The sequence below is a fragment of the Bidens hawaiensis genome, unplaced genomic scaffold (assembly GCF_021521415.1).
Source record: "Bidens hawaiensis isolate Kalapana, Puna unplaced genomic scaffold, B.hawaiensis_p1.1 tig00033523_1, whole genome shotgun sequence".
In the NCBI taxonomy this organism is placed as follows: Eukaryota; Viridiplantae; Streptophyta; class Magnoliopsida; order Asterales; family Asteraceae; genus Bidens; species Bidens hawaiensis.
This window is the reverse complement of record NW_027495749.1, coordinates 23,093-95,181: the sequence shown is the minus strand read 5'-3', so window position 1 is coordinate 95,181 and position 72,089 is coordinate 23,093. Positions and strand designations below refer to the sequence as shown.

Sequence of the window (72,089 nt, the reverse complement as noted above, 5' to 3'; positions counted from 1 at the left end):
TTATTGTAAGTCAGGGCAGTCATAGCAGACTGCATCGTCGCACCCATTCCATCAGTGCCCGCCTTCCGTCCTGACATACATACTATCATGACGTGCATTAGGAAGCGCCACTGATCTAATAAAAATCCTTTCCTTCGCTGTGTATCCCCTAAGAGACCTGAATACCCCATCCTTAGGAACGTGCCATCACGAAAAGGAGCAACAAACTCCGTTGGGTCATCTCTTGTTTCTTCTCCAAATTGCAACGCCACCCATATGTGTTCAGAGGAAAACTGAACAACTTGACCATTAACGGTGGCTCGCATCACCGGGGGCTCAACCCGGCAATCATACTCTACCGTCTGCCAAAAGTCTTCAATATTCGGTAGTGAAATAGGCAGGGTAGTTGTGATAGCGTGAAATATTCTTGAGCGCAGGAGAAAAGTAATAATCTCCCTGTAGTCCTCCACGCCTTTTGCATCTGGATCTAGAGTGATGAACTGGTTATGAGCTGGAAAGAATTGCCTCTGATCGTCACCGTCATCACCACCAGCTCCGCCAACAGCAGCCATATCTGCACTAAACGAACCAAGTTAGATAACCGTTAAGCAACTCACAAGTTCGCTTTATACCATGGGCGAAGTTGTGATCAAACATGTATAGGCGAAGTTAAAGATGAGGCGAAGTTGGGAACAACTTCGCTTCATCTGTAAGTTCGTCTAATTAATTTTAAGTAAAATGATCTAGGCGAAGTTGATGTTAACTTCGCCTTATCACAACATCGCCTCAGGCGAAGATAAGTGTTAGGCGAAATTAAGCTTCAGGCGAAGTTGAGGATAACTTCGCCTCAAGCGAAATTAAGCCCCAGGCGAAGTTGCGGATAACTTCGCCTAAACCCTAACTTCGCCTGCATCTGAATCGGCGACTGTTAGGATTCCAACCACCGGAAATCCGGTGATTTCGGCTAAGTTCGACGATCAAGGACATCAAAACACATGATATTAAGGATGTTTAGATGAGAAGGATGTCCATGCACACGTTAACACAAGTTTTGAAAGTTTCGATTTTGAAGGTCCGACGACCCGAGGTCTCGAACCGGGTAAAAACGACCATGAAAGAACATGTTTTTGAGGTATATCGACAACACGTACCCTCAACTGATAATAGAAACTGGAAACGAAGATCGAAATCAGAAAAAGATGATAAGTTCGCCGGAAAAGCTGAGCTTAAGTTCGCTGGATTATGTGAAAATAATGAATTTCACTGTTTAAAAATCCTTATATAGGGTCAGTGTAGTTCAGGCGAAGTTACGGATAACTTCGCCTAGGCGAAGTTAAGCACAAGTTCGCCTGATTCAACAACTTCGCCTATAATTTCAAAATCAAACCTTTAAGTTTGAACATTTTGCAATTAACATTTGAAACTTCCAAAAAGAGTTAAACAAAAATGATCATGTCTAAGTAACCAGTTATAAAATAATACAACTACAAAAATAGGAAAAACTTATGAAAATTTTAACGAATAAGGGATCAAATTTCAGTCTAGTCAGGGACACCACGTTTCAGAAAAGATCCTAACAGGAATCATACTAACTACGTGACTGTTACATAGATCCGTGTTTAGCTGTATTATGACATATAGAGACAGGTTGTAAGCAGGTAATATACTTAAGATGGTTTTCATCGTTTCTGTGATACGAGTTAGGTTCAATTAATCCTTAAAATTTAAGTGGGCAACAACTCAGAAATATTGATGCCTCCTATCTATCCTCAAAGCGTATTTGGCTTTCCCCAAGTCACCCCGAATTGACTTCGACCCATAGTGTCTAATTAACTTGTATGTACTCTCTTTCTGGTTCCCGTTCTTCTTCTTACTCTAAGATAGAGAAGTCTTGATTTTATGATCACTAATATGTTACAATAACTCCAAATATATATATTTTTTTTTTTTAACAACATAGACTTCAAAGTAGAAATTAACTGCAAGTCCCGAATCTGGATCACTGCAGTGTCTTGAAACGCTTTCTTCACGGGAATCAGAACACACATGGGCTCGTGTATGACAGGGTAATCGCTTTTCTGCCTATCATTCGAAAAGATATATATGAAGACACGCAAAACTCTTAAGGAGTTTCCACGTAAAATCAAGTAAAATTAGTTTGTATCACATCTACTTTTACGCACCATAAAAAGTTACCATGACATACAATGATTGTCCTAAAGCCTTTTAAGCCTAATAACTTCACTAGTTAAGCACACACAATCAGTATATATATCATTTTCCAAGGTTAGATCAATTTTCCGTTTAACATAGCTAACGAACTTCTTACGAAGTAACAGACTTGAAAAGTAATTTCATTTCCCTAAAAAAAATTTTGACTTCAATCGCCCGATCACGTCAAAGCCTTCAGGTAAACGGCAATCCTGAAGATCCAATGGATCAACTGGACCGACCACATACAAGTATGTGTCCTTCTAACTAAGTATGACCGACTAATTTTCAGCGACAGAAAGAAAACACATCATAACCGCCCCGGTTACTTTCAGTCGTCTGGTTAATGGCGACCCTCATTCTCTACAAGTAGAAACGAGGACCAAAACATATCCGAGGATATGTCCATCAAACTGAGGTAACCGACTAATTTTAAGCAATAGTGACGTTTTTTTTTTTTTTTTTTTTTTTTAACGCAATAAAAACATGGTTACTCGGGATTGATCATCCCGTTCAGCTCAATTAGGTTTTGAAATCTGGATTTATCAAACGCTTTTGTAAATAAATCAGCGAAATTTTCTAGCGTATCGACCTTTTCGACCTTAATCAGTTTCTTCTCAGCACAATCCCGTATGAAATGTTGACGAATGTCAATATGTTTAGTTTTACTATGTTTCACGGGATTGTTAATTACTGAGATGGCAGCAGTGTTATCAATTAAAATAGGAGTGAGTAAGAAATTCAGACCATAGTCGCGCAATTGTTGCTGAATCCACAAAACCTGAGAGCAGCAGTTGGATGCTGCCATATATTCAGCTTCGCACGTTGAGATTGCGACTGATGTCTGTTTCTTGCACTGCCAGGAAACTAATCTTCCACCGAGAAACTGACATCCTCCTGTAGTCGACTTCCGACTCTGATTGCACCCTCCATAATCAGAATCCGTATAAGCAACCAGTTCCACGTCTCCTCCCTTCGGGTACCACAACCCTAGCTTCGGCTTGCCTTTGAGATACCTCAAAATCCTCTTCACACCCTTCATGTGAGATTCCTTTGGGTTTGCCTGAAAACGAGCACAAAGACAAACAGAAAACATTATATCAGGCCTAGAAGCAGTCAAATACATCAAAGAACCTATTATAGCCCGATACAGAGTTGGGTCCACATCTGCGTCACCGTCTACTTCAGCTCCCAACTTGTGGTTGACGCAAATTGGAGTGTCAAATGGAGAAGAGTCCTCCATCTTGAAGCGCTTGAGTACATCATGAACATATTTTGTTTGATGAATGAACATCCCATCATTCTTTTGATCAACCTGCAAACCTAAAAAGAACGTTAGTTCACCCATGGCACTCATCTCGAATCTTTTCTTCATAACGGCCTCAAAATCCTGACACATGGAGACTCTTGATGCAGCAAATATGATGTCATCCACGTAGACTTGAACTAGCAGGAAGTCACTTCCATCTCTCTTCACAAACAGTGTGCTGTCAATCAAACCCCTTTCAAAACCATTCTCTAGCAAGTAGTCCGATAACGTTGAATACCAGGCACGAGGTGCCTGATGTAATCCATACAGCGCCTTGCTCAACTTGTGTACGTGATCAGGAAAGTCTGGGTCAGGAAAACCCGGAGGTTGCTCAACATACACAACCTCATCAACTTTCCCATTGAGGAACGCACTCTTCACGTCCAACTGAAACACTTTCATCTTCTTAGAAGCAGCAAACGCCAAAAACAATCTAATCGCTTCCAACCTGGCCACCGGAGCGAACACTTCATTATAATCTATCCCCTCTTGCTGATTGAAACCTTTAACGACCAGTCTCGCCTTGTTTCTTATTATAATCCCCTTTTCATCTCTCTTGCACTTAAACACCCACTTTGTGCCTATCGCATGCACATTCCTTGGTTTTTCAACCAAAGTCCAAACTTCCATCTTCTTAAATTGAGCCAACTCTTCTTGCATGGCCTCGACCCACGAGCTGTCTTTAAGAGCCATTTGATAATTTTTCGGTTCAATCTGGCTAATAAAGCATGAGTACAAACATTCGTTCATTATACCCGTTTCCTTAATGCTTGTATAAACACAGGTGTGCTCATTCAAGCTACTTCTGGTTTGTACACTGGAGGACACATCACCTATAACATTCTCCAAAGGGTGGTCTTTGTGAATTCTCGTGGTCGGCACAGCACCGACATGCAAATTATCTTCTAAATTAGTAGAGAGCTCATCAATGGTTGTTTCTGGCTGAGAGTGAAAAGGATTGATAAAATCTTCTTCAGGAGAGACAGCAGGGGAACCGATAGAATTTGATGAGGAAGGTTGACATTCATCAAATAGTTGTCTATGTGCCAAATTTTCCTCCTCATCTAGAAACATCTTCGTAGCAACACGTTCTTCTTCTTCTGTACGAACCAAATCAGGTATGTTAAAAGACTTGAAGAGCCTATCATAGTCGAAAATCCCAGGAGGTCCGATGCTCGGTCTTGGCGATCTGTAACTCGTAATGTCGGTGTTACATACCACTTCAACCTTGCCGTTCGTTGTATTAAAGACACGCCTGTTGGGAGTCCCAACTTCATAGCCGACTAAGATTCCTTCATCGGCTGCTTCACCAAACTTTGAATGTGCCTTTAAAATTGAACACGGGGACCCGAAAGCTTCAAGTCCACACAAATTGGGCTTTCTTCCATGCATCAGCTCGTAGCATGTTTTATTAAGTCTTTTTACCGTTAACACTCTATTCAGGACATAACAAGCTGTAGAAACAGCTTCAGCCCAGAACACCACCGGAAGCTTCGAATCAGCCAGCATCGTCCTGGCTCCTTCAATTAAAGTTCTATTCTTCCTTTCAGCCACTCCATTCTGTTGCGGAGTATACGGAGCGCTGAATTGGTGTTCAATCCCTCTTGACAGACAGAAGATCTCCATTTCAAAATTTTTAAACTCGGAACCATTGTCACTTCTGATGAACTTCACTCGTTTATCCATAATGTTCTCAACTTTGGTAATCAGATTCTTCACCAGTTGAGCCGTTTCGTCCTTCGATTTCAGGAAGTATACCCACGAGTATCGTGAGTAGTCATCAGTAATCACCAAGCAATAAGTTGTACCACCTAGACTTCTTACATTCACAGGACCGAAGAGATCCATGTGAAGCAGCTCTAGTGTACTAGCAATTGAGTTTACTTTCTTGGTGAGATGGGACTTCTTGTGCTGCTTTCCCTTTTTGCATGCAAGACATTTGTCGTCAAAATTGAAACTTTTTAAGGGAACACCCAACACAAGCCCATGTCTGACAATATGGTTCATCTTCCGAAGATGAATGTGCCCCATTCTCCTGTGCCACAGTTCAGATTCCGATTCGCTTGCTTTCGTCAAAAGGCACGATTCTTCCGTTGACATTTCAGTTGAACTTAGATCCATCATATACGTATTTCGATCACGTGGAGCCTTCATTACTAACCACTCTTCTGGTATTTGAAAACCAGGCTTCAACACAATCGCATCAGTCTTCGTGAAGTGTACGGTATAATCTTTATCACAAATCTGCGACACACTCAGCAGATTGTGCTTCAGCTCTTCAACAAAGTTCACATTTTCTAACGTCATCTTCCCGTTAGTTACCGTACCCCTTCCAGTTATTCTGCCACCACTCTCACCGGCAAAACTGACTCTTGCTCCCTGAACAGGTTTTAAATCTTGTAACAAATTCTTGTTACCAGTCATGTGCCGGGAACAGCCGCTGTCCACAACCCAAAGATTCTTGGACGCCCTGTTCAACTGTTCCTGCACAAACAAAAAGATTATTAAAATTTGGGGACCCAAGACCTCTTGGTCTTGGGTCGACTAACCTTCTTATCAGAACTCACACACCTTGACTGACCATAGTTAGCATTAGGAAAATTTTCACGAGTCCTAACAGGATACCTCCTTGGAGACTGATAGTGAGGCCAACCAAACCGACGATCATTAATAGAATCAAAAGAATTATAGCATTTGGTTTGGTTATTAGTGGTATAAAAACGAGATGTGTTTCTTTGAAAACCTGTATTATATTTCAAATTTGAATGGTTTTCATTTTTAACATTTAAACGATTTCCAGAAACCTTAGTCTCAGTTTTCGACGGCCTCACCTCTCTGAAACGCTGCTTCAGAGGGCAATCAGCAACAAGGTGCCCTGTTTGATTACATCTAAAACAACATCTATATTCAGCTTTCTTTTCAGCAGATGTTTTAGATGTGGACGCAGTATTACCACCCGTACGTCTCACATAGGGTGGGACATATGGGTTGAGTGGAGTACTCTTTTGAGTTGATTTAACCTTTTCTCCACTAGTGGGTAATACTTCCTTCTCTTTTGTCTTACCCGACTCGGATGACTTATCCGAATCAGATGAGACTGGACTTGAAATTTTAATTTTTGAGACAGGCGAACTTGTTTCGCTTTTACTAACTTCCGGTACTTTACCAGTTTCCTTAGCAGTACCTGTCTGATCAGCTACAAAATTAACAGATTCATGAACACTAGGATTGAAAGTATAATTATGGTTATAAGGTGGTGGAACCTCATGGTAACCAATTCCTCCCCTCTTAGGTGAGGAACCTTGATCACTGACGAGGTGATCAAGAATAGCAGAGGAATTCCGGAATTGCTCCAGTTTCCTATTTAGTTCCACCACTTTTACCTGGTGGTCAGCAATCTGTTTTTCTTTTTCAGCGATTAATTTGGTTTTCTCTTCTAAAACCTCGTAGCTTAGATCGATCACATCAATTTTCTCAGCTAATTTTGTTTTTAAACTTTTAACGTCCTTTTCACACGCTTTAATTTTTATTCTATAATTATTTTCTCTTGTCTTTGTAAAATGATGATCTTCTTTCAAGGTTTTAAATTCGGCATCCAATTTAACATACTGATCAGTAATTGTTGCAAGCTGTTCAGACAAGTTTTCACACTTAGTACAGATAGGTTTAGTACATACCTCGGTGTTCTGATCATCAGCCATGAAGGCTTTTTCATTTTCTGCAGCTTTCACACATTCTTCAGCTGCAACCTTCGCCATGTGAGCTTGCTCAAAGAGTTCTCCAGAGAACATATTCCAGTTGTATTCACCAGCATCAGACATCATGGCTCTATTCCCATTGTTATTTCCACTTTGCTGTGTAGTCCTCCCCTGACTACGTTCTACCCGTGCATTAGTGCAATCTTTTGCAAAGTGTCCATTCTGTTGGCAATTGTAACACCTCACCCTTGACTTGTCAAATCCTGGCTTTCCACCTACGAACTTTCTGCCAGTCTTCTTCATGAAACGCTTCACCCTTCTGACTATCATCGCCATCTGCCACTGCAGATCCATCTCCTCCAGATCATCAGGATCGATCTGGTCATAGTCTTCTTCCAAAACAGCAGGGTCCACAATCTTCCCTTGTATGTAGTTCTCGTAAGAAGCAATAAAAGATGCATAGACTGGAAATTGCTCTTCAGCAGATTTGACACTCATTGGCATCTTGGAATAATTATTGCTTGAAGCGATGGGAGAGAAACTACTTGTGGATGCTTGAGGTTTCGAAGCACTTGATCCTCCACCAACAAAGCAAACATCACCGTTCATGTTTACTGACACATTTCCTTCATGAGAAGGGTTAGAACCAGACTCTCCTTTGGAGTAGTAAGCAGCAGATTCAGACTTCGAAATTGAGCCTGAGTTAACTTTGGCACCATACATACCAGGATCTTGAATCTGATCTGTTGGTGTCTCTTTACGAACCATATTAAGCTCAAAGGTTCTGAGCTTATTTACTGCTGTCTCCAAATCATAATTAGGAAAGTCTCTGTCTTCCCTCATTAGAACAGTGTACATTTCCCACTTCGGTGGGAGAGCATCGAGAAGCTTCTCAACTATTTCCTCCTCTCTGTAAGCAATTGAATAGTTGTTCAGCTCTGTCATGAGATGATAGTATCGGGTGATAATATCATCGAGCGATTCGTTCTTCAAATACTTGAAAACAGAGAACTGGGTCTTTAACAGCTTAATCTTCGAGGCACGAATACCCACGTTCCCTTCGAATCTATTCTCAAGAGCATCCAAAAGCTCTCGTGCAGAAGTGTACTTCCGGAATGTATGGAGAATCTCTTGAGGAAGAGCCATAGTAATTGCAGCATGGGCCTTGCTCTCGGCCTCGTACATCTTCTTCTCTTCTTCCTCCATCTTGCTGTACTTCTTTATCACATCCCGACCTTCGTATTCCATCGTCGGTGGAATATATCCATCCTGGATGCACACCCACATCTTTGCATCCTGGTATTTAATATACTGAATGAATCTATCTTTCCACGCTACAAAGTCGGTTCCTTTGATCAACCTTGGGGCCTTAGTAGCCGACCCCGCTTCAACTTCCATTTTGACTAACTCTGAGATGTTAATTGACGACATCTTCACGAAAACAAGAAAAACCCGAAAATTCAAAAATTCTTCCAAACAGTACTATAGGCGAAGTTAAGGCTAACTTCGCTTAAGTGTTAACTTCGCTGGAAAATTCTTAAATTCGCGTGACTTGGCGAAGTTGAGAATAACTTCGCTTAAGATAAGCGAACTTAGGAGGTAAGCGAAGTTGAGGATAACTTCGCTTAGGCGAACTTATGAGGTAGGCGAAGTTGTGGATAACTTCGCTTAGCCTTATATCTTCGCCGAAACCCTACTTCCAGTGACGGCAACTTCGCCTGAAGAACAGTAACTTCGCCCGAAGAACACTGAAGATATTCAGATCTGTTTTCGACGATTTAGCAGTTTCCGGTCGGTGTAATGGCTTGAATAAGACTGTATAAGGTGAGTATAACACAATCCCAATGAAAACGTGTCCCGCGAATAGGTCAAACGAGACGTTTTCTACACCCGCGTGAAATCCCGAACCTCACAATCGAGCCTAAAGCTCTGATACCAATTGTAGGTTCCTGGACGGATCGTACACGGGATATCGCTATCTACGCAGGTGCGGAATCCCTGCGTGGGTAGATACGAGCGTAGAATACGTAAAACACGAACACACGATACAAACGAAACCACGTTATATTATAACTCGAACCACGTCTATTACAGACACTTGACACGTGAAATGATCACAGCTATATCGAACTCTGAAACAAACTCTCTAAAAACCGAACCTTAAACAGTAACCCGTAGGTTACTTAAATACACGACAACTTCGCCTCAGGCGAAGTTGTCAATAACTTCGCTCGTTGAACAAGTTCGCCTAGGCGAACTTGTCAACAACTTCGCTTGGTTAACAAGTTCGCCTAAGCGAACTTGTCAACAACTTCGCTGTTACACAAACAATTACATAAACAATATTACAGACTCGATTACAGACTTTATACATATGAACTACTGACATCTATGCACCAACAGAGCTCTCATGGCCGAGAACCCCTTTGGCCGAGAACCCCTTTGGCCGAAAACCACATGTTGGCCGAAAACCACAACCCAACTCCTCATTCTACTTTTACGATTTCTACTTTGTTCAGTTATTGATCTAAGGTACTAATCATGAACTTTTAATCCTTTATTATCATCACCCATAATCGTTTTACACTCGATAATAGTCCTTCATCAAGATCTAGTCTATTTTAGGTATAAAGTTTGGACCTTTAATCCTAAAACGTTCTTTAAGATAGATCTAGGGTTCCTTTGTGAACCGTTTATACCTATGAGTCCATTTCATCCATTTTAAGCATCAAGTTTGCTACTTTATGACTTAACTATACCCGATTCATTCTATTTTTAAGTTTCATGATCATTCATTCATAAAAACATAAGCTTTAAGATCAAGCACATACCTTTAATCGTTTTTCTAGGTCATGGCTAGCTTGGTTATGAGCTTGGATCGTTTATCTAGCTTGAATAAGGATGATAAATCAATGATCTTGGCTCATTTGATCTTGGATCTCACTCTCTATCTTGCGGCCAAAAGGAAGAGGATGTGTGTGTGTTTAAGGTGTAAAATGGATAAGATGGATGGAAATGGAAAGGATTAGGGTTTAAGGGGTATTTATACTCCCTTAAGCCCATGAACGAAAGGCCCATCTTTCCTTTTTAGTCCATGATTAATTTATCCAATTAGTTTACTTATCTTACCCTCTTTATTATTATTTACCGACTCAAGTAACTTTTCGTTATAAGAAATAATACAAATATTATTCGAAATTTGGGATGTTACAGTTTTATTTCCTCTTTGCTCCTCTTTGTTTTAAAATCCATATTTATAAAAATCTTGAAATTTGGGATGTTACATAATTGTTGTTTAACATCGAGTTACAGACCAATCAATAAACGAGAACGAATCTGTCAACCAACTGATCTCAACAAAACTCAAACCCTAACATTTTTTGACATCTCTAGGGTTCTAATTAATCATGTTGAAAACCCCCGTTAGATTTGATCACAGGATGGTTGATGAAGTTTGGAGCAAGAATCAAAGTGATGAAGAAGAGTAATGAGCTCCAATCGATGTTTATGGATTAGGTTTGTAATTAGGAGGAGGTGAAGGTGATGATACTTAGGAAAAATAAAGCGTTTTAGCCATATAAAACTAAACTACTCTTTGGTCACACAACCTCGTATAAGTGGCCATATATTTTAAGAGTTTTAGCCACATTACTAATAAATACAATGATTGTTCGTCAAATTTCGTCACATTATTAAAAATGTGGCTAACAAATATGACATTAGGCCACACAACGTAATATAAGTGGCTATATATTTTACCTTTTAGAAACACCTCTTATCAATACAGTAGTCGTTCGTTACATTTGGCCACACTATTAAAACATGTGGCTAGTTAAATGTCACAGTTTGTGGCTAATTCATGTGTTTTTGGTCACATGTATCAAAGATCAAACAAACTATGACTGTAGGTCACATTTCGCCACACGTTTTTATAATGTGGCTAGCTTTTGCCACAGTTTTTTTCAAAGTGTGGCGAAAAGTACCTGAGTAGGTATAGAATGGTCACATGAAAGAATAACATGTGTGGCCAAAACATTCTGGAAGGTTTTCAAACATGGTCAAATACCTTTTAGCCACACATTTAAGCCGAAGTGTGGCAAATCGCCCTGACCACATGTGTGGCTAAAAGTCGATTTTCACGTAGTGAACTCAAATTCTTATTCTCTCTCTTTCTCTCTCTCTGTGTATATATATATATATACATATATTTCACTAGTAATATGTTTTTTTAATTAATGTAGTTTATTTCGGGTGCATCTTTTTCCACCCAACATGATGCTGATGCTTCAAAAGAACTAGATATGATGGTAATCAACAACTCATATATGCTATATGTTATATATATTTTTTACTATCATAGTTATGAAAATCTTTTGTTAATAATGTAGTGTATGTTTTTTAATAATGTAGTTCTACACTGAAGTTCTTGTTAAACAACCTCCCGCTCCAAAGTTTTCAAAGCTCCAACAAGACATACAAACTGCCATACGTAAGATCTTGACAAAGCGACCTGATAAAATTAAAGCATTGGATTCACGATTAACACACCACTTTGCTGACGAGTTGAGCGTTGAGGTTAATGTGCCTAAGGGGATGTACCCCGGGACCGAGTTTGGTACACTAAATGATCACGTTGAATATGAGGCCATGTTGCAGTTTTTAGCTAACGGGAGGCGTGATGCTAGCATGCTACATTGGTGCCAAATGTAAGTTTTGTTTATTATATTTATCTACAATTATATATATTTTGTAAATACAGTTGAATTTTTAACATTTTACTATTTATTTTTCTTGATATTAGGTATTTGTATACTTTGCAAAATCAAGATACTCGAGATACTCAAGTCGCCTTTTTCAATGCCCAAAAAATAACTGGCGAAGAGTGCAACAAAAATTTTGCAATTGTTAAAGAGCACTTAGTTCAGGTCTACAAATTTCATAACAAAAAATATTTTATTGCACCATTTTTCCATAGGTAATATATGTTTTATTGTCTTTTAGTGTAATCTATTTAATTTTCTTTATTTTATGATCTAATCTTTAAAACTGACTTTCATGTGGAACATAAAGGTTGGATTTTTGTAATGACTTTTATTTTTCTTTTGTACAGCATGCACTGGGTGTTGTTTATCATTTCTCCTATGGAACATAAATGTTTGATTTTAGATTCAGTTTCAGTTAGGGGGAAAAAGAACAAAACTGATTATCCTCTTTCAAAAGCAATAGAAGCTTCTTTTGGAGGTGCATTTACTTGGAATATGATTAAGGTATGTTAAGCATATTATATGGATTAATTATCTTGTATTTTACATAATTGATTGATTATTTATTAATTAATTTTCTCTTTTAATTCTATGTAGTGTAAGCAACAGGAAGGATCTTGGGAGTGCGGATACTTGGTAATAAGAAATATGTTCGAGTTCGTTATCAGCTCGCAATTTAGTCTTCCCAACAAGGTAAGTACTCCATTTTATATTTATTTACTTTGATTTAAGCGTTGTTTTGGTTAATCGGGTTTATGGTTGTATTATTCGAGTTTCGCGTTTTTTATCATTTGGCTTTTTTTTATGATTTGAACATATTTTAAAGTTTCGAATCACTTGGGTTTGGATGATATTAGGTTTTGGGTTTAATTAATATATTGACTTTGTTACAATACTCGTATTTCTTTTTTGTATTTTTTTAGATTTGGAATTATACAACAAATGTGACACCTGAGGAAATCGACAAGTTGATCGAGAATATCATGACGCGGTTCTTTATTTCCGTTTTTGATGATAATATGAGGGCGATAAAGCTTAGTTTAGAATCGTGTTTGAACAAGTAGGTTTTGTAATCGTGTTTGAACAAGTACGTTTTCTGAACTATGCATGTTTTATTGATATAAAGCTTTTGTTGAATTTGTGTGGTTTTGTTTTTCTTCTTGTTGAATATGTACACAATTATAAAATTTATATAAATTATATATTATATTGTTCCCGGTAGATGTAACCAACATTTGGATGAATGTCGACCATTAGATCAAGCTGAAAATAAATCTGGACCGTAAAAAGTCCCTGATTTGCTTCTAGAAGCACAAGTTGGGAGCAGTTTTAGCTGGTGGTTTTAACAGCTGCGAATTTCGCTTTTTCCTCCCCACGTCGCCAGTAACCTCTATACCTACGCTGCTTAAATATCTGAATTGAATGAAAGAGGAATATGACCGTGAATCTCAATCCAGTTTCGATTTATTTTGCATAAGGAAGGAAGATAACTGTATCGTATTAGGGTTGGGAGTCCATCAACCCTAAATCAATATCAACACTTATCAGTAGATTTTAAAAGTCTGCGTTTTCAAAATCCGGCATGGTTGAAAATCTGTTTGCTTTCTTAGAAGAGGTGATAAAAAATAATGGTATTTATATGAGATTTTTGTTTGGATTATCTTTAACTGGTAACCCTAATTTAGATTTGGATTATGTTGTAAGGATAATAAGAAGGTTGATGATAGGTCGAAGTCTGCTATATTGGTTGTTTTAATGAGGAAGAAAGATGGGATAGATACACCTGTTGATGATGATGATGATACTGCCCAGTTTACTTGATAATGTCTCCATTCCCTATAAATATGCTGATATTTCTGTGCCTTGTATCACTGCAGTGCCTAGAACAGTGACTAGCCCCCCATGAGGTGCAGATGTGTTTATATTGACATTTTCTATGATTAGCAGCCCATCTATGAAAAGATATCCAAGCAGGTATTAGTCAAATGAAGTTTTTACTTTTGATTTGTTGTTGGTTTCAGTGGACCTCAGAGCTAAGGCGCCATGCCCCGACTGTGCCCACTGTGCTGGTGGGAACCAAATCAGGTAACATCATCTCCGTTGCTAATTTCAAATATTTTGACAAAAACTATAATTATCAATAAAGTCATGAAAGTGAAATACTAATTTTGATTTGTCCCATGGAATCCTCAGGAAACAACGTTCGTTCGAGTGCGTCTCATATAAATCCTTATTTTGGTTTATAGGAAGGGAGAGATATTCAAATGCTTGCCACAACGTCATTACGATTCGTTGCCCTTTCTTTCTTTTTTTTCAAACTGCAATTTATTGTTACTTTTCGTATGGGTACAACTTAACCTTGGTTGACCATGTTGACTACAGAGGGCTTTCTCAATCTATATTTTTAAGTAATAATGTATATGTTTTAGAATTTGTTTTTCATTTGGTTCTAACATATTGATATTAATGTGTTGACAATGGAGGTGTATGCATCTATGAATAACTAAGTTTACATTACTCACTTTTGTATTGTGGTTAGCATGTTATTCTTGCAGTTTTATATCAATATCTTTTGTATTGTTTTTGTTAATTAGGATGAAAAAAAAAGATCTTATGTCATTACGACACTGAACAACCCGTCCACCGGACGGGTATAAAACTAGTTTAATGCTGGTTTTGGAATGAATTGAAATAAAAATATTATTATTTAATTTGTCATTTTAATTTCGGCTGTTCACACTCAATTTGGGCGGTTCACACCTGGGTTGATTAATCTGACATTTTGGGCGGTAATACACACATTTTGGGCAGTAATATACATTTGGGCAATCATTTCGTGGCCTCTTTTTTAAGCGGTCATGTTCTGTTTCGAGCGGTTCCCAAACCGCTTAGAATAGCTCTTCGTTTTTTTGGGCGATGGCTATTTGGGCGGTCTATAAACCGCCTAAAACAAGCGTTTTACCGCCTAAAACATTACCATTTTTGTACTAGTGTATATAATTATTGTTCAAAACTATGAAAATTGTTCACCAACATTCGTGTTGACAAAGTTTATTTTATGTAATGTTACAGGTTTGATAATTGCTTGAACGAAGAATTGAGGAACGCAGCTTGTTTTGAGACCACTAAGAAATTAATCGAATAAGCAATATATATTTGTTACTTGTATTCAATTTGTTTTGTACGAACAAGATGTGTTGTTTATTGATTTATGAAATTAATGAATTGATTAAATATTGTCACTTTAATAGTGTCTTGTGTTCTTGGGCAATCCGTTGCATCCCGGCATATTTTGTCGCCTTTGGTCGGGGTGTGACATGGATGATATACAACAAACAAATTCCGTCGCAATTACGAATAAAAAATGTATTTCACTAATCACGAAGGTTTATATGTCGCAAAATAGTGAACCATTTCAACGATAGCAAACTAACACTTAAACTAATTTATGACACGATCATATACTTGATGTTTCTTAAAAAAGTAAATACTTGAAGTGTTAAAGTAGTGAATATAACCGAGATATGAACTCTCAACAACCACCTTAAAACAAAGTATTTGTTATTTACATTTGGAGACAAAAGTCCAAGTTTCATTTTCATATTCTAATACTTAGCTTTCTTTGTTTTCCGCACGTTTTAACAAAAACATTTGGAGTCCATACATTAAATCATGAGTTTACGGTACAGACAAATATTGCATGTCAAGACGTATGGGTAGGGGCTTTCATTGTTTATATCGTCATAATTGAGTGTGGAGTAGCAAGTGCACAAAAGTTTTGGTTCATAACGAGTTGAGTTCATAATATTTTATTCAAACTTAATGTTTCTAGATTAAGTGGATCTGTTGAGGCGGCATAAAGTAATTTAGTTTCATGTAATGATACACATTGGAGAAAGATCTCGACATAACATAAACTATACTATTATGACAATAAAAAAGAAGTTGTTTTTACATCTCAAGAATATTTACAACAATGAAATTCTACAACAGTCATATAAATTTTATATCATATTCCAAACTTTCTTAAATTATCACCTATATCTTTTACAATAAATTTTTACAAATCGTCATATATGAGAAGTTTCCAGCAGGTCCGAATTTAAGGACCTAACACACAAACCTACTCCACAAACCACATCCACAATTGCATGTCCTTGATCACCTTCGTCCACTTGTGTCCAACTAGATCCAGACTTTGCCACATTAGCATCGTTGTTGGTGCTCTAAGACTAACTCTAGACTCTATGTTGATGTCGTAGGCTTATGTGGCAAAATCCTAGAGGCTTATGTGGCAAAATCCTAAACTTGGCTTGCATTGAGGTTGCATGTTCTTGAAAAAATGGGTTAGTTTTACTTAAAACTATTATTGTTACTATTTTAAGCATAATACATTGTGATGTTACATAATTTTGGGTATTCACAATGTTACACACTTAGGTTCTCAAAAACATGTCTTCACTCACTATTTTCTTTCTATCTAAAACTAACCAACTTTCTCCTTCCTCAAACACTCATACTCACTGGCGGATATTAGTTTGGGCCAATGTGTCCCACGACTCACCTAACTTTTCCGTTAAGTAGTGTAATTTAAAAAAAATAGTAAAAATTTATATGTATTTAGTCCGGCCCATTCAAATTATTGTTCGGAATCTTCCTGCACACCCATATTATATGTTCAAAATCTGCCGGTGGTCGTACTCACAAAACGTCTTCACACCCTAAAGATGATCTAAGTTGTTTTTACGCATTCTTAACACCTGAATGATTATTTGCTTCTAACCAAAATCCAAAAGCATAATAAAAAAATTAGTATGTGTTTTGGTAACGATGTTTTGGTTCCAGTTTGTATATTTTCGTTTAAAAAATATATTTTAGGATGGGTTTTGGCTAGTGTTTGGTTATTCACGTTTAAATTTGGTCTTCACATATAAACGCAAACTACGGTTATAATTGTAAATTAGGTGTATAATTTTGTGTTTTCATCGAACACTTACCAAATAGATCCTTAAATGAAGTAATGGCTAAGTATTGCAACAATGCAATTTCATCCCCCCTCTTGTAAAACACAACTCACTTTTTTTTTCTTGATTTTCATAGATGAAATAACGTCACTGAGATGAGATTGGTACAGTACTCGTATCCGTACTTGTACCCGATTGTACCCTTACCGAAAATCAATTAAAACATGTACCAATAGCCGTACCAATTTCTTAATTTACTATTTATGTTCAATAAAATTAATCATCACTTTTAGCCAAATTTAGTATATAGTCCTTACCAGGGAAGTGATCATGAAATATTACACAGTTAACATCTAAAACACTGGCGGAAACCCAAAAACAGTTTATATGTGTTAAGTCTGGTCCATCAAAATTGTTCAAAATCCTTCAGCCCACCCATATTATGTGTTCAAGATCCGTCAACAGTCCAAAATCATCTCATTCGATATTTATTTTGTATTTATTTTTTCTTTTATTGTTTCTTTTTTCCTTTTTGAATATCGGTCAAAGTCTCTCGTCTATAAAAGCAGCCTTAGTATTGCACATCTTCCTTCATCACATAACACATTAACTGTTTACAGTTTTTTCCCAAGTTTTCATACATGGAGTTTGTCCACATCCTCACCTTTCTTTCTGTGAGTAAATATATACTTCAATTCACTCTTCTTGTATATATAACTATATAAGCATATAATTACATCTTCATCTATGTTTATATTATTTTCAGTTGGCAATGGTTGCGAGCTACGCAGCAGTGACTCCAGAAACGTATTGGAAATCCGCGTTACCAAACACTCCCATGCCCAAAGCAGTCACCGATCTTCTCGGTTAGTAATTTTTATAAAATTTGCAACGTTTTTTCTATTAGACGTACAAGATTAATCTATGTTATAAAACATGTTGTAAGAATTATTATTGGATATGTCATATATGTATAGAACTATTATATATTTTGATTCCCATCTATGTTAAATATAATTGTAATTATCATGTGTTGTTGTTGGACACACGAATTATTGAAGGTTAAGGTGTTGAATCGTGTTACACACATGAAGACAACGACCACACATGTATTCACGGGATGGCACGAACATGACCAGTTTAATTATTTTCTTTTACATATTAATACTTTAATACTTAAACTTACATATGTTTTTTATTAAGCATTTGTGTTTAAACTATGCCAAAAAAATTTGTAGAAATTTTAAATTTAGGTATAAATATGCCCGAATAGTACGTTTAAGTTATTACATAAAACACATTTAAAAAAAGAGTTTGAATGGGTCAATGTACCTGCAAATATGTCGGCTTGACCCGAAGAATACCAATTTAGGTAAATGCACTCATGTGTTTGGCCTGAAACTTACCTGAACCCGTTTAGATTAAACTGAACCTATACATTAGTTGTTCAAAATTTAAAGTTATACTGATCAGTTATCCATAAACCAACTTAACTGATGGTCATATTCTTTTTTGTTATTATCTTTACTGGATGAATGGAAGATAAGAGCACAAATGTTCAAGTAGGCATTGGCAAAGGCGGAGTATCTGTTCATGCTCCCGGTGTAAATGTTGGCGTGGGAAGCGGTGGAGTATCTGTCCATGCTCCTGGGACCAACGTTGGTGTCGGTAAAGGGGGCGGTGTATCTGTCCATGCTCCAGGCACCAACGTTGGTGATGTAAAAGCAACACCAAAAGGGAATTGCGAGAAAGTAGATGTTGGCAAAGGAGGTGTTATCGTACGTTGTCATAATAACAAGAAAAAGCCAGTAGACGTAGAGGTGTCTCCATTTTCATACAAGTATGCTGCCACTGATGATCAACTCAAAGATGATCCAAATGTTGCACTCTTCTTCCTTGAAAAGGACATGCATAAAGGCAATGCTATGAACTTACATTTCACCAAAACTACAAGCCCATCATCAACTTTCTTACCGCGTAAAGTTGCTGACACGATACCCTTTTCATCAAAGAAGCTCCCTGAATTGTATACGCGTTTCTCCATCAAACCTAACACGGTAGAATCTGAATCAATGAAGAAAACGATCGACGAATGTGAGGATAAGGGTATGGAAGGTGAGAAGAAGTATTGTGCTACTTCATTAGAGGCCATGGTGGATTTCAGTACATCCGAGTTAGGTAAAAAGGTTAAAGCGGTATCTACAGAGGTAAACGCTAGAATAAGTACCCCGTTACAAAAGTACACCATTGCAGAAGCCAAGAAATTAGCTTCTGATGTGGCGGTGGTTTGTCACAAACAAAACTATCCATATGCGGTGTTTTATTGTCACAAAACCATCACCACCAAAGCGTATGTGGTATCATTGTTGGGCATAGACGGGACGAAAGCTAAAGCGGTTGCAGTGTGTCATACAGACACTGTGAAGTGGAACCCTAAACATTTGGCATTTATGGTTCTGAAAGTAAAACCGGGGGCTACTCCGGTTTGTCATTTCTTACCTGAAGATCATGTTGTTTGGGTACCATACTAATGACATATATTTATTATAAATTATAATTGAGAATAATTAATGCCCACTTGGTGTGATATATATGTATCTTAGGGCTTGTAATTTACATTAGAGATGCTATTTATGTAAACTATTATAAGATATGATTGTTATAATCATATCTTTGTGTTTGATTTTTATATGTTTATATTACTTTGTAAACAAGATTGTATTGTGGATTTAGTTATTCATATACCTTGAACTCTCTATATTATTAAAAAAGGGTTAGATTTCAACCAATTTGGATTTTGATTAGTTCTATCAGACTCTTTTCTATAGCTTGCAAGATTTGAATCATAGACCTATCATCTAAATGAGAGACTTTGTTTGACTCTACTAGAGCACGTAGAGTAACGGGCGCCAACAGCTCAAGGGAAAGTAACTTAATTAAACCTCAAGAGCCGTAGTATAACCCCATTAAAGTTGAGGACTTCAGTTCAGGGATAGAAGAAACGTAACTCGTATTAAGAAACTTTTATATAAAAATTCAAGGGTAGAAATGTAATTTGGTTAAAGAAAATGTTGACCATTTTCCCACCTCATCTAGTTGCACTAAAAAGAGTTACTAATGGCGTTTTGAAACAATTTGCAGCATTTATAGAAATCTGTTATAATGTTCATTAAACTAAAGCCAATGATCCAAGCAAAAATAAATTACTAGAAGAAATTTGAAAGGAGATTATGATTTACCTCACAGAAAAAGAACGTAATATGCGAGTGACACGACCATTAATTTATGCATCCCCTTGTGTTTGTGCAGATGAGTTTGCACACCCACCCCTAATGCTTCTATAAATTCCTATTTCAACAATTAATCCCATAAGTGTAGACAGTTTTGACCGAGCTTAATACCCTCTTCAGCCATTAACTCATACGTAAACTTCAAACATAAATAGGAGGACACCACAAATGAAAGGGAGTACTTGTTGGGTTCCAGTGGTAATCAGTCAACGGTTTAACAATTAAACCCGGTTTTAATTGGTTTCACAATTATTAATCAAATTGATAATAAACAAGAAAACACAGTGGAATATTAATTCGAGTAATCACCAAAGAAACGAAACCGTACAGGATCCGGTTACCAACAATACGAGTACAATACGAAACAACCAAAGAACACATAAATATTAACTGACAATATTTAAGTTTACCTCGGTTAATGAATAACCGGTTGAGACACCGAGAGTTAACGAGCGACGCTAGGTGACGAAACTAGACAACCCGGCAGCAACATTGGTGTTCGAAAAACAGCAACGGCTGGACAAAAAACGGCGGCAGCAACCGGTGGTGTACAAAGACAGCGGTTGGCGATGGCGTCGGTTTATAGTGGCCGAAAAACAAAAGGGAGATCGGCTGCCTTATTGTTTTTCTTCACGTGTGAACAGAAAGAAACGAGAGTTAGGGCCGGCACTTTCTTGGAGTTCAAAAAAAAACTTTTGATTTTTGTTATAATATATTATTATAACAAACGTGATCTGCAAGACTTTTATTAGTTATTATTATTGATAATTATGGAATTATCATAATCCTAATAATTAATAAACAATAACCGGGCGTCAAGCCCAACTCGATCTATCACTCGTTTAAAAGCCCACATTAGTTTAGTTATCCAATAAATAAACTCAATAATATTATTCGTAATTACCGGTTAAGAGAGTTAAGCGTGTTTAATGCTCGTTACCCAAGGTGTAACTCTTACGGGTCATAACTCGGTCAGGCGCGTTGACTTAAGCGGACCGGTCCATATTTCCAACAGTCTCCCACTTGGACGGATTCGGTTAAGTTTCTCAACGCTGACAACCAGCGGTGCTCTAGCTACACATGGCTGCCCCCAACAGGTTATGACATTTTAAATTCATTAACCAAAGGATCTTGGAATACACTATTGCAATATAATGAAAACATAGTAATCGTTGTCATCTATCATTTCCATATAAGACACCAATTGAACAATGAGACATGGATAAGATCACTCTCATATGGCGTTCAATCATTATCGTTTTCGTTCTCGAGTCAAAGTGGTCCAATCAAACACACAGTAAGTTTGGGTGAGGCCTCACACTTTACCAGTTTGAATAAACGAAGGCGCCAAGATGTCTAACTGTTGCATATCATGTAAGTGTACAGAATCTCATCTTGATTACATACAACTCCCACTGAACTTCAAAATATTCCCAACCAATGCCTTTATGACTGGCAGCTACGCGACAGCGTTTGACATTGATCAAAGAATACCTTTAGTAAATGAAAGTTCCAATATGTATCTCAGGTCTAAGGATACTAAATGAGCATACCAATATCAAATGCATCTTATGACTAAGATCCATGAAGATGATTTGATGCGAGTTACATCCAACGTCATTCATAATGAGGTCTGTGAGTTTGGAAGTCAACCATTTGAGTCCAAAGTCAGAATAGTCTTAATTCAGAGTCGCTCCCACGAGTCTGACCGACTACGGATAATTTAGAATACAATATTCATGGATTAAACGTATTAAAACGAACACAGTTATAGTATTCAACATTTGCATTTAACCATTAAATCAAAAGTGAACTTAAAAGTATAACTGTTTAAATGTTCATACATCCAAATACTAAATCAAAACAAATTACTAGCTAATCTAAGGCCGATAGCATCCCTGTGTTGGTCATGCTTGTCCTGAGTCATCGGCTTAGTGAACGGGTCTGCTAGCTTTTGATCTGTGTCTACCTTGCTTATTATGATGTCATCTTGTTCCAGTATTTCTCGTATATAGTGGAAATAAAATGTGCTTGGCCATGTGATGAAAATTGGGCTCTTTGGCTTGAGTAATAGCACCTATTTAATCACATATCACGTCGATCAATTTCCTATATTTGGAACCAGATCGAGGTTGACTATGAATTTCTTCATCCAAGCAAATTATGAGCGAGAAACATCTCGGTCATTCTGGAAGTCAGCGTTAGTGTAACACCTTACAGTGAGCTCCTCTTCCACTCCTCCAAACACGCTTACGATACGTCAGGTCTAGTGCATAACATAGTGTACATGATAGAGCCAATCGCTGAAGCATATGGAATTGCTTGCATGTGCTTTGTCTCAATGTCCGTTTTCGGAGATTGCGATTTGCTAAAACGGTTCCTATAGCAATGGAACAGCTCCTATCTTGGAGTTGCCCGTTGAGAAGCGTGTCATGACCTTGATTATGTATGTACTTTGACTTAGCCCTAGAAGCCGCTTAGATCTATCTCTATAGATCTTTATTCCCAGAATATATGCGACTTCTCCAAGATTTTTCATTGCAAAACAAGATTCCAACCAGTACTTAACTTCCTTAAACATAGGAATGTTGTTTCCAATTATCAGTATATCATCCACATACAAGATGATGAATGATATAGTGCTCCCACTAGCCTTTCTGTAAACACAAGGCTCATCTTCATTTTTGACAAAACCAAACTCTTTGATTTTCTCATCAAAGTGAAGATTCCAGCTTCGAGATGCCTGCTTAAGTCCATAAATGGACTTGTTCAGTTTGCAAACCCTATTAGGATATTTAGGATCGACAAAACCTTCAGGCTGAACCATATAGACATCTTCAGAAAGATGTCCATTAAGAAAAGCGGTTTTGACATCCATTTGCCATATCTCGTAGTCATAGTACGCGGCTATGGCAAGTAATATCCTTATTGACTTAGTCATAGCAACGGGGCGAAAAAGTTTCATCATAATCAACCCCTTGAGTTTGAGTAAAACCTTTCGCAACTAGCAATGCTTTATATGTTTGCACATTTCTATGCATGTCGGTTTTTTTTTCTTTTGAAAATCCATTTGCTCCCTACTGCCCGACCATCGGGGGGTAGCTCAACTAAGTTCCAAACTTGGTTATCATGCATAGATTGCATCTCGGCGTTCATGGCATCTCGCCATTTCTCAGATTCCGGATCCAAGATTGCAGATTTGTAGTTAGCATGTTCGTCATTAGACTCAGCTACTAATAAGACTTCGGGACCATCTAAATGCCATAGGTATTTAAAATTTGGCACGGGAGTCCTACTACTTCTGCGAACGCTCGTGTTCATGTCTGATGTATTAGCAACAACAACTTGTTGATCAGACGCTCCAAATTTCTCAGCGGTTGCTTGTGGTTCTTGAATTTCTTCAAGATCGACAATGTTATCTCCAGCTCCTTGATTGAGAAATTCTTTCTCGAGGAAGTGGTCTTTCCTCTTGATAGAAATCATATTTGTATCAGGATGAAAAGGAGTAATAACCGCTTTGGTTGTAGTATTTGACGAATGCGGGAGGCGGTCATAAAGGCGAAACTCCAAAATGAGTGAGGCAAGTTAGTTCTACACATTATCATTCGAACCATGTTTAGCAAAGTTCGATTCCTCCTCTCGCTCATGCCATTATGTTAGGGTGTGCCAGGTGGAGTGAGCTGTGAAACAATTCCACACTCTTTTAGATGACTGATGAACTCTGAGCTGAGATACTCTCGACCTCGATCTTATTGAAGCTTCTTAATGGTTTTACCAAGTTGGTTTTCCATTTCATTCTGAAACTCTTTGAACTTTTCAAAAGTTTCATGCGTGTGTCTCATAAGATACACATAAGCATATCGACTATAATCGTCGATAAAAGAAATGAAGTATCTTTCATGGCTTCTAGACATAGTTCTGAAAGGTCCACACACATCAGTATGTATGAGTCCTAAAAGATCTTTTGCTCGTTCATTCTTATGAGTGAAGGAGTCCTTGGCGAGTTTGCCAGCTAAGCAAGACTCACAATCGTCAAAAGAGTCCGGTCCTGTGGATTCAAGAATCCCTTCGGATTGGAGTCTTTTAACTCGTGCCTTGCTTATGTGACCAAGTCGGCAATGCCATAGAAATGTATCATTGATGCTAGATATGATACGTTTTGAAAGATTATATACGTTATTATTAGTTTGAACATTAATTTCATAAATACCATTTCGAGGTTTAACCTCAAAATAAAAGATATCATTTAAGTAAGCAGAAATAGCCATGCCATTAAAAACGTACTTAAAACCTTGTTCAAACAATAACAAAACTGAAATGATGTTTTTGGTCAAACCAGGAGCATACAAACAATTGTTCAAAGGAAAAACTAGGCTAGATGGACAAGTAAAATGAAAAAATCCAGTTGCCAGAATTGGTACTCTCTTCCCATCTCCGACGATGAGTTTCATGCTGCCTTTATTCAGTTTCCTCCACTTCTCAGGCTCCTGCAAGACATTAACAATGTGGAAACCACATCCGGTATCAAATACCCATGTGTTGCTAGAGAGAGTGAAAAGTTCAATAACGTATATGGAAATACCTCGAGAAGAGCCTTCACCATTGGCCTTCTTCTTCTTGATCTCAGCAAGGTATTCGGGACAGTTACGCATCCAGTGCCCCATTTGGTTGCATCTGTAGCATTGGCGCTCCTCAAAGGGCGGCGGTGGTGGCTTTGCAACTTTCTTGTTAGTGTTGGTGGCAAACTTGGCAGCAAAAGTAACCTTCTTCTTACCTTTTCCCTTATAACCCTGATTCTTGGGTTTAGGCTTCTTTACACCAGCAGATCGGATCATTAGAACTTAATTGGTTCTTGAAGGAATGTTAATCTCAGCCGTTTTGAGCATGTTGTGCAGCTCCGGCACTGTCTTCACCCAGGCATTCATGTTGAAATTCATTACGAACTGGTCGTAAGAGCTGGGGAGAGAGTTGAGGATGAAATCCGCTACCATCTCATCAGGCAGGGGATAATCAAGTTTCTTAAGCTGATCGATGTGCCCCTTCATTTTTAGGACATGCGCACTGACGGGAGACCCCTCTGCCATCTTGCAGCTAATGAGCTGCTTCATGGTGTCGAACCGTTCCTAGCGGGATTGTTTCTGGAACATGCCCTTGAGTTGCTCAAGCATCTCATAGGCACCAAAGTCTTCTAAGCCTTTAGCAAGCTCAGAAATCATGGTGGCTAGCATAAAACAGGAGACATCAATTGCACAACTCTCGGTTATGAGGCCTATTAAGACAACAATTGCCTAAGTAGATACGTTTAGCCTCATCTATGCCCACTTTAAGTCTCCAGATAGCTGTAGCACGTAACAGGAGAGTAAAGTAGTAGTCGTCCTAGTACGGTCACGTGTGAAAGGGCCGGATGTGTCAACGAAACGCTTTCACCTTGATGGGATATGCTAGAAAACAAGTACGGTGTTGTAGCTCCAAACAATTGAATTTTCGCAGTATGCCTCAATTGTGACTTGTAGTAGGATTGGCATAAACTATTGGTTTTAAATTAGGATAAATTTTAGAATTTACCGAATAGAGTAAAAGTCCAGTTTTACTGTATTAATCGGGACAATATGATGAACCCTTTCATCTCTCAGGACACTTAGTTTTAAATAAACTATTAAAACTAAGTTTTTCGCAATACGACTAACCAATTTTAAGTTAATAGTTAAACTATTAAGTTATAAGGTTTTGGAAAATCAAATTTAGTTTAATTTTGCAAAAACTCAATTGGTTAATAAAAATTTATTTTAATATATTTGGTATTAGGTTGGTGGTATTATAACCTATTATAATAAAGCAAGCAACCACAATAGCAAACAAGAATATGTAAATCTTAAATGGCCAAAAGGTTATTGGTCTTTCTAGAGCCTATTAGCAATACCAATCGGGTCAAGGGGTCACAACACAAACAACCACAAGGATGGACTCCTGGTGCATCCGGTCATCTTTGCTAACTCCCACTGACTTCAAGAACTCCACGAGCTCGTCCTCGGTTTTCTTTCGGTTCTTCTTCATTACAATATTAAAAATACATATAATGAAAAACCAAACCCAATCTATTACAATCTTGAACCATCAAAGTGGGCCAAAATCCCTAAAATAAAACCGAAAAATAAAATACAACTTTGAACCATCCATATAGCCAAAATCAAACAACCAATCACACAAGGTCCGGCCAGATTTACATATTCAACAAAATTAAAATTGAGCAATATTATGGTCAAATAAAATAAATAAAAATTGACCAAACCAAGATTGCTCAAAACCATATCTAGATCAAAAACTTCAATTAGCTTGAAGTTTATGATGTAGATTCGGTGAAAAGACCAGATTCGACTCGTATGTTGTAACCAAGGCTCTGATACCACTGTTGGGTTTCAGTGATGATCAGTCAACCGTTTAACAATTAAACCCGGTTTTAATTGGTTTCATAATTATTAATCAAATTAATAATAAACAAGAAAACACAGCGGAATATTAATTCGAGTAATCACCAAAGAAACGGAACCGTATAGGATCCGGTTACGAACAATACGAGTACGATACGAAACAACCAAAGAACACATAAATATGAACTGACAATATTTAAGTTTACCTCGGTTAATGAATAACCGGTTGAGACACCTAGAGTTAACGAGCGACGCTAGGTGACGAAACGAGACACCCCGGCAGCAACACTGGTGTTCTAAAAATAGCAACGGCTGGACAAAAAACGGCAGCAGCAACCGGTGGTGTACAAAGACAGCGGTTGGCGATGGCGTCGGTTTATAGTGGCCGAACAACAAAAGGGAGATCGGCTGTCTTATTGTTTTTCTTCACGTGTGAACAGAAAGAAACAAGAGTTAGGGCCGACACATTCTTGGAGTTCAAAAAAAACTTTTGATTTTTGTTATAATATATTATTATAACAAACGTGATCTGCAAGACTTTTATTAGTTATTATTATTGATACTTATGGAATTATCATAAATCATAATAATTAATAAACAATAACCGGGCCTCAATCCCGACTCGATCTATCGCTCGTTTAAAATCCCACATTAGTTTATTTATCCAATAAATAAACTCAATAATATTATTCATCATTGCCGGTTAAGAGAGTTAAGCGGGTTTAATGCTCGTTACCCAAGGTGTAACTCTTACGGGTTATAACTCGGCGGCCGCGTTAGCTTAAGCGGATCGGTCTATATTTCCAACCGTCATTCACTAGTACGTACTAGAGGTAATGATGACAAATACATACACAATATTAATATAATTATTACCCTTTGGCAATTTACCAACTTAAAAAAGTTTCACAGCAGTTTTAATGCTATCCTAATTAACTTCACAAATTTAGAAATTTAGAATATATATACTGAAGTTGCCACAAATAAATTCGATCACCAAACAAAAGCTTTACAGTACGTTTACATACATATAATGCAAAAGGTAAACTTTGAAATTGACACCAACTTGTAACACATACATTTTAATCCACTGCAGTTTAATTATGATTTAATATTCAAAAATTGTCACCTCAAAACACACTCAACCCATACAAAGATGACTAATTTTCAATATTCATGTCCCACTGCCATCCACATCCAGATGACTTTTTCAACTCCTTCGTTTTTCTGGAGTCATAGTGGGTGCTAAACTATAATAAAAACCTTGACCAGAACATTCATGAATGATTAAAACCATTGTAACCAACTAACTCTTCACAACATCAACCACACCATTCAATCTCAACATAATCAATGGCTGAAATCGTGCTTTCTGCCTTCATGGCTGTGAACTTTGAGAAGCTGGCTCTGCAAGTTTGGTAAAACTTTCTAGCTTCAAGGAATTAGATATTGAGATCAACAAATGGCAGAAATCATTAAAACAAATCCAAAGTGTGCTTACTGATGCTTCTCGGAAGGAGATAACTAGCGATTCTGTGAAACGATGGCTAAATGATCTTCACCGTCTAGCTTATGATATCGATGACATACTCGATGATTTGGCAACTGAAGCTATGCATCAAGAGTCCATCCACGAATCAGAAGCCATCAGCAGGAGGGTAAGAAAATTAATTCCGAGTTGACAAGTTTCTCAGGGAATACTAAGATGCATGGAAAGTTACGTAGTATTACCGCCAAATTAAAAGATCTAGTTGAGGAGAAAGCTACACTTTGTTTGATATTAGAAGGGGAGACTAGGTCAAGAAATAAAAATAGAAGATTACAAACCTCTATGGTCGATGCATCTAGTATTATTGGACGACAAGCTGAGAAATATGCATTGGTCAACCAGTTATTAGGGGATGACCCTTGTGATAAAAACTTTAGCATTATTCCCATTGTTGGTATGGGTGGGGTGGGCAAAACTACTCTAACTAAACTTTTATTCAACAAAAAGAAAGTCAAGGATTTCTTTGAACTCAAGGCACGGGTTTGTGTTTCAGATGAGTTTGATATTTTTGGTATAAGCAAAGTCATCTTTCAATCAGTGGCAGGGGCAAACAAGGAATTTGCAGATTTAAATCTGCTTCAAGTGGATCTTGTAAATCATCTAAGTGGGAAAAGATTTCTATTGGTCTTAGATGATGTATGGAGTGAGAGTTATGAGGATTGGAAAAACCTCGTCGGTCCGCTTCATGCATGTGCTCCTGGAAGTAAAATCATCATAACAACACGGAAGGATAAATTGCTCAAAAAGTTAGGTTGCAATCATCTAAACCATCTATGGAGTTTATCACATGACGATGCTTTGTCTTTGTTTGCTCAACATGCCTTAGGTGTAGATAAATTTGATTCACATTTGTCACTCAAACCACATGGTGAAGGAATTGTGACAAAATGTTATGGATTGCCTTTGGCTTTGATCACACTTGGGACTTCATTGAGGACAAAAGAAGATGAAGATTCATGGAAGAAAGTATCAGAAAGTGATATATTGAGGTCAAAAGATGATGTAATTCTCCCGGCCCTTAGACTAAGCTACAATGAACTTTCTTCTTGTTTAAGGCAGTTGTTTACGTATTGCTCATTATTTCCCAAGGATAACTTGTTTAACAAGGAGGAACTAGTTTTAGTATGGATGGCAGAAGGGTTTTTGCACAAGTCAGCTCTAAGTGGTTCAACTGAAGAACAATTAGGTTATGAATATTTTGACGAGTTGTTGTTAAGGTCAGTTTTCCAACATTCACCTAATGATGAATCCTTGTTTGTGATGCATGACCTGATGAATGACTTGGCAACATCTGTTGCTACTGAATTTTCTATAAGGTTAGACAGTGAGGCGGAGAAGAATATTAAAAAGGAGATGTTGGAAAAGTACCGTCATGTGTCATTTGTTCGTGAGGAGTATGTAGCATACAAGAAGTTCAAGGCATTTTTAAATGCTAAAAGTTTGAGAACGTTACTGGCAACATCTGTTGGGGAGATAAAAAGTTGGCAGCGTTTCTATTTATCTAATAAAATTCTTATTGACTTGCTTCTTAAGTTACCAATGTTAAGGGTTCTACGTTTGAGTTATTCTCAAATAAGTGAGGTACCGGAGTCCATTGGTACTTTGAGGCACTTGAGGTATCTTAATCTATCTCAAAGTAGAATCAAAAGTTTACCGGAAACTTTGTGCAATCTCTGTAATTTACAAATTTTAATTGTTTTTGGTTGTGATAATCTAGTTAAGTTGCCCAATAACTTCTTAAAGCTTAAAAACCTTCGACATCTTGACATTAGGGACACTTCGCTTTTGTTTCAGTTGCCATCAGGGATTAGTGAATTGACAGGTCTGCAAACTCTTTCGAAAATCTTTATCGGAGGTGAAAGTGGATTTGAAGTAGCCAAACTTAAAGACTTCAAGAATCTATGTGGAAAACTTTCGATTGTAGGTTTAAATAAAGTGCAAAATGCAATTCATGTATGTGAGGCGAACTTTTCAGAAAAAAGGTTAAGTGAATTAGAGCTTGTATTGACTAATGAGCAACATGGTTCACAAAACAAAATACTTGAGAATGAGGTCCTAAATGAGTTGAAGCCTTGTAACAATAAGTTAACACAACTTACGTTTAGGTCATACGGGGGGTTGGAGTTTCCAAATTGGGTTGGGAATCCCTTGTTTCTTCATTTGAAGCATGTGTCAATAAGTGACTGCAAAAGATGTAGAACTTTGCCGCCACTTGGGCAGCTACCATCACTTAAGGAGTTGTTTGTAAAAGGCTTGAATAAGGTGGGAGTTGTGGGTTTGGAGTTACTTGGGACTAGTTGTGCATTTCCTTCACTTGAAATTTTAAGTTTTACACATATGTATGAGTTCAATAAATGGTCAATGAATAGAGGTGGTGTGTTTCCATGCCTGAAACTGCTTCAAATAGGACATTGTCCCAATTTGGGTGAAGTCACACTTGAAGCCCTACCTTCATTAAGCATATTAGACATATTCTATTGTCATAATTTAGTTGAACTCTTACTTGAAGCAGTCCCTTCATTGAATGTTCTAAAAATAGTTACATGTAATAGTGGTGTGTTAAGAACACTGGTTCAAATAGCTTCAACAATCACCGAGTTAAAAATGAAATGTATTTTAGGGCTTAATGATGTTGAATGGAGAGGTATTATCAAGCATCTGAGGTCAGTTGAAGATTTAAACATAGGGTATTGTAATGAAATAAGATACTTGTGGGAATCAGAAGCAATTGCAAGTATGGTTCTTGTGAAGTTGAGGAAATTGGAAGTAGAGCATTGTTATAATTTGGGGAGACTAGGAGAGAAAGATGAAAAGGAAGATACATGTAGGAGAAACGTGCTACCATCTCTTAGGATGTTGAAAATATATTTTTGTAACAACATGGAACGTTGCACTCGTCCAGATAATGTTGACACATTGAGAATTGGGTTTTGTAATTCAATTACAACAATCTCCTTACCAACGCGAGGGCAAAAGCTTAAGTCACTTTCCATTAAGGGTTGTAATACACTATTGAATAAGGAGTGGGGAGGACCAAAGATCAATGACAACAAAAATAACCTGTCATTGCTTGAGGATGCAAATATAAGAGATTGGCCAAATCTAAAAACAGTCATTAGACTGAATTACTTGTTTCACCTCACTCAATTGAGAATAACAAATTGTGAAAGTTTGGAGTCATTTCCTGACAATGAGTTCTCTAATTTGACCTCGTTAAAGCGTCTTGGAATTATGAATTGTACCAAGATGGATGTTTGTTTTCCACGTGGTGTTTGGCCTCCCAATTTGCATTTCTTAGAAATAGGGAAGTTGAAGAAGCCCATCTCAGAGTGGGGGCCATAGAATTTTCCGACCTCACTTGTCCAACTATACTTATACGGTGACGATGGAGTGAACAAATGCTGTCAATTTTCTCATCTTATTCCGCCATCTCTTACTTCTCTTCACATCATTAAATTTGAGAAACTAAAATCATTTTCAATAGGACTACAACACCTCACTTCCCTCCAACATCTTCATTTCATCGACTGCCCAAATATGAACATATTATCCCATTTCCAGCACCTCACTTCCCTCCAACATCTCTCTTTCTTGAATTGTCGAAATGTGAGGGATCTACCAGCAATGTTGTTGCCTTCACTTTTGAGTTTAAGAATCAGGGATTGCCCAAATCTGAAAGATAGATGTACTAAAAGAGGATGTTACCGGCACCTCACTTCACATATCCCTTGTATGGAGATAGACCCTTACTCATGGATTTAATATGAAATAACATAAAGAAAGATGCAATAAAAGAGACTGTAACGTCTACCATATATTCATATCTACTGTGTATTGACATATACCCAGGTATCACTCTCCCTCCTTAATAATTTAAATTAACTAACTGATTTTGCATTTTTTTTTTCTAAAAAAGATTGTAAATATGATCTCAATATGTGGACATGCTTACTTGTTTTTGCTTTGTAAATATGGTGAGAATACACAGTGAACTGAGATTAGTTGAAGTATTTAATTTATAAATTAATTAGAAATCATAATAAGAATATATTATATGGGAAAAAGAATATGGATATGTAGAAATCAAAGAACTTAAATTATGTTTATACCCATATGATATGATATTTGCAGTATTGGACTGTTGGAATATTATGTTTGTTGGAGGAACATTTCTTTAATGTTAAACACAATAGCATCTGTTTAAAGTGTTATTGGTTAAGTGGATGTAATTTCCATCAGATTTGTGGATTTTGGCACTTCGAAAGATGATTTTTAATATATTAGTGAAATTGTAGGGAATCGAAGTTCAACTTTAGAATAAAAAATTACTTGTAAGAACTTGTTTTATTCTCAGTTGTGAGTTCATAATATTATTTGTGTTTGAAAATGGTCTAACTTTGTAATGTTACACATAAAGAAGAAGTGGAAGCATTTTGAAGGAACCCCGCAACCCAATCATATTGAAGCATAAGATTCAGAAGAGTGTCTGATATACATAAGGATCGATGGTAGGAGTGGTAGAAAGATGGAGTCTAGGGATGATGTGCCACGTAGACAAACTGGAAGAGAGAGGTTCGGGGTGACCGGCATAGCCATCATGATCAAGATGAAATTGGGAAGAAAAGGGGATCGGGAAGGTAGGAACACCACTCCCTTCCTAGTGGTACCGAGATAAAATTCCATCCTAAAGATGGCACCCCACACCCATTCCGTGAAGGAGAAAAGGGCAATTCCGTTAAGATATCATTTTGTTCACATATGAACAAATATGGTTACTGTTTCTTATAATGCTATGGGTTGCAAATAATTTATATCTATATTGATTCATTCATTTCTTTTGTTTTTCTATGCAAATGATTGTTGAAATGGAACAGTCAACATGGGGCCTTAACGAAGAATAATTCTTATATATTTCTATGATAATATGGTGTAATTTAGTTATGTGAAAGTGTGAACATATATATGGTGTGATTTAAACACATGTCTGAAACTTGATACACAGGTTGGATGCAGAATCTGAATTTAATGTATTTGAGTCAACCTGAGAAGTTGTACAATAAGAGGAAATGAAAGATTAGCCAAGAAAATTGAAGTTGCATGCCTCTTTCTCCTTATTAAAATTTGATCTAATCTTAATAATAAACTAAGTTTTCTATCATTTTTAACCTTAAATATCTATAATATACTTGAACTTTTTATGAAACAAATTACCTAAAAAAACTAAGATTTTTATTGCTTAATTTGATAACGGTTTTTGAAGAGGTATGTACCCGCCTCAACACCGAGCAAGGCGGGTCAACCCACAAGATAAACACATTATGAAGGCAAAAGCCAAAACCTATGCGCATGGCGCATACAAAACATGCTCAGGCATCATATGCCCAGGCACACATATGCTCGCGCATCACATATGCGCGCGGCGCATATCACATGCTCGCGCATATCACATCTGCCCAGGCACACATATGCTCGCGCATCACATATGCGCGCGGCGCACCAGCGCGCGGCGCATATCACATGCTCGTGCATATCACATCTGCGCATGAAATATCTGCGCGTGAGAATAAAGAGAAGACCTCGCGCATCCTCAGGATGGGCGCATACCACACATGCACATAATCGACCTCGTCCTTATCCAAATCAGGATTAGGGCAACCTTGATTGTGCACGTCAGACAACCTTCCAGAAGGCATCTTTTTAAGGAATAAGGATATGCTGATGTTGACAGCTGCTAAATGAAAGTTGGACAGCTCAGCATGACTCATGGGTTACCACGTGATCATAACCAATGAAAGAGCACCAGGTGTCTCCAGGGACACGTGGCGCAAATCGATTGGAGGAGGCCAACAAAACCCTAATTTGGTCTCAGCTCAATCAGTGGAAACCCTAGCACTATAAATACATCATAACGTACACAGTTACAAGACACATTTGATTCACATTGAAGCATATTCAATTACATTCACTGACAGGCAGCCCTAGTCAGTTACTTTCTCATATACAGAGAGAATCAGGATAATCATACAGAGTAACATACAGTATTCAGCTATTAAGCAATACTCTCCCAATTCCCTTACTCACACATTATTATCTTCTCCTACACATACTTATTCTCACGCCGGAGGGTTACCCCAAAGAGGACCCCTCTGTCCCTTTCTGAGGGGTAAGTAACGGCGCTGTTCATTTTGTAGGTGGAAGAACACTGATCCAGAAGAACCATCGGTGAAATAGTATAATCACACCCGAGGAAAGTAGATCTGCTACCAGTGAGTAGATCCACGTTTCTTCATTGGCGCCATCCACTGTTACAAACGGCAATCAGATCTAATCAGATCTACAAAAAAATCAATCACCATGGTTTCTGGCGTTCGTAACGTTGATCAAGCTCTGGAGGATATTGAACGTGAGGGTGTTAACGACGGACAGCAGGTTCTGAGGGTTCCGCGTGATTCTACGCGTACCACCAGCAACCGTCCCTTCGTCACAACCCCTCACGGCCAGACTGAAACTCCTCCAGACGATCTCACGTTACAAAATATGGCCGGCGCGAAACTGAAAGGACCAATGGGTCCAGAAGAAGAAACAAATGATCCGAATGAATGGCTCATAAACGAGCAGCGGCGTCTGATGGAAAAGTACAACGAAATGGTCAAACAGAAGAAGCTAGCCGACCAAACACAAAGGCAAGCATTTGATAAACAGACTACAAAGAGGCCGCGCGCGCCGGAAGAAGGACATTCTGTTCACACTGCACACACTGAGTTCAGTGATGAAGAAGTGCATAGCATGAGGAAGACGCGGGATACTCATGCAGGAGGCTCACAGCTCCGCGCGCCTGTGAACATGGCGCCTGGAGCCAGAGCAGATCTGGATCTGCACATGCCATACAGCCCACCGGTCAGAGGGCAAGTGGACGTAACCACACCCTACAGACCAGCCATCTTGGTAAAACACTCAAAGTTTACTGCGCGCATCGCGCAGGCTCCCATCCAGCACAAGACCAAGATGCCAAGTGGTCTGGGCAAATATGATGGCACAACAGATCCAGATGACTTTTTGCAAGGTTTCTATAACACGGGAAACCTAGAGAGCTGGACGATGCCAACATGGTGTCATATGTTTGCCCGCTGCCTCACGGGCGCAGCGCGGGTATGGTTCGAGAGTTTGCCGACTGGGCAAATTGATGGGTTCGAGGAACTATTAGAAAAGTTCCAAGCCCACTTCGTACAGCAGCGCAGGCACACGCGCGATCCTGATGACATCATGCACTGCGTACGCAGGAATGATGAAACGATTGAAGATTACATCACTCGTTTCAATCAGGAGTCCCTGGCAATCGGGGGTATAACTGAGCAGCTCCTGCGCGTGGCCTTTATACAAGGCGCGCGCAGTGATCAACTCCGCCGAGCTCTCGTAAGCAAAGATGGTATGCCCACCACTTGGGCAAAACTAATGGAAGCCTCGCGAGTCTTCGCGAGAAATGAAAAACAGATTGCCCAAGATAGGGCAAGAGAAAGAGCGCATCAGGCTGAATCACCGCGCAGCAAAGAGAAGAGGGCCAAACAGAACTCTGTATGGTCCAGGTTGCAGCCAACAAGTTTTTCTTCCGCAGAAAAGCAAGTGCAACCAAGCTCACCCCAGCCCCAAAAAGATGTTCGTTGTCGCGGGGAGGGTGACAAGAGGGAGGGCGGCAGAGATCCTAGCAGACCTCTGCCAAGAATATGGACTTCCCTCACTAAAACACCTTCACAGGTGTTAAGTACTGAGAATGTCCAATTCAAGCCCCCAAAGCAACTACACTACAAGGGACCGCAAAACAGTGGCAAATATTGTGAATTTCACAAGTCCCCGGGCCACAACACCGACGCATGCCATCATTTAAAGGATGCGATCGAGAAGGATGTAAAGTCAGGCAGGCTGGCTCACTTGGTGAAAAACCAAAGAGTAGAAGATGAGCAACCGGAAGGAGCCTCTGCCAACAAGAAATACAAAAGAATCTGTGTGGCTGAGGGGGGACGACAAGGGCAAACATCAAAAGAGAGAAGCGCGCAAATCAACGGAGATTGGCGCGAGCAGCAAGTTATCTTCCCAAGAATCAGGGGAGGCCCTTCAATAAGCAGTCCTCTCATCATCACCACACACATTGCTCATTACGAAGTGTAAAAAGTCCTGGTGGACACTGGAAGTGAATCTGACATTATGTATGAGCAGTGTTTCAGAAAGTTAGACCCGGCAGACCAAGCGCGGCTCGAAATTGTGAACGCACCAATCTGTGGTGTTTCAAATGAAATCATCCATCCCCTTGGTCAGATTCAGTTTGAACTAACTATGGGGGATGATGAGCACAAGCGAGCCGAAGTTGTCAACTTCTTGGTCTTGCCCACCACGTCATGCCACAATATGATCCTGGGAAGGGGAACGATTGCCCAATTTAATGCTGTACCGTCGCCACCGCACGGCGCATTGGGGTTCCCTACACCTACAGGCGTAACATTTGTTTACCGCGATCATTTGTGCGCAGTGACAAGTGCGCCGCGGGAAGGGAGAATGAAACTTCCAATGGCGGACAATGCGCCAGAGAAGTGGATTTTAAACCCAAAATTCCCAGAGCAAACGGTCACAATTGGCGCTACCATTTCATATGAAACGAGATTGAGAATGAAAAGGTTGCAGTGGGTGAAAAAATGGAAATATAGGGATATATAACCGGCAGGCGGGTCCGCCGCCGATTGCCCGGCCTCAGGCAACATGCAGCCAAACAGGGTGGGAAAGCCCTGAGAGGCGATAAGGCTGTCAAGATCAGCCTGCCTCAATTTGCAGGGGATTTCATTCCACCTCCTCACCACCTTCGTCCTCCTTACCTCCTCCGATGAGCCCTCAGCAACCTTCTTCCCCTTGCCTTTCTTCTTCAACGTCGACATCACTACGGATTTAACGCGGCGTTTTCGGGAGACGATTGAAGTGATCGACAGGTTCGACGAGTCCGAGCTATCAGACATACAACTGTCAAATCTAACAACGGAAAACTTCTGAAGAACAGATATTTCAGAAGACAAAGAAAGAAAAAATCAGAAGAGAAAACAAGAAGATGAAGGATAAAGAACTCCAAGGGCTGCCTTTTATAGGCCGAGGAGAGAGAAATTTGGGTGCTGAACGGACTTCACGCGCCCCCACTCGCAGGTAATAGCCAACGCGAGCGCGACACGTGTCCCTGACAACTGTATGAGAGGACACGAAAAGAAAAATACGGCGGGTGCCAGAGTTCACGCGCCCCCACTCGCAGGTCTTGGACAACACGAGCGCGACACGTGTCCCTGACAGCTTGTGAGGGGACACGAAAGGCAACTGTAGCACCTCGAGCACACGAAATGTCTGACACGTCTCCATCACTGACCCACGTCAGCAACCGTCACGTACATGGACGATTCGTTTCAACCAAATGGATAGAACTTCGCGCAACCATGAAAACAACCAAGAAAACGACAAAACCCCTTTAAAAGACCAAATCAGTAAGTCTAATATCTATCTTAGCGCGCTCGCGCGAGATAAGACACACATTAGACTGGGGGGGCTTGAAGAGGTATGTACCCCGCCTCAACACCGAGCAAGGCGGGTCAACCCACAAGATAAACACATTATGAAGGCAAAAGCCAAAACCTATGCGCATGGCGCATACAAAACATGCTCAGGCATCATATGCCCAGGCACACATATGCTCGCGCATCACATATGCGCGCGGCGCATATCACATGCTCGTGCATATCACATCTGCCCAGGCACACATATGCTCGCGCATCACATATGCGCGCGGCGCACCAGCGCGCGGCGCATATCACATGCTCGTGCATATCACATCTGCGCATGAAATATCTGCGCGTGAGAATAAAGAGAAGACCTCGCGCATCCTCAGGATGGGCGCATACCACACATGCACATAATCGACCTCGTCCTTATCCAAATCAGGATTAGGGCAACCTTGATTGTGCACGTCAGACAACCTTCCAGAAGACATCTTTTTAAGGAATAAGGATATGCTGATGTTGACAGCTGCTAAATGAAAGTTGGACAGCTCAGCATGACTCATGGGTTACCACGTGATCATAACCAATGAAAGAGCACCAGGTGTCTCCAGGGACACGTGGCGCAAATCGATTGGAGGAGGCCAACAAAACCCTAATTTGGTCTCAGCTCAATCAGTGGAAACCCTAGCACTATAAATACATCATAACGTACACAGTTACAAGACACATTTGATTCACATTGAAGCATATTCAATTACATTCACTGACAGGCAGCCCTAGTCAGTTACTTTCTCATATACAGAGAGAATCAGGATAATCATACAGAGTAACATACAGTATTCAGCTATTAAGCAATACTCTCCCAATTCCCTTACTCACACATTATTATCTTCTCCTACACATACTTATTCTCACGCCGGAGGGTTACCCCAAAGAGGACCCCTCTGTCCCTTTCTGAGGGGTAAGTAACGGCGCTGTTCATTTTGTAGGTGGAAGAACACTGATCCAGAAGAACCATCGGTGAAATAGTATAATCACACCCGAGGAAAGTAGATCTGCTACCAGTGAGTAGATCCACGTTTCTTCAGTTTTGTTATATTATTTAAAGAGTTTTACATTTGACTAGGTTGTGTTGATTGATTGTTCAAGCGAATAGATATATATAGTCTGAAATTTTCATAAGATAGGCAAGTCAAATGTTGGATGTAAGTAACTTTTATTTCATTGGAATTATCTTGTTATTCAACTCATCCATTGCTACCTGGTTAACAACAAATAATTAAAAACATTAATGTAACATTTTCAAGAGATCAGAAATTTGAAAACTATTAAACTAATACTTATATGGAATACAAAGAGTGAGACAAAATTTATTAATATCTAGAACTGATTTTCAAAGTCAACAACCTAGTAAGACAGGTTTCAACCGCCTTTATATGCAAACTCATTAATATAACTGATTAACTGGACGTCTGATTTTTATGTAGAACAAACTATCATCCACATCCACCAGAAAGAGATAAGCTTATTTGCTCCTCCCTATTTCTTATTGGCAGATGGCTATAAAACAATAATACAAACCTTCACCTAAAAGTGAATGACCATAAAGTATAAACAGCACTTCACAAGATCACCCATTTCATCGACAGTCTCATCTCTATAATCAATGGTTGAACCCGTAATTTCGGCCGTCCTTCATGAGCTCATTGTGAAGTTGGTCTCTGAAACCTCGAAAAACATTACTCGCTACAAGCGAATTGATGCTGAGATTGAGAAATGTCAAGGATCCTTAAAACTAATCCAAGACATGCTTACTGATGCTTCTCGGAAGGAAATAACCAATCAATCTGTGAAACAATGGCTGAATAGTCTCCAACATTTGGCTTATGACATAGATGATGTGCTCGATCGCTGGCCAACCGATGCTATGCATCGTGAGTTCACTCACAACTCTGAAGCCATAGCCAACAAGGTAAGAAAGCTAATTCCAAGTTGCTGCACAAAGTTTTCACCAAATGTTAAGTTGTATGATAAGTTGGAACACATAAATGCCAAATTAGAACGTCTAGTTAAGCAGAGAGATGATTTTGATCTGAGAGTTGAAGGGGAAACAAAAGATAATAGAATATTTCAGTCCTTTGTATTCGATCCATCTAGTATTCTTGGACGGAAAGCAGAGAAAGAGGCATTGGTCCAATAGTTATTGTCACTGGTAGATGAATCATGTGATCAAAACTATAGCTTTGTTCCCATACTTGGTATGGGTTAGGTTGGTAAAACTACTCTATCTAGGCTTTTGTATGATGACCAACTAGTCAAGGATCACTTAAAACTTAAAGCATGGGTTTGTGTTTCGGATGAGTTTGATATCTTTGGTATAATTAAGGAGATCTTTAATGCAATGACAAAGGCAAACAATAAACTTACAAATTTTAATGCACTTCAAGAAATCCTTAGGGATTACCCAACTGGAAAAAGATTTATGTTGACACTTGATGACTTGTGGAGTGAAAGTTATGTGGATTGGCAAACTCTAGTCAAACCGTTTTATGTATGTGCTCCTGGAAGTAAAATCATCATAACAACACGAAAGGAGCAATTGCTCCATAAGTTAAGTTACAATAATCCGAAACCTCTACGAAGCATGTCACATGACGATGCTTTGTCTTTGTTTTCTCTGCATGCATTAGGCGTAAAAAATTTTGATTCGCATTCGTCACTCAAACCACATGGTGAAGAGATTGTGGAAAAATGTGGTGGATTACCTTTGGCATTGATCACACTAGGGGCATCACTAAGAACAAAAGAATATGCAGATTCGTGGAAGGGAGTGTTAAAAAGTGAAATATGGAAATTACCAATTCATTCCGGCCCTTAGACTAAGCTACAATGATCTTTCTGCACCTTTATGGCAGTTGTTTGCATATTGTTCCTTGTTTCTCAAGGGCTTTCTATTTAACAAAGAGGAACTCTTTTTGTTATGGATGGCAGAAGGGTTTTGCACTGGTCAACTCCAAGCCATTCAACAAAGGAACGCTTGGTCCATGAGTACTTTGATGAGTTGTTATCAAGGTCATATTTTCAGCGTTCACCTGATAATAAATCATTGTTTGTGATGCATGACCTGATGAATGACTTGGCGACATATGTTACTGGTGAGTTTTTTGTAAGATTAGGAAATGAGACGGAGGAGATGCCAGATGTAACAACTTGGCTTTTTCTAAATTAATATTTATTAATCATAACCCGACCCGTTTTTATGTTCGGGAAAATTTTATCTAAAAAAGATCACGCTTATCGAGACATTATTATTATTTTAATGTTATTGTTTAAATATTTATTTAATTAATAAAAACAACTTTGAACTAAAGACAATTTTAACCCTAAACCCTACTTAAACCTGGCTATATATCCAACTCTATAGTTGGAGGACCATTTTGCAATTTCTTACAAAGTTTATATCAAACCCAATTACCAAATAACCCAAACCCAATCCATTTCTTAAATCGTGACCCGTTTATGTTTCTTGAGCCTAAATCGTCGCGTCTATATTGGAATTTAATCGTGCTTATAATTCTACATGCCATATCGATCTCCACCGACTTAGTTGATTAGGAATGTAGATCGATATTGATACGTATTTATCTTTTATAACGAGCTGACTTAGCCGGTTTATGATTAACCCAGCTAACCATCATAATAACTCAATTAAATCTGTAAATATCTTCCTATCCTCGTCGGCAACCATAACCCTCTCCTTAATTTTATTAATCGTGTTGTTTTGATGTTGTTATTGATATGCGGCTGCCGTCAACTGTTATAACCATTTAAGCATCGTCCGATCATCTAATGAGGTAATTAATTACATAGTTGTGTTCGTCGGCCAGCGCACATCCTTTTTGGGTTATTTTCTTTTCTTGGTTTTTAATTGTTTTATTAGTTTTAAAGTTTTATAAATTAAGTATAATTAGTTTTAGTTATCAAATAAGCATTTTTTATTTAAAACCTGACACTCTAATCCATGTTTTCTCGCCGTTGAATGTTTCGTTTATAAATTTTGCCTATATCTATTATATATATATATACATGCATATAATTATCGAGCCAATTATTTTAACACATGGCTTTCCTTTAATCCAGCCCAATTTTCTTTCTGACTTCATAGTCCATATTCATAATTCCATATAGTGAGTAACTGAGATATGAGACTTCATAGTTCACACACTCAATAATCAGTATACGTTCATTTTCCACCTTAACTCTAGCCGCTCATACACACCTTCGCCGCTGGTCGCCGCTCATATTCACATCCGCCATCGGCCGTCGCTCATTCTCCGCCATCGATCGCCGCTCATAGGTAAACTCGAGCCAAATCGAGCTGAGCCAAGCCGGCTCGATTTAAAACTGAGCCGAGCTTGAGCTCATATTTTTAGCTCGATTAAGAGTTCGAGCTCTAGCTGAGCCAGCTCGATTGAATATCGAGCTTGAGCTCGAGCTTGCCTTGGCTCGGGCTCGGCTCGGCTCGGCTCGGCTCGGCTCGTGAACAGACCTACTCAAAACCCCACCCTATGATTTACAAACTCTCCTCACATAAATATAGGGGATGTGTTGGGAAAGCTCTCAGGGCATATTACACTCAGTATGATGTTGATTTGATATTGTTAAAACACATTGAAAGACGTTTTTTTAAATTATGATCGAGGGAATAGTAGCAGTCATTTATTGTTTATATGTTCAAATACCGTTTATACAGCATATTTGATGACATATCATCACACAGTTGTCAATGTTTTGGTTACATGTGATTATCGGTTTTCTTGATGATACTTGTCACAGCTAGAATGAGAGTTCCTTCAAGTGACAAGGCGAAAGGTGAAAAGTTTCTGCAAATCATACCTGCAGAATGGGAAACGAAGTCTAAATACTTATTTATGTTGGGTATTGCCTATTATTTGTATATATTTCTTTATCATATACTTTGTCCAGTTAGCTTCTAATGGTATGATTTTTTTGAAGATTTATTGATGAGGTTGGCATATTTTGTTTAAAACCTCGAATCTTTCCGACTTTAGTGGAACTGTCTATAAACTTCAAGAAAAACTCTGGCTTATGTGAAGTTTAACATTTTTATGTTATTAACCGCGACTTTTAAAAACTTTTTTCCCTTAAAAATATAAAACTGAGTTAAGAGTATTTAAGTATTTCTGGTTCAGCATAACCACTAAACTACGCTTTGTATTTATTGTGTTTTGTCTTATTGTAGACATATGATAACATAATAAATCAATTTAGTCTATAGAGTGTTGATGAACTTGTAACAAGGGGTTTTAATTACTGTATAATTGACGAGGTTGATTCCATTCTTATAGACAAACCAAGAACTCCGCTTATTATATCACGACCTGCTGAAAAACCAAGTTAACACTACTATACAGCTGCTGAATAGCTAATGTGTTTGAACAATGTTTTTACTTAAAGCCGTTGGGAATCACGGCGTAGCGCGGAATTTACTTGGGAACAAGAAGACGAGATGAAGGGAAAGTACCCACATTTGTAAATTACGGATTCATCTTAATTTCGGGATGAAATTTCCTAAAGTAGGAAAGACTGTAACATTTGTCATTTCTCAGTTTAACTTGCATTTGTATTTGTATCAAAAAATCGACCCGTTTTGATCTTTCGCATTTGTCGTTGTTAATAAAATGTTGGAACCTCGGCTTCGAGCTTGACCAATTATCAAGACTCGAACCGACAAATCCGAACACTCGTAAAGTCTCGTTTTAGTATCTATTTTACTTTGCAATATTGCAATTATATCCAAATATTTACTTAACAAAGGTTAAGTAGAAAACTAATAAATAGAATACCGAGACCCGAATTCGAGTAAACTTACTTTTCAAAAATCATTACTTTAATTCCTTATGTGTTTATATTTTAGCCTTCAAACTTTAATTATTTATGTTACTTGTCAAGTTATTTTAATTTAAAGCTTTCGAAACCATCTACTAACTCAAGACCCTTTTCAATCTAGGTCTTGCCCGTTGAACTTACCCTTCCCCCGTTTTATCGCAAACTATCCTTCAAGTTACTTATTTCACGTTAGTACATTTCATCCCCTGTTTTCACTTTTATACTTTGGGGATAACATGCATACTTATCCAAAACAAGAACGATTTATAATACTCTATCTTCAAACCAGAAACTGTAGGGTGTATGATACTTAGAATACTTGCTCTATTGTGTGTTATATGTTTCATATGCTTTACGTGCACGAGTGTTTATTTTATGTTGTTGCGGAACATAATAAATATGATCATACGCACCCCTAACTACTTAGCCTTGTGCAAGTAGCATAGGGCATCATTATCCGAGTATGTCGGTTTCTACCGATTAGAAAGGATCCTCATTTACATATGTTTTATATATCACGATTGATGCTTTTATTTACAGTCTCATATACGTTTGTGGATTTCTCTCATATTATATATACTCAAAACCATTAAATTGCTCACCAACATACGTGTTGACAAATACTATTTTATGCACTGTTACAGGTTTGATTATTACTTGACCTGGAGTTTGAAGACGACATTCTATTTGATACCGCTAGGTTATTAGAAGAATAAACAATATTTATTTCTTGTAGTTGGTGTTTATTTGTATGAACGAGATGTGCTACTTTTGTGATTGAATGAAATTAATGAGTTGATTAAATATTGTCACTTTAATAGTGTCTTGTGTTCATGGGCAATCCGTTGCACCCCGGCATGTTCCACCGCCTTTGGTCGGGGTGTGACAGATTGGTATCAGAGCCAAGACTATAGGATAGGCGGTTAGACGTAAAGGCCTAGTATTGTTTTGCTTTAGAGTCCTTATACGGGTTGCTTATACGTGTTACCCTACTTGATTGTTCATTACACTTATATATTTATTTGCTTATTTATTTCATTTTATCTCCAAAATATACACATGCACACACTCTCATAGTATTCCAATGTATCATTACCTTAAATGCAAAAACATTAGTTTTTATATTGTGTTTTATGGATCACAAACTTAATTTGGATCCCGTTATTTAAGATCCCTTAAAGGTTGCGTTTATATCGGGTTTGTAGCCATCATGGAGGGCGAAACACTATGAAACCATCATTTGACAAAAAGATTCCAATAATCAAGGTGATTTATATACCTAGGATGGTTGAATTGTAGTGTTCGTCTTTTAGGCCAACGAACCGTGTTATACATGTCAATACTTTAAGTTGTTGAATGCAAGCGTTCCGATTGCCTCCTTATATTTTGGTGTTGGAAACATAAAAGTCACGGTGATACATGGACAAGTGTTTTTAGCATCTCGTTGTATCTCCATTTTTATTATATGTTATTATTGTGATTTGAGTCAACAACATGAAAGACACGGTGATACGTGCGCATGTTCGACTCCATCTATTATCTGATACAAGTTTTATTGGTCGGGATATCAAATCATGGTGGTTCATGTACGACTTTCCCGACTATATATGAATTTCAATATCTCAAAACCTTCAATTTTCTAAATGTCAAAAGTTTGAAACTTATATATATACATATATTTTATCTTTTGATTCAAGTCTAAAATAGCTTTTACTAACATTCTCATTCTCATAACTCTATGACTCACAATCATTAAAATCCCATATTAACTTATTTCCCTCATACTTATATCAATTACCCCAAACTTATATTATTTCTCTTTTATTATTTTAGAATGCCTCCACTTCGTCGTCAAACTAGTAAGCTTAACTCCGGTCGTCGGATAGCCGCTATGGTAGCTAAAGAAATCGCCACTGTTCTTCACGGACTAATAACTCAAATTCAAGCCAACCAACCCACCGTTACTCAAACCACACCTAACCCCGCACCTTTCGCCTTGAAAAATTTCACTGGTGCCAACTCATCTCAGTTTCATGGCAAGAACTGTGCTACTACCTTGTTGCAATGGTTCGAAAAGATGGAAAGCGTTTTTACCCTTTGTGAATGCCCCGAACCCAAGAACACCATGTACGCCTCAAGTATGTTCGAGGGAACCGCCCGCACTTGGTGGAATGGCGAAATGTTTGCCAATGTGGCGGAAGTAGCTATGTCCTACTCATGGACCAAGCTCAAGGAAGTCATGATGAAGAGATTTTGCCCAAAACATGAAATCCAAAAACTCGAATCCGAATTTTGGGATCTTAAGCAAGAGAGTGGTAACACCTTCGCCTACTCAGACCACTTTCATGAGCTTAGTCTCTTGGTTCCTCACTTGGTCACTCCCCTCGAACGGGCGATTAACAAGTATGTCGGTGGTTTTCCTATGCAAATCCAAGACTCGGTAATGAGTAGAAAACCGAAAACCTTTCACGATGCAATTACCCTAGCCGGTGCTCTTTCCGAAAACCATGTCAAAGCCGGTACCCTCACCATCAAAAGCTCCAAGAAACCCAATGAGAAAAGTACTCCCGAACCATCAACCCTCACCAAAGTTGACCCGCAACCCCAATCCATAAACTACTCTAACTCATCCCACCACGCCAAAAAGAAAAATCAAACCAATTACCGAAACTATGCCGTTACTCACCCACCACAACCTCAATCACAATCCCAAGCACCCCAAAACCGAAAACCGTATTCTGGCTCTCATCCCTTCTGTAACACTTGCCAACACCATCATCCCGCTTACTCCGCTTGCCATCAATGCACTAAGTGTAACCGCTATGGTCACCTTAGCAACGCGTGTCAGAGAGCCTCTCGTGGACAACCCGCTCCACCAAGATTTGCTCCAACTAACCAAAACCGACCCACACCGTTTTCTCAAAACCCTCCTCCTCAACCAAGAGCTTGTTTCAATTGTGGAGATCCGAACCATTTTCGCAATGCTTGTCCTCGACTTGCGTTTGTTAACCAAGCCCAAATCATGACCACACCGTACTACCAAACCCAAGCTTACCAAGTTCAAACCTATCAACCTCAATTCCCGCAACTCTTGGCTCCTCCCTCTCAACCGTTCTAAGCCATGCAAGCCCTTCCTCCTCCGCCACACCCGCAAGCTATGCAAGCTCTCCCTCCTCCTCCTCCTCCAGCTAAACAAGTCAACCACCGCAACCAAGGGCGTGCCTTTAGAATGAATGCCAACCAAGCTCAAGTTTCCAACGATGTGGTGAACGGTACATTTTTAGTGAATGAGCATTTAGCTTCAATTTTATTTGATATCGGAGATGTAGGAGTTTTGTTTCTCTTAAATTTGAATATATTATTGTCGTACCCCGCACTAAACTTTCTCGCCCTTTTTCTGTCGAAGTCACCAATGGTAGCTCCATCACCATCGATTTGGCATTCGAAATTGTGTTCTCACTCTTTGCAAGCGCGAATTCTCCATAGATCTCATCCCGATGCAAATGGAAAGCTTCGACATCATAGTAGGAATGGATTGGTTAGCTTTGCACCGTGCCGATGTTGTTTGTTACGACAAATTCATTCGAATTCCGCTCGTCAATGGCAAAACCCTCAAAGTCTTTGGCAAAACGATCCCCAAGAAACTCAATTTCATGTCTTGCTCTCGATCTCGTAAGTACTTGCGCCAAAAGTACGTTCCATTCCTAGCCCAAGAGGTGGTGAAAGATCCCAAAGAAAAGAAAAGAAAATTCAAGACATTCTCGTTGTTTGTGAATTTCCAGGCTTTTTTCCCGATGACGTCTTTGGTCTCCCATCCATTCGTCTCGTTGAATTTCGAATCGACCTTGTGCCCGACGCGACTCCCGTAGCCAAGGCTCCTTACCATTTAGCTTATTCAGAATTGCAATAGTTATTGAACCAACTTCAAGAACTCTCCGATAAGGGCTTTATCCGTCCAAGCTCTTTCCCTTGGGGCGCTCCCGTTCTCCTCGTGAAAAAGAAAGATGGCACGTTTTGTATGTGCATTGATTACCGTGAACTTAATAAACTCACCATAAAGAACCGTTACCCTTTGCCCCGAATCGACGAACTTTTCGATAAACTCCAAGGCGCAACTTGTTTTACCAAAATTGATCTTCGATCGGGTTATCATCAGTTGCGTGTTCATGAAGACGACATTCCTAAAACCGCTTTTTGTACTCGGTATGGGCATTACGAGTTCTTGGTTATGCCTTTCGGATTAACCAATGCACCCGCGGTATTCATGGATCTCATGAACCGCGTTTGCAAACCATTCTTGGAAAAATTCGTAATTGTCTTTATCGATGACATCCTTATCTTCTCCAAGACCCAAGCCGAACATTAGCATCATTTATGTTCCATTCTCGACCTCCTAAGAAAAGAACAACTTTATGCCAAGTTCTCAAAATGTGAATTTTGGTTAAAAGAAGTTTAATTTTTGGGTCACGTCGTTAGCAATAAAGGTATTCATGTTGATCCCGCCAAAATCGAGGCCGTAAAATATTGGAAAACTCCATCCACTCCCACGGAAGTCCGATCTTTCCTTGTTTGGCCGGGTATTATCGGCGATTCATTCTAAAGTTCTCCAAAATCGCGTTACCCCTCACTGCACTAACTCATAAAGGAAAACCTTATGAATGGGGTCCGAAACAAGAAGAAGCTTTTCAAACTCTAAAGCATATGCTTTTCAATGCTCCCGTTTTAACCCTTCCCGATGGAAACGACGACTTTGTGGTATTTTTCTATGCATCCAACCAAGGTCTTGATTGCGTTCTCATGCAACGAGGTCAAGTGATCGCATATGCCTCAAGGCTACTTAAGGTTCACGAGAAGAATTACATGACTCATGATCTCGAATTTGGTGCCGTCGTTTTCGCTCTCAAAATCTAGAGATATTATCTTTATGGCACAAAATGTGTTGTATTCACCGATCATAAAATTCTTCAGCACATCTTTGATCAAAAAGATCTCAACATGAGACAACGTCGATGGGCCGAATTACATAGTGATTACGATTGCGAAATTCGCTACCACCGTGGTAAAGCGAATGTTGTAGCCGATGTTCTTAGTCTCAAAGTTAATGTCAAATCCGTTATGCTTCATAGCATCATCATCCAAACCGATCTCCAAGACCGCATCTATCGAGCCCAATGCACCTCTATTGATGAAGGCAATATGTATTACGAAATGTCATGTGGTGCCGAACTTTAACTCGAAACCAAACCCGAGGGCTTGCTTTATTTTCTCAATCATTTGTGGGTTCCCGATCGTGATGAACTTCGTGCTTTCATTCTCAACAAAACTCATATGTTGCGATATTTCGTACATCCCGGTGCGGATAAAATGTACTTCCATCTTCGATCTATTTATTGGTTGCCGGGTATGAAAAGGACCTAGCACTTTATGTCTCAAAATTTCTTACTTGCTCAAAGGTTAAAGCCGAACATCAAAAACCTTTTGGTTTACTTGAGCAACCTCCTATCCCCATTTGGAAATGGGAAGACATTGCTATGGACTTTATCACCAAATTACCCACTACTCAAAAGCAAAATGATAGTATTTGGGTAATCATCGATCGATTAACCAAATCGGCTCACTTCATCCCGATCCGCGAGAAGTACTCTGTTGAAAAACTCGCTCAAATCTATGTTCGTGAAATTGTATGCCGCCATGGTATTCCGTTGACCATTATTTCCGATCGTGATGCTCATTTCACCTCCCGTCTTTGGAAATCGCTTCAAGAAACTCTGGGCACTCGCCTTTATCTTATTATTGCTTATCATCCCCAAGCCGATGGCCAATCCGAGCATACAATCCAAACCCTTAAAGATATGCTTCGATCTTGTGTTCTTGATTTTGGTGGGAATTGGGATTCTCATCTCCCGCTTATCGAATTCTCATACAATAATAGCTATCATTATAGCATTGATATGGCTCCTTTCCAAGCCCTTTATGGTCGTAATTGTCGTTCTCTGATTTGTTGGAACGAGATTGGTGAAGCCCAAATCACCAGTCCCGAGATGGTCCAAGACACTACCGATCGTATAGATCAAATCCGCAAAAACCTCCTCGCTGCTAGAAGTCCCCAAAATAGCTATACCGACAAATGGAGAAAGCCTCTCGAATTCAATGTTGGCGACTTTGTCCTTCTCAAAGTATCCCCTTGGAAGGGGGTAGTTCGTTTTGGAAAGAAAGGAAAACTAGCACCCCGTTTCGTATGCCCATTTAAAATCCTCTAAAGGATTGGAAAAATGGCTTATAAACTCGAATTACCGCAAGAACTTACCGGTGTTAATCCAACCTTTCATGTCTCAAAACTCAAAAAGTGATTAGCCGAAGGTAATCTTCATATACCTCTCGACGAAGTGCGTATCGATGAAACCTTGCAAATGATCGAAAGACTCGTTGAAATCATGGACCACAATGAGAAACGAACCAAACGTAGCCGCATCCGTTTAGTTAAATTCCGTTAGGAATCACGGCGTAGCGCTGAATTTACTTGGGAACGAGAAGACGAGATGAAGGAAAATTACCCGCATTTTTTTATTACGCATTCATCTTAATTTCGAGATGAAATTTTCTAAAGTAGGGAAGACTGTAAGATTTGTCATTTTTCGGTTTAACTTGCGTTTGTATTTGTATCAAAAACTCGACCCGTTTTGATCTTTCGGATTCGTCGTTATTAATAAAATGTTGGAATTTATGTTCGTTTATGTTTCACAGATGTCGGGTCAAGAAAACATCCTTTTCGATATGTTAAAACACCTTTTTATGATGAAAAACGACTTAAAACAAACTTTAGGGACTATTTTTGTCAATTATCAAAAGCTTATTTGACCATTTAACCAATCACATGCAATTTTACCCCCATATGAATAAACCATACTTCTACCACTATAAAAGCAATGTCCCATGCACCATTTTGGTTGCTCTTTCTTCTCCAAATTCTCTCTCAATCTAATATGCAAGTATTCTTTCTTCAAGTTCTTAATAGTTTGACTTCTCAAGGTCAAGCTAATACTAATCTTTATTTCAAACTAATTCTTGTTACTTAAAGCTTGAGGTTGCAACATATATATATATATATATATATATATATATATATATATATATATATAATATACACCCCTTGTTTCCTTCGGCTTTCACTTCTCCGGTCACGGTCGGTTGAAGTGTTGTGCTACAAGACAATGCTACATGGAGGACTATTATGGTCCTTGATATATACTTAACTTATGCTTTAATTTATGCAGTAATTTTGTTTATGTTTTAATTTTGTTTATGCTTATCAATATTGTTTAGTCCTTACTTACTTTTAGTTTCCAAATCATTTTTAATAGTTCAATGGTATTAGGTATGTGGCCATCATTTTCGGTTCCATCTCGAGTCAAGAGCCGAACCAAAACCGAACTTTTGTTTAATACTTTATTGTTAACATATTGTATGAAAGATTTGAGTATTATTATTTTTAGGTTTATCTTAATGAGTTCTATGGTATTGGATATGTGGCAACCATCCTCGGTTTTATTCCGAGTCAAGGACCGAACCAAAACCGAACTATTATTTAAATGTTTTATATTTAAAATGATTATTAATATGTTACAAGCAAAATTTGTGTATTATAATTTCTAAGTTCATTTTAATAAGTTCTATGGTATTGGTTATGTGGCAACCATCCTCGGTCTTATCCCGAGTCAAGGACCGAACCAAGACCGAACTAAACCGAGTTCACTCGCTTAAGACACACTAGTGTGTTTTAAGCCACCGAATCTCATATTTTTTCTAAAACTATTTTATAAACTAATTTAAATTGTTTTCTCAAAACACTTGGTATGTTGGATCTCACTTAATCTTATAACAATTTTGGACCGACAAAACCAAACACTCGCTTAACGGACGTCGAGGTTCTTCTTAATAGAACTACACACTTGGTTAAGCTTCTTTTGATTTCATTGAGTTATCTCATAACATTTTGGAACGTCTGCCTCAAGCTTGACCAACTATCAAGACTCAAACCGACAAATCTGAACACTCGTAAAGTCTCGTTTTAGTATCTATTTAACTTTGCAATATTGCAATTATACCCAAATATTTACTTAACAAAGTTTAAGTAAAAACTAATATATAGAATACCGAGACCCGACTTCGAGTAAACTTACTTTTCAAAAATCATTACTTTAATTCCTTATGTGTTTATATTTTAGCCTTCAAACTTTAATTATTTATGTTAATTGTCAAGTTATTTTACTTTAAAGCTTTCGAAACCATCTACTAACTCAATACCCTTTTCAATCTAGGTCTTGCCCGTTGAACTTACCCTTCCCCTGTATTATCGCAAATTATCCTTCAAGTTACTTATTTCACGTTAGTACATTTCATCCTCTGTTTTCATTTTTATACTTTGGGGGTAACATGCATACTTATCCAAAACAAGAACGATTTATAATACTCTATCTTCAAACCAGAAACTGTAGGGTGTGTGATACTTAGAATACTTGCTCTATTGTGTGTTATATGTTTCATATGTTTTACGTGCACGACTGTTTATTTTATGTTGTTGTGGAACGCAATATGTATGATCATACGCACCCCTAACCACTTAGCTTTGTGCAAGTAGCATAAGGCATCATTATCCGAGTATGTCGGTTGCTACCGATTAGAAAGGATCCTCATTTACATATGTTTTATATACCGCGATTGATGCTTTTATTTACAGCCTCATATACGTTTGTGGATTTCGCTCATATTATATATACTCAAAACTATGAAATTGTTCACCAACATACATGTTGACAAATAATATTTTATGCATTGTTACAGGTTTGATTATTACTGACTTGGAGTTTGAAGACGCCATTCTATTTGATACCGCTAGGTTATTAGAAGAATGAATATTTATTTCTTGTATTTGGTGTTTATTTGTATGAACGAGATGTGCTACTTTTGTGATTGAATGAAATTAATGATTTGATTCAATATTGTCACTTTAATCGCGTCTTGTGTTCATGGGCAATCCGTTGCACCCCGACATGTTTCGCCGCCTTTGGTCGGGGTGTGACGGATACAGAGCTGTCTCTGAGGATTCACGAGCCAGCAGGGACCCGCCCTATACGAGTGGAAAACTGAGCCCCATTTTTTTTAATTTTAATGGATTCAATGTCTAACGACTTCTAGTTGTTTGTAACAACATATTTGACCTGACCATTTTGAATAAAATTTATTTCAAAACGTATAAATAATAGTTTTTAATAAAATATATATCGAAACATAGACAAATATAATCACATCGTAACAACGTATTTTGGAAATAGAAAACACTTTAATTATAAAAGAATAACAATAAAAATGTGTATAACTGTGGTTAAAACAAAAGAAGATTAACATTAATACCGTAATATATATTTATAGTTGTTACCTGTGGATATATTAAACATATAAGTACAATAATAAAGTGAAAAATTAAATGAAATAGAGTTAACTAAATAAACTATACCAATAAACATATAAATAAATAATATTTAGAAATATGAATTGTAGATGAACTTTTGGAATTTCCTGTCATCAAAGTATTGGGTCGTTATATTCAAACATCATTCTTATGATGAGTTAACAACTCTATACGGTTCGTATAGGGGCTATACGTCTCACATGATTAACTAATGTACGGATAATAACTTTTTCCGTCTATACGGGTCGTATAGCCCATATACAAGCCGTAGATGCTTCAAACATTTTGATACTCTTCATCACAAAAGGACAAAATTTTGCATCTATACGAGCCGTATAGACACATACGGTGTTCAAATAACTTATATGGTGTGTAAATAACCTATGCCATATTAAATATATTACGTTTTTAATTTAATAAAAACTCAGAAAAGACAAAAATCAAAAGGAAACTTGAATGTTTTTTGCTTTTTACTTTTTATTTTGTGAACTTAAAAGACCCTAAACCTAGTAACTACAAAATAAAACTCATTTATGTTATCTTCTTCCTTTTCCAACTTAGATTGCCGGGGAAAAATGAAATTCGATAAGACCTTCTCACTTTCTTTCTTTTATATTCAGGGGTAACATATTTGTTCAGGGGTATCCTTATTCATAACATAGACGTACCTACTCTTTGAGTAGGGGGTCGGCCGACCCGTGTGAGATAATTTTTTTAGTGGTATATATGTGTTAAAATCTCGACCGATCATTGTGAAATTTTGACACCGACCCCTGTGGAATTTCGAGAACGATAAAAAGACCTTGTGAAAATTTGAGAATGACCCCCATAAAGTTTCGAGATCGACAATAATAAAAAATAAATTTACAAATTTACATTATAATTATATAAATGTGTATAATACAACTGAATTTGAGTTTAATTGAAACAAATTTAAGCCGAAGTGCCGAATAAATCTATTCCTAAGTTTTATGTCCAAGCCCAAAACTCTCAACCCAATCTACATTTAAATTATTAAAAAAATGTTACAATGATGCAAGTAATTTGTTAAGTGAGTTCAACGGATTATAAGAGCTTTAATCTTCAAAGAAAATGTTTCGACTTTCTACATACGTTGGTTTGCTAATCAGCTTCATTTGTATTGGTTTATCGTTTAAAGAGGCTAGCTCTCGTATTACCTGCCACAACCGCAAACGTTGAAAATACTTTTCGGCGATGAAGTACGTGAAGTCTGATTTGAGTAATCAAATGAGTGATGAGAATTTAAATGATAGTTGTATTTGTCTTATTGAAAAAGACATGCGTACTATAGGATGATTTTGTTAAACTTAAAAAAATGAAAACCCGTAAAGAACAATTTTTGACATATGACATTTTATTTATGCATTTCTAATGAAGTTTCACGTATTTTTTTGTTTGATTATCTTTTTTCTATATTACTCGAGCCGACTCGATTCTAGCCGATCGGAGGGGTCCAATTGGACCAAAAAAGTTATATACCGATTACTTGACACGACCGACCGAACCGGATCTTGAAAAAAAATATTTAGCGATGGTCAACTGAATACCGACTAAAAAATTTTCCGACCCCTGTGAAAAAATTTCCTAGATCCGCCACTGATTCATAAAAGGAAAAAGAAAAATAATAATTTTACACTAACTTTACACTTCGTCATGAAAGTTGAGGGGTAACCCGAGCAACCCCTAGGTAACCCGTACATCCGCCCCTGACTAGTTCTATGTTGATGGCTTTCATTCATGTTGATAACACAGATGTGCTAATGGCGAGGGATACAACCAACATTGAACAATAATAACATATCAAAAGAGTTTATTAAAAGTTAATTATCTTTATGTACACCTTTTCATTTTTAACATAAAAATTTGTTATTACATGTGTTTCATATCATGATTGTTTAAACATGAGATTATTTTTACTCATCAATGTAGAAATGTTTACTAACAAATTTATCATCTTTTGTGTTTCATATCACCGTCCCTGACTCCCACCACCCTTCAGCTGACAAAAAATGAGAATCAACAAGGAACTTCTACTCTAATGCCCACACATGTAAACAACGACATGGCCCCACAGCCTACCACACCCGATTGGTACGAAAAATAATGCTCAACACATTTAAAGGAGATAATCTAGATGTTCAAAACTTATGACACGACCTAATCTTCTTATCATAAACTTATTTCAGTATTACTACATTGCAAATCTTCTTCATAATATGTTGCGATGGGTTTAAAATACCTAGAAACAGTCTTTTTTCAGTAAATATTGGTGGCTTACCTTTTTGTATTTTCTTTCTATAACATTATTATTACTCATGGTGTTTCTATTTCTTTTACATGATTCATAACCACGTTGTGATGTTTTTAGTTGTTTCTTTTATGGTCACATAAGATGCTGGCATGAATTAAACTTAAATTACTTATCTTGAAATTTGATGCAGTTAAGAGTTACAACTTTACTTAAACACAAACATACTACCAGCAAACCCATACTTAGGATTTGCTTTAACAAATACCTAAACATAGCTTACTTATATAGATCAACTACATTTGTTAACTTAAAAAAACTGAATACGTAATTGTCAATTACTTACTTTTTATGATAATGTTAGTTATGTAATTTTCTTAGTTCATGTAGAGTAAACTTTAAAGACTACAATTTTGACCATACAAACATACTGGTGCCACAACGAACAAACCCTCCTAACAACTGAATTTCCCTTGAATGCTCTTCCCTATTTAAAAAATATGCATCTCTTTACTATATGTTATTTTTTTCATTTGGGTTGTGGATGTGTCTCGACCTGGTTTGACCCTCTTTTTTTAGTTAAATTCTTAAATTCAACACCTTAAAAGATATCCAAACATGTAATGTATTTGACGTGCTTCTTGCAACGCCCATGTAATCACACTTTTAATTAGTTGTACTATTAAATAATTTTAACTTATCACGTTCTTGAATTTGGTTTGACTGATCCAACCATATGGACATACAGAGGTAGCAAAATACGTCATCGCTAACACCGTTACGACGGTGATTATTCGTTAGCCTTGTTGATTAATCGTTAAACAAAATGACCGTTCAAATAATAATAATAATAATAATAATAATAATAATAATAATAATAATAATAATAAATTCTTCCAAATGAAACCCTTTCTTCCGTTGGTCGTAGAGGCGTTGGGTTAATTTAACCTTCAAAAGCCCCCAAACATCGAGTGTCTTGCTGAAGAGGTAGGTCCCAGCAGAGCCCAGTTGGACCCGCAAGACTCACCTTAAACAGGGACGTCTGCGCAGAGACCAACTGGATCCGCAGGACCAACCATGCTCAGAGACGTGACGTCCTTACGCGCAGTACGCAAGCTGGTCCCGCAGGAAATGCCTTCCAATGGTGAAGGACTCCGCCTGTCCCCGCAGCCTAGGATACAAGCCATTAGGGAAGGCCACCCGCGCAGCATGGCTACACGCACAAGGCACTTAGCTCTCCATCATTCAGTGTCACCTGAAGGAATGAGCCAAGCCGGGAGCAATCCCGCACAGAGGCGGGAGGGGGAATACTCCCGCCCAAATAAGCCAGTCCGTATACTGAAGGATCTTTTACTGTACCTGACGAGGTATGGGCGAAAGATCTGATCAGAGATACGACAGCTCACTGATACAGTATGGCGAGCAGCATGCTCCTGTACTGTATCACTATTAGCCGCTGCCTACTCACCAACTACTGCCATACCACGTGCGTAGCCGTCAGTTGGTGGAACAGGAATAGTATACAGCAGGCCTGGTCGCTATCAGCCGCTACCTACCCACCAACTACCAGCAGGGCACGTGCGTAGGCTACTGTTGGTGGAACAGGAACACTGTTGCAGCCGGCCATACCTCCTTGGAAACCTACCTTCGGCTATAAATACCACAAATGGTATGACCATCTGATCTTATCTATTATCATCATATCTTACTACATTATCATATTATACCTGATACCTGCTCTAGCAATCTCTTAATATACTTTTATATTTAAAGAGCAATCTAGTCTGATTCTCACGCCGGAGGGTGGTCACAAGGAGGAACCCCCCCTTCTCAGTGACGAGCTCACGGTGTCTGTTTTGCAGGTTATCAGAAGAACCATCTTCCAAGGGTCTAACCCCTCATGGGAAACATCTCTCCAACCCCCAGGTTACCAGTAATCTGTCCGGGGTCCGGTTAGTGTTTCTTCATTGGCGCCATCCGTGCATAAAGCTAGAACTTTATTTTTCTCCAGTTTTTTCAAACTTCTACAAAGATGGTTAGAGAAATTCCGGTAACCACAACCCCAGCTACTAGGGGGAATACCGGCAACACAGTTTTTACGAACACTACCCCGACTACCGAAGCCGGGGCAAGTGAAGTAAATTTTACGAACACTACCCCACTTACCAAAGCTGGGGCAAGTGCAGTAAATGATCGCCTACTGGGATCCACCGATACCCAGTTTGAGAAACGAAGACTCCCCCGCCAGACTCTCGATGAAGTTAAGGCATGGGCGGAGGCACGACAAAAGGAATTCCAGGCTGAGTTGGACGAACGCTTGCGTTCCGTGCAACAGGCCGACGAATTCGAGTACTGGGAGAATGACTCGGAGGAATCCGACTCCGACGCGAACCCTCGCCATAGGGCAAAAGGGAAGCGTAAGGAAACGGAATCCCAACCGAAAAGGCATTTTGGACAAGCCTTCAAACCAAAAAGCACAGGTGGAAGTCCACGGGACTTCTCCAAAACGTTCAGACCAAACGTTGCAAATGCAGGAATGTCCAAGTTTGCAAGGGACATTGCGGAGGCAATCGCCCCAAAGAGTGCCAAACAAATGCCTAACATAGGCACATATGACGGTTTATCTGATCCAGACGATCATTTGAACAGGTTCATAGCGGGGGCAACCGTCAGCAATTGGACGAAACCCACGTGGTGCTACATGTTCCAAATGACGCTTGTTGGGGCTGCTAGAGCTTGGTTTGATCGTCTACCGGTCAACCACATCTACGACTGGGCAGACTTCCAACAGAAGTTTAGCCAACACTTCAGCCAGCAACGGAAGTATACCGAGGAGCAATGGACAATCCTCAAATGCATACGAGAGGAAGATGAATCTCTGCCAAACTTCATCACTCGCTTCAACTCAAAGAAGCTAAGTTTGGGCAATATCAGCGAAGATCTTGTTCGCGCTGCCTTCATCCAGGGCGCACATGACCCAGAGCTCATCCGCACCCTAACGGGTAAAGATGGCATGCCATCCACATGGGATGGCATCATGACAGCAGCAAAACGCTATGCGGAAACAGAGAAGCAACTGGGTAAAGATCTCCCACAGAGCACAAACCTCTACACCCAGAGGACGAGAGAGGACAACGTCCTCACAGCCCGACTAAATAAAAAACGAAAGCTAGGCATTTGGCAGTCAAGGGTAAACTTTGACACCTCATCCGGCTTGCAACATCGGTTGGGCGGAAGGGATAATGTACAGCCGCACCGAAACTCCAGATGGACGCCACTCACCAAAAGCGTCACTGAGATATTCGCCACTGAAGAGCTCCCGTGGCCAAAACCTCCGATAATCCGACATCGTCACGATGCTGATCGGAGCAAATACTGTGACTTTCACAAGACAAAGGGCCACAACACTGAAGAATGCACAGACGTGAAAGACATGGTCGAAGCATTTGTCAGAGATGGGACGCTCGCGCACCTCGTGGCGCAATAAAGGCTGAGCAGGCGGATGCGTGTAGAACCCCAGCTGGGGAAAACGAATAAAAATTCCAGCTTCAACATTGAGACTACATGCTGCGTAAAGAACGAGATCCCGAACCAGGTGCGTATCGGCTTGATGGCGCTCCCATCCCAACATGGAATGGAGCTCATTTACACAGTTTGCATGTAAATCAATTCCAATTTGTAAAGAAAAGGCCAAGAGCCACTTCTAATGGAAATGATTCCCTTTTAAGAACATCGAAGCTGATGATTTTACATTTATACTTTTCTGAACACAAATATGCCGGTTTTCACCGCATAATTACGTGAGGTCATTGCATGGGAAGGCGGTCCTACCCGCACGAACCCAAAAAACGTGACAAACCTTCACGCAACCGCGCGTCGAACGGTTAAACTATGCAACACTGGTGACGGCATTCACATTACGTGAAGTCGTTGCGTGGGAAGGCGGTCCTACCCGCACGAACCCAATAACGTGGCAAACCTTCACGCAGGTCAGTTGAAGGAAAAGTTCAATTCTCCCATTAAATGAAAGTGCCGGTCTATCCGCATGAATCATGAAAGGAAACTGCACTAACCTATCGACAACCGCGCGTCGAATGATCAAAAACAAAATTCTTAAAAGGATAAGGAAAACCTACACGCAGGTCAGATAAGGGTAAAGTTTTGCCATCCTACTAAGTGCAAGTGACGGTTCTACCCGCACAATCACGAAAGAGGAAGCAAAACTTCACACCTATTATCAACCACGTTCAAAGGTTAACTTATCCTCAAAAGATGAGGAAAACCTACAGGCAGGTCAGATAAGGGTAAAGTTTTGCCATCCTACCAAGTGCAAGTGACGGTTCTACCCGCACAATCACGAAAGAGGAAGCAAAACTTCACACCTATTATCAACCACGTTCAAAGGTTAACTTATCCTCAAAAGATGAGGAAAACCTACACGCAGGTCAGATGAAGGTTAAAGTTTTGCCATCCTACTAAGTGCAAGTGACGGTTCTACCCGCACAATCACGAAAGAGGAAGCAAAACTTCACACCTATTATCAACCACGTTCAAAGGTTAACTTATCTTAATGCCTTAAGAAATTTCGAAAAGGAAAACCTACACGCAGGTCAGATGAAGGCTAAAGTTTAGCCATCCTACCAAGTGCAAGTGACGGTTCTACCCGCACAATCACGAAGGAGGAAGCGAAACTTTAACCCATTATCAACCACGTTCAAAGGTTCTTATTCTAAACACTTGGAAAATTGCTAATTTAAACTAAGTATGCAAGTCATAAGTTTATAAAGCAAGGAACCCAAAGAAGGAAATAACAATCTTATACGCAAAAAGATTAATATTTCAAGAATATATTACAAGAATGGCCGGGTAACTACCCGCCTAAAAGAATAAAACTATACAAGTCTATCTTAGCAATGGGAAGGGATCTTCAGGATCAAGCTTCAGGGCCGCTTCCACTTGGACCCGCTCCGTCAGAAAAACGGGGTGGTTCGAGGAACGCTTTGAGGACAGCTAACCCATCATCAGCAGCAGCTACTTCGTCCACCTTCTCCACCACTGGATGCGGGAAGGCGGCGTATTGGTTCAATGCTTGGTCATAAATGGCTTCGGTATCCACATCGAACAAAGGGAAGTTGGAAGGCGGGACGCCTTTCTCAACAAACCCTAGACCAAGCAGGAAGCCGGCCTTTTCCCCATCCTCATGAGAAGCGTTGAGGGCTGCGGTCATAGCATCATCGTAAGAGGTCTCTGAAAAGACCCGACGCACAACCTACAAAGAACACAAGTATTAGAACCTTTTCTTACAAAAGAAAAGCGTGAAGATAAAACTAAACATACCTGAGGCAACGCTTCTCGAAGAAGCCATTGGAGGGCAGCTTGAGCTTCGTTATGGGCGCTTTCGGCTTCGCTCTTGTTAAGGTTGGCAAGTAAAACTTCCTTTGCGGCAGCCTCTTCGACGCCCTTAAGCTTCCGCTCGGTGTGGTCAAGCACCCCCCTCTGGTCCAGGATTTCCTGGAGTTTCTTGGCATCTTCCATTGCCAAGGCATCATGAGCGCGTTGGAGAGCCTCTAATTTGGCCTTGAGCTCCTCATTCTCCACACGCAAAGGCTCAGCAACGGCTTCAGCCTTGGCAACCCTCTCGGTTGCGTTTCGCGCAGTCTCCCTGGCCAGCCGAAGCTGTTCATTCACAGCTTGGGCAGCCTTGGAGCGGGCCTTGAGTCACGCCTGAACTTCAACCTCGAGGGCCTTGAAGGCCTTCTCCTTGTCGGCGGCAGTTGCCGCCAGCTGTTGGTTCTCCTCCCGAAGAGCACGCGCCTCAGATATGTCCTTGGCGCGAGCTGCTTTCAACTTGTCGTTTTCACGACAAAGCAGCTCGACGCGCGGCTGCATCCGGGCCTGGAGAACCCGAAGCTCATTAGTTAGCCTACCCTCCTGGTAGCTAACCATGGCTTCCCCCAACGCACCCGGAGGAGCAGCGTGGCGAGCCCAGTCCACGCACTCCACAGGTGTGCGAAGGGTTGTTCCTCGGCGTATGTTCCATCGTGGAACATACACTTCATTGGAATCCGACACTGCAAAAGAAACAAAGGCAGTAAGGAAAAGATGATAAAAAACAAGAGAAAAGAAAGGAACCCTACGCACCTGTAGGGTCAATGACAGGCCGATAGCCGCCAAACCCATCACCTGAACCTAAAGGAAATCCATCCAACAGGTCAGGCAGACGGGAAGGTGGCAAAGATCGGCGGGAAGCCCTGCGCGTACCTGATGGTCCGGCCATCGGTGCCGGTGGCGCAGGCATGGTGGCAGCCGCCGAGGTCGTCGTTGTGGTCGCCGCCGCGGTCGCCGCCTCGTAGGCAGCAGCAGTAACCGCCGGCTCTGTGAAGGATGCTGTAAAAATCGCACTCACAGCCGGCGGTGACGTCATCTCCGCTGGAACAGTCTGCTCAGAGGGAACAACTGAACCAGCGGTAGCTGGCGCAGGCACCTGGGTCGACGCCTCAGGTAGGCTGACCAAGCCTACCGTCATTGGCGGAAGGGTACTCCTCTGCGCTTCACCCCGGAATGCGTCAACATCCACGCCTGCACAAAGAAGAAAGTGTTAAAGATAAATTTATGAAGTAATAAATCTGCAAAGACAAACTATGATTGTACTTACGGGTTTTCTTGACCCTGAACGTACGGACGGGCGGGGAGGAACCCGATGGAGCCGGCCTCTTGGTACCGGTCACCGTCGTCTTCGTTGGTTCTCCGGAGGTAACGGTCGTAGCCTCCGGAGCAGTGGTCTTCTCACCACCGGGCTCCCCCGCCACCTCTTCACTATCTGACTCCGAGTCAGATAGAACAACTGGATCAGCTGTGGAGGCCTTCTCCTTCCCCTTCACGCCGGCAGCAGCCTTCTTCTTCCGCACAAGGGGAGGACCATCTGCGGATTCCTCAGAAGAAGATAGGATGTAAGGATTTCCAGCAACGGGTACAGCATTGAGGGGTTCAGGATAGAATATCTCCTTACCTGGCCGCCGGTGGCTCAGGATCTCTTGGCCCGACGGATAGACCTCCACAAACCTATCCGCCGTTTGCTCCAGGATGGGCAACTCATTGTCGTCCAGAGCACGAGTGCCCACCCGCACGGGACTGTCAGCTTCCCGCGGGAACAGGAGCGACTCCAAATTATTCCCCTCTGAATGAAAAAGAAACAGTTAGAAAATTAACTAATATCAGCAAGAAAGACAAGACATACCATAAGGAATAGAGTTCAAACCGTATTCAAGAAGGATGGGAAACCGGGAAGCATCCTTCCATACCCGGCTCATCCCCAGCAGCACCATCCCGGACTCCGCAAACCGGTAAACCGGAGATTGGACCCGGGATATCTTCGCGAACCATTCCGCCTCCTGGTAGCTGGAAGCGTGAAGGCTCGGAAGCGCTTGACCCTTCTTGAACTTCATAGCAATGGGGATGGCGCGGGCAGAGATGTAGAAGAACTCCCGCTTCCACGATCGGAGACTGCGCTCGGTCACGCAGATCTTCAAACCCTTGATACGGGTTGTCAGGGTGTACCACCCCTGGACGCACCTCCAAGTATAGAAGGTCATCAGGCGGTCCACGTAGGGCTCAATACCCAGAATCCGACACACCCACTCGAAGTGCCGGACCTTGGCAATCGCCATCGGATGCACCTCGGTCAGGTGCACCCCGTGCCTCTCCAGGACACGGTACACAAACTTTGTCAATGGGAACCTAAGGTTCCCATAAACAAAGAATGCAGCATATACCCCGATCTTGCCACTGGGGGCATCGTACACAGTCTGGTGGGATTCAGGAAACTCAGGCTCGAGAGACTCGAGCATGAACTTCCTGACGATGTACTGGTACTGATCGACAGGTAGAGCACACTGGCATTCGCCAGCAGTACTCCTATCGTCGGCTACAGCTTCAGCATCATGAGAAGACATTTTTGCAGAAAGAAGAGTGATTTCGGGAAAATGCTTGCCTGAAAAAGGGGAGTATTTGCCGGAAATCACTAAGAAGAAGAAGAAGAGAGGTGAAAGTGTGGATTACAAAGAGGCCTCTCCCCCTTTATATACTAATCGCAATTAATGCGGTGAATTTAATGCGGAGGAGAGAGAAATCGACGGTGCAATGAAACTATGACACGTGGCAAAAAGCAAGCTGGCAACAGCTGTAGAAAGGACGTGTGCCAGTAATTTCGCGGCCACGCGCCCGAAAAATCACGCCCACGCGCCTGAAAAGGCGTCTGGAATGACCATGTTCTGTCACGTCAACATAACTTCCTGCACGTCCTGACACAGTCAGAAGAAACCGTCGCACGACGTTTCAGAGGTTTGGACTGTTATCTTTTCACCAACTCTTCGAATTTCAAAATTCAAAATTCGAAAATATTAAAAAGTAGGCGGGAAAATACCCCTTACCCCTTGGCAAGCAAGTAACCGTAAGACGGATGCGGGTACAATGTAAAGGCAAAACCCTTCACATACCTAACACCCGCAGGGAATTGAAGCCAAATAAACCTTGGCAAACAAGTAACCGTAAGACGGCTGCGGGTACAGTGTTAAGGCAAAACCCTTCACATACCTAGCACCCGCAGGGAATTGAAGCCAAGAAAACCTTGGTGAACAAGTAACCGTAAGACGGATGCGGGTACAGTGTTAAGGCAAAACCCTTCACATACCTAGCACCCGCAGGGAATTGAAGCCAAGTACCTCGGCAACCAAGTAACTATAAGACGGGTGCGGGTACAGTGTAAAGGCAAAACCCTTCACATACCTAGCACCCGCAGGGAATTGACGCCAGGAATACCTAGGAAGTAAAGTAACCGTAAGACGAGCGCAGGTACAGTGTTAAGGCAAAACCCTTCACATACCTAGCGCTCCGCTGGGAATTGAAACCAAGAAGGATCTTCTGGGCAATGCTTGCGGAAACGGAAATAACATCCCCGCATAGCGGGAACGTCGAGAACTACGTTGTTTGAAGCTCCAAGACGGAATTGGTGGTCTTAACATAATTGATCACTATGTTCAAAACTACCAAAACCTCATGGAAAATACATACAACTGGGACTCAATGCTCCTGACTTGCGAGGAGGTTACAGATCTACCCGCATCATACCCAAAGACCAAGCAGGAAACTCGGGCATTTCTGCAAGTGACAAGGACTTCCGCGGAAAGAATCCCCATGGAAAACCTTACAAAACCCTTTTCAAAACCCTTTGCTCAAGTCCAAAAGTTCACCTCACTTTATTAAACACTCATGAGAAGAACATTGGACTGGGGGGACTTGAAGAGGTAGGTCCCAGCAGAGCCCAGTTGGACCCGCAAGACTCACCTTAAACAGGGACGTCTGCGCAGAGACCAACTGGATCCGCAGGACCAACCATGCTCAGAGACGTGACGTCCTTACGCGCAGTACGCAAGCTGGTCCCGCAGGAAATGCCTCCCAATGGTGAAGGACTCCGCCTGTCCCCGCAGCCTCGGATACAAGCCATTAGGGAAGACCACCCGCGCAGCATGGCTACACGCACAAGGCACTTAGCTCTCCATCATTCAGTGTCACCTGAAGGAATGAGCCAAGCCGGGAGCAATCCCGCACAGAGGCGGGAGGGGGAATACTCCCGCCCAAATAAGCCAGTCCGTATACTGAAGGATCTTTTACTGTACCTGACGAGGTATGGGCGAAAGATCTGATCAGAGATACGACAGCTCACTGATACAGTATGGCGAGCAGCATGCTCCTGTACTGTATCACTATTAGCCGCTGCCTACTCACCAACTACTGCCATACCACGTGCGTAGCCGTCAGTTGGTGGAACAGGAATAGTATACAGCAGGCCTGGTCGCTATCAGCCGCTACCTACCCACCAACTACCAGCAGGGCACGTGCGTAGGCTACTGTTGGTGGAACAGGAACACTGTTGCAGCCGGCCATACCTTCTTGGAAACCTACCTTCGGCTATAAATACCACAAATGGTATGACCATCTGATCTTATCTATTATCATCATATCTTACTACATTATCATATTATACCTGATATCTGCTCTAGCAATCTCTTAATATACTTTTATATTTAAAGAGCAATCTAGTCTGATTCTCACGCCGGAGGGTGGTCACAAGGAGGAACCCCCCCCCCCCCTTCTCAGTGACGAGCTCACGGTGTCTGTTTTGCAGGTTATCAGAAGAACCATCTTCCAAGGGTCTAACCCCTCGTGGGAAACATCTCTCCAACCCCCAGGTTACCAGTAATCTGTCCGGGGTCCGGTTAGTGTTTCTTCACTTGCTCACTTACTACCTCTGATTAACGGTGATCGTCAACTCAACTCAAATCACTCAGGTACATTTAACTCTCCTTTCAATTTCAATTCTTGAATCTCCATTCGATGTAATAACTGGTCAATGGGTTAATCGGTAGGTATTATTAGCTCCCTCCAAGGTTTGCTAAAACTTGAAACCCATTTGTTGCTACTGTGTTTTTACTGCAAATTTCTTGATAAAAATATTTGCATTTCTGATTTCGTGGGTTTTTTTTATTGTTGCACACCAGCTGTTCGATGAAATGCCTTCTGTTTCTGTCGAAGCACGAAATGAATCTGACCTGATCCATGACGATGTTCCCACGGATTTTCGAGATGAACGAACCACGTCTTGATCTTCTTCTCCGGTTGCTTGAGACCTGCAATGGTTTTTCGGGGGTGTGGAGGTGACTGCTAAGAAATCTCAAAGATCTCTTGTTTACAGACACAAAAAAGTGGTGGTGGCTCTTATTGAGCATGACCCTTTAATAAGGAGGTGGAGATCTCCTTATATAGAGAGCCTCATGGCCACCATTATGGTACCCTAATGGGCCTAGCCCAGTTAGTGTTACCTCCACAAAACCCCCTCAGCCCAATAACATTGTATTAGTCCATATAATAAAATAAGCCAAACATAATAAATTTAGGGTCGTAAAACCGGGTTTAGTACCATACCCCTACAGTTTCTAATTCGTAAAGTTTCAAACTTTATGCGAATACAGGTATATAAAGTTAGGTCATCCCATGCATTATATGTCTCCAAGCCCACATCTTATTATTCTAGGATGTCTTAACTTAGCAAACTATGCATTCAATGTTGCTGCTATAGCGGTTTTCGGACTTCTAGCAAAATATCGCTATTGATAATAATATTGACCAATATTTCCCGATATCAGGTTTTTATGTCCTAATCGTCAATTTTTAGTGTGTAATGTTAGTGTTTTAAGTTTTAATCAGTTCCTACTTGCTACAATTGTCAGTGATTTGTAAGTTGTAAAAAGATTAATCTGCTAATGGTAGGAGAGTATACATAGTTGTTGGTTTTAAATTGCCATATATATAAATTCTGCATGATATTAAACTACCGATATTCTCACCGCGATAACTGATATCTCGAATATCGGTCCTTGACCGATATCCGATATTTTTTTCTGCAGTAACTGGATAGATTGTCTATGATTTTGCTTTTATTTGTTCTTGTTGATTGGTATGTTATACATATGACTGATCACTTATGTAGACTGTAGAGGCTTTTTTAAAATAAAATTCACAAATTTCACAAGCACAATTAAAATGAAAGAATCATACAGAGAGAAAAGAAAACTTCTATCTGATAATATCTATTATGGCAAATTCTCGCTTCTTACGTACTTGCATTAACTATAGAGTTTAGTTTAGTTGTCATTTACGCTATCAAAATGACAATTAAATCCCTCCAATATCTTCTCAGTATATGTAACCACAAGAGGGCTGCGGCGCAGCTTGTTGCCCGTTTACCTGCCACTTTATTGTAATCGTTTGAATGATTTGATGGTTAAAAAACAAGGGGTTATATTAATCCACACATGTTTTCAAAATAAACGTCATTGTGAAGAGGATTTCATTTCAGCCTTGATTTTGGTAATCAATCAATGAAAATAATATGCTTTCTTGGTGATGATTTTATTAATATTATTAACTTTTCTACAGAGGGTTCATCATGTCATTGTGAATGGAGCTTGACAGTTGAATATCGCAGGGTTGATAAGCAATGGTTTGTAAGTTATCAACAAGGCTAATGAATATAAGTGTAGCGTCATTTTGTAAAGTCCAACAACTAGAAAAAGCAGAAGCTGTTATTATTGATGCTATAAGGTTAGGGACACTACCAAATGTTGTTACATACAACACATTAGTTGCCGCATATTGTCGTTTTGTTGACCTTGATGCAGGCTATTCAATCCTCAGCAGAATGAGAGAAGCAGACATTAATCCAAATGTCATTACATATAATTCTTTAATAGTTGGCGCTTCTAACCATTCCTTATTATCAAGATGCTTTGAGCTTTTCGATGAAATGATTATGCTCGGAATCCCACCCGATGTTTGGAGTTATAATACTTTAATGCATTGGTTTTTTAAATTAAACAAACCCGAGAAAGCTAATACAGTTTTCCATGATAATATTATGACCAATTTATCCCCTTATTCAACCTCCCTGAACACCATGTTTAACGGTCTCTGCAAGAACGGGTATACCAGTAGTGCCTTAAAGTTGTTCCGGTATTTTAAGCAAAATGGGTTTGTTCCTCAATTGATCACATACAACATATTGATTGACGGGCTTTGTAAATCGGGCTGGTTACGCGCTGCAATACGGGTTTTAAAGGAGCTTGAGGAATCAAATCTTGAACCTAATGCTAGTACTTACACTACCCTTATGAAATATTTTTTTCGATCCGGCAAGTTTGAAGACGGTATTGAGGTCTTTTATGAAATGAAAAATAAAGGATACACGTATGATGCGTTTTCATATTGCACAGTCAGCAGTGCGTTTGCTAAGATTGGTAGATTAAACGAAGCACATAGATGTTATGAGTTAATGATTGAAAAGGGTATTAAGCTCGATATTGTGTGTTACAATATCTTGGTTAACATGTATTGCATAGGAGGCAGGTTGGAAGAAGTTTATAATTTGTTGAATGAAATTGAAGAAGCAGGATTAAAATGTGACGAATATACACACACTACATTAATCGATGGGCTATGCAGAGCAGGTAATATCGATGGCGCTTTAAAACATTTGAAATATATGGATACATTAGGTTTTGATTGTAATTTAGTTGCATATAATTGCATGGTTGATCGATTATGTAAAGCTGGTTACATTAATAAGGCTTTGAGGATATTTAGGAAGATGGATGTAAGAGATTGTATTACTTACACCTCATTGGTGCATAATCTTTGCAACGAAAGGAGATATTTTGATGCGTATAGGGTTTTGTTAGCTTGTTTGAATCAGGGAATGAAGGTGTTTAGACCGACACAAAGGGTTGTTGTTAAAGGTCTTCGTTCTTCAGGTTTATACTCAGAAGCAAGAAAGCTTCAGTCAAAAATACGGTTGTCTACAATTTTGCAGTAGTTATAGGATTAATTGTTGAAATGGGAATTTACTGAACCGTGAAACTTTTGTGCAAAATTATCTGCACAAAACAATCTGAATGACTTTCAGGAGATGCTTAAACGTTCAGTCGCGTACTCACGTTCACAAGTTACGTGAAGTTTTCTTTTCTTTGAGGTAATTCATAATATCCTTTAAATTTCTTTTCTTGTTTTTCTTTGCATTTGAACTTTCAAGCAAAAGCTGCATTGAATATATATATCAATTTTATTTTTTTGTTTCAAAGTACATAAATTCAATGTGTGGCGGAGGATGGGCTTCTTTTAATGAGATCATAGGGAATAGGAAAGATGAAAAAGGGCTTCACAAGAAAGGAATTAAAAAAAAGTAAGTTCACTGAATTGATGCGGCTGCAGAGAGAAACATGATGCTCGTCGGTGGCATTGCTGTAAATTTTGTTAGATTCTTACTAAGCAAGGATGTTAAGCTACTGTCTGCCTGGATAAATAATACTATAACATGGCTTATGTATCAATAATACATCTCAAGTGTATACAAATCATTTATTTACTTTTTTTACTTTTTGTTTGTCAAATGTGAAGCAATTCGCTTTATGGGAGAGAATTAGGGTTTTGCAGAAGCAGTTTCCAAATAAATTCAAGTGGTAGGAAACCAATTTTTTTCAAAGGTTTAGGATTGACCTACAAGAACAAATAATCTCCACTCTGTATTCATTTTTTGAATTTGTGACGACTTAGTTGGAGGCTGCTATGTAACTTGATGGATTGATTATTATTATGTTATTTTGAGGAACTTTTTGTATCACATAATTGTGAGACACCATCAAGCTCCCCAATAAACAAAAAATTCTGAAATTTATTTAATGCATGCTCTGAATTGGTTTGGTGTGCAGATGGAACATGTTGTGAATGTTGGTAAATCTCCAATCAGCTTACATGTTTTTGCTCACTGTTGTGAATGTTGGTAAATCTCTAGTCAGCCATGGATTTAGTAATGGTCAGTTTCTCATTAGATCAACATGTCAAATCAAAAGGGAAAATACTAAATTTGAAAGATCAGTCTTGTAATTGGCAATGTCAAACAGGGACAAACATAGTTCAAGTGATTTCTGCATATCATATACTGGAAACTGTGAATCACAATATGGGAAATATAACTAAATAATAATCCAATAATCCGTTGTTGAATAAATTGTCAAAATAGATGAGTTCTGATCTTATTTTACCGAATGAAAGAAAGAAGATGAAGATAAAACAAATGTGGTACTGGTAGTGTGGTACTATCCTAAAATAACTCAATTTTAATTTCAGACTTGAACAGATGTTACTTTGTTTATCAAATCACAGACAAGCATGGTATAAATATCAAGTGCAAGTCAAATTGGATTATCAAAAGTATATTCAAATTAGTTTTTCATGCACATGAACCCAAAGTAAAGCCATGTGAATGAATTTGATCAGTAAGACATAGTTTAAAAATGTGTTTTTTTATTTAAGACGAAAATAAATCAGTTATTTGATTTAAAATCATTAAAGGAGAGACCTTGGTTAAGATGCATTTCTAGTTGGTAACTTCGAAAGTGGAATCCATGCGTAAAGTGGTGGAGAATGAAACTTTGAAACAGACCACAATGAGGTGTATCCCCTCTTTCATAAACAGAGGTAGAGGGTTCAAATCCTCTAGTGTACTCAGTGGCGAAGCTTGGGCTTAGTCACGGGGGTGACCGAAGTCACGGGTTAAAAAATTTTCGGGTCGGTTCGGTGATTCGGATCGGGTCAGATCAACAATATGACATCTATATATCTAATTTTTTTTCATTTATTCAAACAATTGTTTTTACAATAAAAAAACAAAATAATTTTTAACCAACAAAGACCTTAAATATTCATGATGATGCGAGAGAAAGGTGAGTAGGGATAAGCAAATTCAGTATTGATATCGGTACCGGTACCGCAATCGGTACAGATTTGATACCGTCGGTACCGAATAGATACCAAAGTTTTGAGTTTTGGTATCGGTATATTTCAAATTTTACCTTCAATACCGGTATCGAACCGAATATTTTGGTATCGGTATCAGCACCGGTACGGTACCGATCTCATCCCTAAGGGTGAATACCTAGAAGTAGAATTGCAAACACCTAAAATATTTATAAAAACAAATCTTTTACTATTCAACTACTATTTTATAACTTTTGTTTATAAATATTGCGAGGTTTTGGAAAACAAAAACAAACGATGGGGTATTATATTCAAAAAAAAATCAGTAGTGACCAATAGCATTTTGGAAACATACATCAGGGGTGACCGCGCAATACCAATAAAATTTTTTGAGAATAATCGCGAAATTTACCCTACTAACGGAGAAAACGGCCGTGGCCAGTGCCACCCCCGGTCCCCACATAGCTTCGCCCATGAGTGTACTTGATACCTTAATTTTCTTGTTTAAGTCTAATTGTCCACCCTACAAGTTACCATGCGTGGAGTGTTTAAGGTTAAGAAACAAGAATGGCCTTGTTGGAATGTTTTCGGACGGGTGGACGATTTGCCAACTAAGAAAATGAAGACAAGAGTTTGAAGATATATGTACTAACCAAAGTATGTTACTATTTTCTACTCCAAATATGTTGACTGCTGCCATGTTTTCATTAATTTTGTAAATATAATAATTACTTTGGTTTTGTTTTTATTGTAGATTATTTTATATTGATTAAGAAAACGGCAAGTGATGTGTTTTTTTTAATTGTTATTATAAAGTTATGCTCTCTTCTGTAGTTTTTCTTTAATCTTGTTATAAGTTTTTTTTCTTTTATGAATTATTGCTTTATTTTTTATAGTTTATAATATGTATCGAACATGTATCACTCTCTTGTTTACATAGTTTTCTTAAAGATTATTTTTAGCTCATTTGGTGAATTGGTAATTTGATCGTCTACTCATTTAGTAAATTGGTGATGTATTCACAACTAAAACAAAAGCATGATGCTTATTTTTTACCCATGTGTTGATTGTTTACTATTATTTTGTTATCAAAAAGGACGAATTGTCCATGGTTCAGTTGAGCAATGGCTCAACGGTCGTAAACTTGGCCCTTTCAAGAAGGATTGCAGGGTTGGCAAATCCAAACAGGGGATCTTAAGACCAAAATCCGTCACAAAATATTAGTTGGCCGTCTTAACAGGTATTGAAAGAGTTAAAAAAAAATTGTCCACGAATGTTGTGATGTAAAAAGTCAGTAACAAAATGGCCAAACCATGCTGATTCATAAAAACATGATCTTGTAGTTATCATTTACCTCTTATAA

The 72,089-nt window shown here is 39.3% G+C and overlaps 4 protein-coding genes and 2 pseudogenes across 4 annotated transcripts; all 6 read left to right on the top strand.

The window, feature by feature from the left end:
* The first annotated feature begins 12,311 nt into the window (after positions 1–12,311).
* Positions 12,312–13,050, top strand: LOC143584982 (uncharacterized). The gene is made up of 3 exons (XM_077066887.1): positions 12,312–12,464; positions 12,558–12,653; positions 12,884–13,050. The coding sequence occupies exons 1-3, from the start codon at positions 12,339–12,341 to the stop codon at positions 13,022–13,024; spliced, it is 363 nt and encodes a 120-aa protein (XP_076923002.1). The 5' UTR covers positions 12,312–12,338; the 3' UTR covers positions 13,025–13,050.
* Positions 13,051–17,462: 4,412 nt separating this feature from the next.
* On the top strand, positions 17,463–19,470 carry LOC143584983 (BURP domain protein RD22-like). Its single transcript, XM_077066888.1, has 3 exons — positions 17,463–17,598; positions 17,691–17,790; positions 18,467–19,470. The coding sequence occupies exons 1-3, from the start codon at positions 17,566–17,568 to the stop codon at positions 19,453–19,455; spliced, it is 1,122 nt and encodes a 373-aa protein (XP_076923003.1). The 5' UTR covers positions 17,463–17,565; the 3' UTR covers positions 19,456–19,470.
* An 8,336-nt stretch (positions 19,471–27,806) lies between these two features.
* LOC143584989 (putative disease resistance RPP13-like protein 1) lies at positions 27,807–31,900 on the top strand (annotated as a pseudogene).
* A 7,478-nt stretch (positions 31,901–39,378) lies between these two features.
* On the top strand, positions 39,379–39,912 carry LOC143584981 (putative disease resistance RPP13-like protein 1). Its single transcript, XM_077066886.1, has one exon. It carries the CDS (start codon positions 39,379–39,381, stop codon positions 39,910–39,912), a length of 534 nt encoding a protein of 177 aa, XP_076923001.1.
* Positions 39,913–39,972: 60 nt separating this feature from the next.
* LOC143584984 (putative disease resistance RPP13-like protein 1) lies at positions 39,973–40,590 on the top strand (annotated as a pseudogene).
* Positions 40,591–65,655: 25,065 nt separating this feature from the next.
* Positions 65,656–68,995, top strand: LOC143584988 (uncharacterized). Its single transcript, XM_077066892.1, has 2 exons — positions 65,656–65,706; positions 67,355–68,995. Exon 2 carries the CDS (start codon positions 67,416–67,418, stop codon positions 68,784–68,786), a length of 1,371 nt encoding a protein of 456 aa, XP_076923007.1. The 5' UTR covers positions 65,656–65,706; positions 67,355–67,415; the 3' UTR covers positions 68,787–68,995.
* The last annotated feature ends 3,094 nt before the right edge of the window (positions 68,996–72,089 follow it).

What these genes read in the sequence shown, in the direction of transcription:
- LOC143584982 (XM_077066887.1), top strand. Translation starts at nt 12,339, where the DNA reads ATGGAACATAAATGTTTGATTTTAGATTCAGTTTCAGTTAGGGGGAAA. An exon ending in TTACTTGGAATATGATTAAG is followed by an intron (nt 12,465 to 12,557) that starts GTATGTTAAGCA and finishes AATTCTATGTAG; the next exon opens with TGTAAGCAACAGGAAGGATC. An exon ending in AATTTAGTCTTCCCAACAAG is followed by an intron (nt 12,654 to 12,883) that starts GTAAGTACTCCA and finishes GTATTTTTTTAG; the next exon opens with ATTTGGAATTATACAACAAA.
- LOC143584988 (XM_077066892.1), top strand. Translation starts at nt 67,416, where the DNA reads ATGGTTTGTAAGTTATCAACAAGGCTAATGAATATAAGTGTAGCGTCA.
- LOC143584983 (XM_077066888.1), top strand. Translation starts at nt 17,566, where the DNA reads ATGGAGTTTGTCCACATCCTCACCTTTCTTTCT. An exon ending in ACATCCTCACCTTTCTTTCT is followed by an intron (nt 17,599 to 17,690) that starts GTGAGTAAATAT and finishes TATTATTTTCAG; the next exon opens with TTGGCAATGGTTGCGAGCTA. An exon ending in AGCAGTCACCGATCTTCTCG is followed by an intron (nt 17,791 to 18,466) that starts GTTAGTAATTTT and finishes GATGAATGGAAG; the next exon opens with ATAAGAGCACAAATGTTCAA.
- LOC143584981 (XM_077066886.1), top strand. Translation starts at nt 39,379, where the DNA reads ATGGTTGAACCCGTAATTTCGGCCGTCCTTCATGAGCTCATTGTGAAG.